Source organism: Triturus cristatus, chromosome 1_1 (genome assembly GCF_964204655.1).
Source record: "Triturus cristatus chromosome 1_1, aTriCri1.1, whole genome shotgun sequence".
Taxonomy (NCBI): domain Eukaryota; kingdom Metazoa; phylum Chordata; class Amphibia; order Caudata; family Salamandridae; genus Triturus; species Triturus cristatus.
In genome coordinates this window covers 1,041,641,281-1,041,713,369 of record NC_140579.1, presented here as the reverse complement: position 1 = coordinate 1,041,713,369, position 72,089 = coordinate 1,041,641,281, and positions in this window count along the sequence as shown.

Genomic DNA, 72,089 nt, shown 5'->3' with positions numbered 1-72,089 from the left:
GCTGGACTGCATCAGTAGTGCGCAGGGGATTGTAGCAGTGCATGTGTTAGTACCCGGGTTATTGCATAAGTACATGGGTAGTGACTGGATGATTAGAGTACTGCAAGGAGAGTGCATGGTGAATTGTAAGTCTTGTGTTTTGGCGCACTGATTAGATAAGACATGGAACTGGCTGGGTGATTGGAGGAGTGCATGGGTAGTGACTAGGAGATGCCTGGACTGCATCAGTAGTGCTCAGGGGATTGTAGCAGTTCATGCGTTAGTACCTGTGTTATTGCATGAGTACATCGGTAGTGACTGGATGAATAGAGTACTGCAAGGAGAGTGCATGGTAAATTTATAAGTGCTTGTCTTTTGGTGCAGTGATTAGATAAAGACATTGAACTCGCTGGGTGATTGGAGGAGTACATGGGTAGTGACAAGGAGACGGCTGGACTGCATCAGTAGTTCTTAGGGGATTGTAACAGGGCATGTGTTAGTACCTGGGTCATTGCATGAGTACATGGGTAGTGACTGGATGATTACAGTACTGCAAGGAAAGTGCATTTTGAATTTATAAGTCCTTGTGTTTTGGCGCAGTTATTAGATAAGGACATGGTGCTTTTCTGGGTGATTGGAGGAGTGCATGGGTAGTGACAAGGAGATGGCTGGACTGCATCAGTAGTAATCAGGGGCTTGTAGCAGTGCATGTGTTAGTGCCTGGGTCATTGCATAAGTACATGGGTAGTGACTGGATGATTAGAGTACTGCAAGGAGAGTGCATAGTGAATTTATAAGTGCTTGTGTTTTGGCGGACTGATTGGATAAGTACATTGTGCTGCCTGGGTGATTGAAGAAGTGCATGGGTAGTGACAAGGAGATGCCTGGAAAGCATTAGTAGTGCTCAGGGGATTATAGCAGTGCATGTGTTAGTGCCTGGGTCATTGCATGAGTACATGGGTAGTAACTGGATGATTAGAGTACTGCAAGGAGAGTGCATGGTGAATTTATAAGTGCATGTGTTTTGCGCCGTGATTAGATAAGGACATGGAATATGCTGGGTGATTGGAGGAGTGCATGGGTAGTGACAAGAAGATAGCTGGACTGCATCAGTAGTGCTCAGGTGATTGTAGCAGTGTGTGTGTTAGTGCCTGGGTCTTTGCATGTGTACAGGGTAGTGACTGGATGATTAGAGTACTGCCAGGAGAGTACATGGTGAATTTATAAGTGATTGTATTTTGGCGCAGTGATTAGATAAGGACATGGAACTGGCCGGATGATTGTAAGAATGCATGGGTAGTGACAAGGTGATGGCTGGACTGCATCAGTAGTGCTCAGGGGATTGTAGCAGTGCATGTGTTAGTGCCTGGGTCATTGCATGAGTACATGAACAGTGACTGGATGATTAGAGTACCGCAAGGAGAGTGCATGGTGAATTCATAAGTGCTTTTGTTTTGGTGCAGTGATTAGATAAGGACATGGAACTGACTGGGTGATTGGAGGAGTGCATGGGTAGTGACAAGGAGATGGATGGACTACATCAGTGGTGCTCAGGGGATTGTAGCAGTGCATGTGGTAGTGCCTGGATCATTGCATAGGTACATGGGTAGTGACTGGATGATTAGAGTACTGCAAGGAGAGTGCATGGTGAATTTGTAAGTTCTTGTGTTTTGGTGCAGTGATTAGATAAGGGGACGGATCTGGCTGGGTGATTAGAGGAGTGCATGGGTAGTGACAAGAATATGGCTGGACTGCATCAGTAGTGCTCAGGGTTTTTTTTAGCAGTGCATGTGTTAGTGCCTGGTTCATTGCATGGGCACATGGGTAGTGACTGGATGAGTAGTGTACTGCAAGGAGAGTGCATGGTGAATTTATAAATGCTTGTTTTTGGTGCAGTGATTAGATAAGGACATGGAACTGGATGGGTGATTGGAGGAGTGCATAGGTGGTGACAAGTAGATGGCTGGACTGTATCAGAAGTGCACAGGGGATAGTAGCAGTGCATGTGTTAGTGCCTGGGTCATTGCATGAGTATATGGGTAGTGACTGGATGATTAGAGTAGTGCAAGGAGAGTGCATGGTGAATTTATAAGTGCTTGGGTTTTGGCAGAGTGATTGGATAAGTACATGGAACAGGCTGGGTGATTGGAGGAGTGCTTGGGTAGTGACAAGGAGATGGCTGGACTGCATTAGTAGTGCTCAGGGTTTTGTTTAGCAGTGCATGTGTTAGTGTCCGGGTAATTGCATTGGTACATGGGTAGTGAGTGGATGAGTAGAGTACTGCAAGGAGAGTGCATGGTGAATTTATAAGTGCTTGTGTTTTGGCGCACTAATAAGGACATGGAACTGGCTGGGTGATTAGAGGAGTGCAAGGGTAGCGACTAGGAGATGGCTGTACTGCATCAGTAGTGCTCAGGGGATTGTAGCAGTGCATGTGTTAGTGCCTGGGTCATAGCATGTGTACAGGGTAGTGACTGGATGATTAGAGTACTGCCAGTAGAGTGCATGGTGAATTTATAAGTGATTGTATTTTGGCGCAGTGATTAGATAAGGACATGAAACTGACCAGGTGATTGGAGGAGTGCATGGGTAGCGACAAGGAGATGGCTGTACTGCATCAGTAGTGCTCAGGGGATTGTAGCAGTGCATGTGTTAGTGCCAGGGTCATAGCATGTGTACATGGGTAGTGACTGGATGATTAGAGTACTGCTTGGAGAGTGCAGGGTGAATTTATCATTGCTTGTGTTTTGGAGAACTGATTAGATAAGGACATAGAACTGGCTGGGTTATTGGAGGAGTGTATGGGTAGTGACAATGAGACCCCTGGACTGAATCAGTAGTGCACAGGGGATCGTAGCAGTACATGTGTTAGTGCCTGGATCATTGCATAACTACATGGGTACTGACTGGATGATTAGAGTAGTGCAAGGATAGTGCATGGTGAATTTATACGTGCTTGTGTTTTGGCACAGTGTTTAGATAAGGACATGGAACTCGCTGGGTGATTGGAGGACTGCATGTGTAGTGACAAGGAGATGGCTGGACTGCATTAGTAGTGCTCAGGAGATTCTAGCAGGGCATGTGTTAGTGCCAGGGCCATTGCATAAGTACAAGGGATCTGACTGGATGATTAGAGTACTGCAAGGAGAGTGCATGGTGAATTTATAAGTGCTATGGTTTTGGCGGAGTGATTGGACAAGTACATGGATGTGGCTGGGTGATTGGAGTAGTGCATGGGTAGTGACAAGGAGATGGCTGGACTGCATCAGTACAGCACAGGGGATTGTAGCAGTGCATGTGTTAGTGCCTTCGTCATTGCATAAGTACGTGGGTAATGACTAGATGATTAGAGTGCTGCAAGGAGAGTGCATAGTGAATTTATAAGAGCTTGTTTTATGGCGGAGTGATTGAATAAGTACATGGTGCTGGCTGGGTGATTAAAGGAGTGCATGGGTAGTGACATTGAGATGGCTTGACTGCATCAGTTGTGCTTAGGGGATTGTAGCAGTGCTTGTGTTAGTGCCTGGGTCATTGCATAAGTACGTGGGTACTTATCGGATGATTAGAGTACTGCAAGGAGAGTGCATGGTGAATTTATAAGTGCTTGAGTTTTGGCAGAGTGATTGGATACGTATATGGTGCTGGCTGGGTGATTGGAGGAGTGCATGGGTAGTGACAAGGAGATGGATGGACTGTATCAGTAGTGCTCAGGGGATTGTAGCAGTGCATGTGTTAGTGCCTGCGTCATTGCATAAGTACATGGGTACTGACTGGATGATTAGAGTACTGCAACGAGAGTGCATGGTGAATTTATAAGTGATTGTTTTTTGGCGCTGTGATTAGATAAGGACATAGTACTGACCAGGTGATTGGAGGAGTGCATGGGTAGCGACAAGGAGATGGCTGGACTGCATCAGTGGTGCTCAGGGGATTGTAGCAGTGCATGTGTTAGTGCCTGGGTCATTGCATGAGTACATGGGTAGTCACAGGATGATTAGAGTACTGCAAGGAGAGTTCATGGTAAATTTATAAGTGCTCGTGTTTTTACGCAGTGATTAGATAAGGACATGCAACCGGCTGGGTGATTGGAGGAGTGCATGGGTAGTGACAAGGAGATGGGTGGACTGCATCAGTAGTGCTCTGGGGATTCTAGCATGGCATGTGTTAGTGCCTGGGCCATTGCATAAGTACAAGGGATCTGACTGGATGATTAGAGTACTGTAAGGAGAGTGCATTGTGAATATATAAATGCTTATGTTTTGGCTCAGTGATTAGATAAGGAAATGAAACTGGCTGAGTGATTGGAGGAGTGCATGGGTAGTGACAAGGAGAGGGCTTAACTGCATCAGTAGTGCTCAGGGGTTTGTAGCAGTGCATGTGTTAGTGCCCGGGTCATTGCATGGGTACATGGGTAGTGACTGGATTATTAGAGTACTGCAAGGAGAGTGCATGGTGAATTTATAAGTGCTTGTTTTTGAATGCAGTGATTAGATAAGGACATAGAACTGGCTGTGTGATTGGAGGAGTGCATGGGTAGTGACAAGAAGATGTCTGAACTGCATCAGTAGTGCTCAGTGGATTGTAGCAGTGCGTGTGTTAAGGCCTGGGTCATTGCATGTGAACAGGGTAGTGACTGGATGATTAGAGTACTGCAAGGAGAGTGCATGGGGAATTTATAAGTGATTGTTTTTTGGCGCAGTGATTAGATAAGGACATAGAACTGACGAGGTGATTGGAGGGGTGCAAGGGTAGCGACAAGGAGATGGCTGGACTGCATCAGTAGTGCTTAGGGGATTCTAGCAGGGCATGTGTTAGTGCCTGGGCCATTGCATAAGTACAAGGGATCTGGCTGGATGTTTAGGGTATTGCAAGGAGAGTGCATGGTGAATTTATAAGTGCTTTTGTTTTTGCTCAGTGATTAGATAAGGAAATGGAACTGGCTGAGTGATTGGAGGAGTGCATGGGTAGTGACAAGGAGAGGGCTTAACTACATCAGTAGTGCTCAGGGGTTTTTAGCAGTGCATGTGTTAGTGCCCGGGTCATTGCATGGGTACATTGGTAGTGACTGGATTATTAGAGTACTGCAAGGAGAGTAAATGGTGAATTTATAAGTGCCTATTTTTTAATGCAGTGATTAGATAAGGACATGGAACTGGATGGGTAATTGGAGGAGTGCATAGGTAGTGACAAGGAGATGGCTGGACTGCATTAGTAGTGCTCAGGGGATTGTAGCAGTGTATGTGTTAGTTCCCGGGTCATTGCATGGGTACGTGGGTAGTGACTGGATGATTAGAGTACTGCAAGGAGAGTGCATGGTGAATTCATAAGTGCTTGTGTTTTGGCGTACTGATTAGATAAGGACATGGAACTGGCTGGGTGAGTGGAGGAGTGCATGGGTAGTGGCAAGGAGTTGGATGGACTGCATCAGTGGTGCTCAGGGTATTGTGGCACTGCATGTGTTAGTGCCTGGATAATTGCATAAGTTCATGGGTAGTAACTGGATGATTAGAGTACTGCAAGGAGAATGCATGGTGAATTTATAAGTGCTTGTGTTTTGGTGCAGTGATTAGATAAGGACATGGAACTGGCTGGGTGATTGGAGGAGTGCATTGGTAGTGACAAGGAGATGGCTGGACTGCATCAGTAGTGCTCAGGTTTTTTTTTAGCAGTGCATGTGTTAGTGCCCGGTTCATTGCATGGGCACATGGGTAGTGACTGGATGAGTAGAGTACTGCAAGGAGAGTGCATGGTGAATTTATAAATGCTTGTTATTGGTGCAGTGATTAGATAAGGACATGGAACTGGATGGGTGATTGGAGGAGTGCATAGGTGGTGACAAGTAGATGGCTGGACTGCATCAGTAGTGCTCAGGGGATTGTAGCAGTGCATATGTTAGTGTCTGGGTCATTGTATGAGTGCATGGGTAGTGACTGAATGATTAGAGTACTGCAAGGAGAGTGCATGGTGAATTTATAAGTTCTTGTGTTTTGGCGCAGTGATTAGATGAGGACATGGAACTCGCTGGGTGATTGGAGGAGTGCTTGGGTAGTGACAAGGAGATGGCTGGACTGTATCAGAAGTGCACAGGGGATAGTAGCAGTGCATGTGTTAGTGCCTGGGTCATTGCATGAGTATATGGGTAGTGACTGGATGATTAGAGTACTGCAAGGAGAGTGCATGGTGAATTTATAAGTGCTTGGATTTTGGCAGAGTGATTGGATAAGTACATGGAACAGGCTGGGTGATTGGAGGAGTGCATGGGTAGTGACAAGGAGATGGCTGGACTGCCTCAGTTCTGCTTAGGGGATTGTAGCAGGGTTTGTGTTAGTGCCTGGGTCATTGCATGAGTACATTGGTAGTGGCTGGATGATTAGAGTACTGCAAGGAGAGTGGATGGTGAAAATATAAGTGCTTGTGTTTTGGCGCAGTGATTAGATAAGGACATGGAACTCTCTGGGTGATTGGAGAAGTGCATAAGTAGTGACAAGAAGATGGCTGGACTGCATCAGTAGTGCTCAGGTGATTGTAGCAGTCCGTGTGTTAGTGCCTGGGTCTTTGCATGTGTACAGGGTAGTGACTGGATGATTAGAGTACTGCCAGGAGAGTGCATGGTGAATTTATAAGTGATTGTATTTTGGCGCAGTGATTAGATAAGGACATGAAACTGATCAGGTGATTGGAGGAGTGCATGGGTAGCGACAAGGAGATGGCTGTACGGCATCAGTAGTGGTCAGGGGATTGTAGCAGTGCATGTGTTAGTGCCTGGGTCATAGCATGTGTACATGGGCAGTGACTGGATGATTAGAGTACTGCTTGGATAGTGCATGGTGAATTTATAAGTGCTTGTGTTTTGGAGCACTGATTAGATAAGGACATAGAACTGGCTGGGTGATTGGAGGAGTGTATGGGTAGTGACAATGAGACCCCTGGACTGCATCAGTAGTGCACAGGGGATCATAGCAGTGCATGTGTTAGTGCCTGGATCATTGCATAACTACATTGGTACTGACTGGATGATTAGAGTAGTACAAGGATAGTGCATGGTGAATGTATACGTGCTTGTGTTTTGGCGCAGTGTTTAGATAAGGACAGGGAACTCGCTGGGTGATTGGAGGACTGCATGTGTAGTGACAAGGAGATGGCTGGACTGCATCAGTAGTGCTTAGGGGATTCTAGCAGGGCATGTGTTAGTGCCAGGGCCATTGCATAAGTACAAGGGATCTGACTGGATGATTAGAGTACTGCAAGGAGAGTGCATGGTGAATTTATAAGTGCTATGGTTTTGGCGGAGTGATTGGATAAGAACATGGATGTGGCTGGGTGATTGGAGTAGTGCATGGGTAGTGACAAGGAGATGGCTGGACTGCATCAGTAGACCACAGGGGATTGTAGCAGTGCATGTGTTAGTGCCTTTGTCATTGCATAAGTACGTGGGTAATCACTAGATGATTAGAGTGCTGCAAAGAGAGTGCATAGTGAATTTATAAGAGCTTGTTTTATGGCGGAGTGATTGGATAAGTACATGGTGCTGGCTGGGTGATTAAAGGAGTGCATGGGTAGTGACAATGAGATGGCTTGACTGCATCAGTTGTGCTTAGGGGATTGTAGCAGTGCTTGTGTTAGTGCCTGGGTCATTGCATAAGTACATGGGTACTTATTGGATGATTAGAGAACTGCAAGGAGAGTGCATGATGAATATACAAGTGCTTGTGTTTTGGCGCAGTGATTAGATAAGGAAATGGAACCGGCTGTGTGATTGGAGGAGTTCATGGGTAGTGACAAGGACGTGGCTGGACTGCATCAGTAGTGCTCAGAGGATTGTAGCAGTGCATGTGTTAGTGCCTGCATCATTGCATAAGTATATGGGTACTGACTGGGTGATTAGAGTACTGCAAGGAGAGTGCATGGTGAATTTATAAGTGATTGTTTTTTGGCGCAGTGATTAGATAAGGACATAGAACTGACCAGGTGATTGGAGGAGTGCATGGGTAGCAACAAGGAGATGGCTGGACTGCATCAGTAGTGCTCAGGGGATTGTAGCAGTGCATGTGTTAGTGCCTGGGTCATTGCATGAGTACATGGGTAGTCACGGGATGATTAGAGTACCGCAAGGAGAGTTCATGGTAAATTTATAAATGCTCGTGTTTTTACGCAGCGATTAGATAAGGACATGCAACTGTCTGAGTGATTGGAGGAGTGCATGGGTAGTGACAAGGAGAGGGCTTAATTGCATCAGTAGTGCTCAGGGGTTTGTAGCAGTGCATGTGATCGTGCCCGGGTCATTGCATGGGTACATGGGTAGTGACTGGATTATTAGAGTACTGCAAGGAGAGTGCATGGTGAATTTATAAGTGCTTGTTTTTTAATGCAGTGATTAGATAAGGACATGGAACTGGCTGGGTGATTGGAGGAGTACATGGGTAGTGACAAGGAGATGGCTGGACAGCATCAGCAGTGCTCAGGGGGTTGTAGCAGTGCATTTGTAAGTGCCTTGGTCATTGCATGAGAACATGGGTAGTGACTGGATGATTAGATTACTGCAAGGAGAGTGCATGGTGATTCTATAAGTGCTTGGGTTTTGGTAGAGTCATTGGATAAGTACATGGAACTGGCTGGGTGATTGGAGGAGCGCATCGGTAGTGACAAGGAGATGGCTGGACTGCATCAGAAGTGCTTAGGTGATTCTAGCAGGGCATGTGTTAGTGCCTGGGCCATTGCATAAGTACAAGGGATCTGACTGGATGATTAGGGTACTGCAAGGAGAGTGCATGGTGAATATATAAGTGCTTGTGTTTTGGCTCAGTGATTAGATAAGGAAATGGAACTGGCTGAGTGATTGGAGGAGTGCATGGGTAGCGACAAGGAGAGGGCTCAACTACATCAGTAGTGCTCAGGGGTTTTTAGCAGTGCATGTGTTAATGCCCGGGTCATTGCATGGGTACTTTGGTAGTGACTGGATTATTAGAGTACTGCAAGGAGAGTAAATGGTGAATTTATAAGTGCTTATTTTTTAACGCAGTGATTAGATAAGGACATGGAACTTGATGGGTAATTGGAGGAGTGCATAGGTAGTGACAAGGAGATGGCTGGACTGCATCAGTAGTGCTCAGGGGATTGTAGCAGTGTATGTGTTAGTTCCCGGGTCATTGCATGGGTACATGGGCAGTGACTGGATGATTAGAGTACTGCAAGGAGAGTGCATGGTGAATTCATAAGTGCTTGTGTTTTGGCGTACTGATTAGATAAGGACATGAAACTGGCTGGGTGAGTGGAGGAGTGCATGGGTAGTGGCAAGGAGATGGAAGGAATGCATCAGTGGTGCTCAGGGGATTGTAGCAGTGCATGTGGTAGTGCCTGGATCATTGCATAGGTACCTGGGTAGTGACTGGATGATTAGAGTACTGCAAGGAGAGTGCATGGTGAATTTATAAGTTCTTGTGTTTTGGCGCAGTGATTAGATAAGGGGACGGATCTGGCTGGGTGATTAGAGGAGTGCATGGGTAGTGACAAGGATATGGCTGGACTGCATCAGTAGTGCTCGGGGTATTGTAACACTGCATGTGTTAGTGCCTGGTTAATTGCATAAGTTCATGGGTAGTGACTGGATGATTAGAGTACTGCAAGGAGAATGCATGGTGAATTTATAAGTGCTTGTGTTTTGGTGCAGTGATTAGATAAGGACATGGAACTGGCTGGGAGATTGGAGGAGCAAATTGGTAGTGACAAGGAGATGGCTGGACATCATCAGTAGTGCTCAGGGTTTTTTTTAGCAGTGCATGTGTTAGTGCCCGGTTCATTGCATGGGCACATGGGTAGTGACTGGATGAGTAGAGTACTGCAAGGAGAGTGCATGGTGAATTTACAAATGCTTGTTTTTGGTGCAGTGATTAGATAAGGACATGGAACTGGATGGGTGATTGGAGGAGTGCATAGGTGGTGACAAGTAGATAGCTGGACTGCATCAGTAGTGCTCAGGGGATTGTAGCAGTGCATATGTTAGTGTCTGGGTCATTGTATGAGTGCATTGGAAGTGACTGAATGATTAGAGTACTGCAAGGAGAGTGCATGGTGAATTTATAAGTTCTTGTGTTTTGGCGCAGTGATTAGATAAGGACATGGAATTCGCTGGGTGATTGGAGGAGTGCTTGGGTAGTGACAAGGAGCTGGCTGGACTGTATCAGTAGTGCACAGGGGATCATAGCAGTGCATGTGTTAGTGCCTGGATCATTGCATAACTACATTGGTACTGACTGGATGATTAGAGTAGTACAAGGATAGTGCATGGTGAATGTATACGTGCTTGTGTTTTGGCGCAGTGTTTAGATAAGGACAGGGAACTCGCTGGGTGATTGGAGGACTGCATGTGTAGTGACAAGGAGATGGCTGGACTGCATCAGTAGTGCTTAGGGGATTCTAGCAGGGCATGTGTTAGTGCCAGGGCCATTGCATAAGTACAAGGGATCTGACTGGATGATTAGAGTACTGCAAGGAGAGTGCATGGTGAATTTATAAGTGCTATGGTTTTGGCGGAGTGATTGGATAAGAACATGGATGTGGCTGGGTGATTGGAGTAGTGCATGGGTAGTGACAAGGAGATGGCTGGACTGCATCAGTAGACAACAGGGGATTGTAGCAGTGCATGTGTTAGTGCCTTTGTCATTGCATAAGTACGTGGGTAATCACTAGATGATTAGAGTGCTGCAAAGAGAGTGCATAGTGAATTTATAAGAGCTTGTTTTATGGCGGAGTGATTGGATAAGTACATGGTGCTGGCTGGGTGATTAAAGGAGTGCATGGGTAGTGACAATGAGATGGCTTGACTGCATCAGTTGTGCTTAGGGGATTGTAGCAGTGCTTGTGTTAGTGCCTGGGTCATTGCATAAGTACATGGGTACTTATTGGATGATTAGAGAACTGCAAGGAGAGTGCATGATGAATATACAAGTGCTTGTGTTTTGGCGCAGTGATTAGATAAGGAAATGGAACCGGCTGTGTGATTGGAGGAGTTCATGGGTAGTGACAAGGACGTGGCTGGACTGCATCAGTAGTGCTCAGAGGATTGTAGCAGTGCATGTGTTAGTGCCTGCATCATTGCATAAGTATATGGGTACTGACTGGGTGATTAGAGTACTGCAAGGAGAGTGCATGGTGAATTTATAAGTGATTGTTTTTTGGCGCAGTGATTAGATAAGGACATAGAACTGACCAGGTGATTGGAGGAGTGCATGGGTAGCAACAAGGAGATGGCTGGACTGCATCAGTAGTGCTCAGGGGATTGTAGCAGTGCATGTGTTAGTGCCTGGGTCATTGCATGAGTACATGGGTAGTCACGGGATGATTAGAGTACCGCAAGGAGAGTTCATGGTAAATTTATAAATGCTCGTGTTTTTACGCAGCGATTAGATAAGGACATGCAACTGGCTGGGTGATTGGAGGAGTGCATGGGTAGTGACAAGGAGATGGCTGGACTGCATCAGCAGTGCTCAGGGGGTTGTAGCAGTGCATTTGTTAGTGCCTGGGTCATTTCATGAGTACATGGGTAGTGACTGGATGATTAGAGTACTGCAAGGAGAGTGCATGGTGATTGTATAAGTGCTTGGGTTTTGGCAGAGTCATTGGATAAGTACATGGAACTGGCTAAGTGATTGGATGAGTGCATCGGTAGTGACAAGGAGATGGGTGGACTGCATCAGTAGTGCTCAGGGGATTCTAGCAGGGCATGTGTTAGTGCCTGGGCCATTGCATAAGTACAAGGGATCTGACTGGATGATTAGAGTACTGCAAGGAGAGTGCATTGTGAACATACAAGTGCTTATGTTTTGGCTCAGTGATTAGATGAGGAAATGGAACTGTCTGAGTGATTGGAGGAGTGCATGGGTAGTGACAAGGAGAGGGCTTAACTGCATCAGTAGTGCTCAGGGGTTTGTAGCAGTGCATGTGATCGTGCCCGGGTCATTGCATGGGTACATGGGTAGTGACTGGATTATTAGAGTACTGCAAGGAGAGTGCATGGTGAATTTATAAGTGCTTGTTTTTTAATGCAGTGATTAGATAAGGACATGGAACTGGCTGGGTGATTGGAGGAGTACATGGGTAGTGACAAGGAGATGGCTGGACAGCATCAGCAGTGCTCAGGGGGTTGTAGCAGTGCATTTGTAAGTGCCTTGGTCATTGCATGAGAACATGGGTAGTGACTGGATGATTAGATTACTGCAAGGAGAGTGCATGGTGATTCTATAAGTGCTTGGGTTTTGGTAGAGTCATTGGATAAGTACATGGAACTGGCTGGGTGATTGGAGGAGCGCATCGGTAGTGACAAGGAGATGGCTGGACTGCATCAGAAGTGCTTAGGTGATTCTAGCAGGGCATGTGTTAGTGCCTGGGCCATTGCATAAGTACAAGGGATCTGACTGGATGATTAGGGTACTGCAAGGAGAGTGCATGGTGAATATATAAGTGCTTGTGTTTTGGCTCAGTGATTAGATAAGGAAATGGAACTGGCTGAGTGATTGGAGGAGTGCATGGGTAGCGACAAGGAGAGGGCTTAACTACATCAGTAGTGCTCAGGGGTTTTTAGCAGTGCATGTGTTAATGCCCGGGTCATTGCATGGGTACTTTGGTAGTGACTGGATTATTAGAGTACTGCAAGGAGAGTAAATGGTGAATTTATAAGTGCTTATTTTTTAACGCAGTGATTAGATAAGGACATGGAATTTGATGGGTAATTGGAGGAGTGCATAGGTAGTGACAAGGAGATGGCTGGACTGCATCAGTAGTGCTCAGGGGATTGTAGCAGTGTATGTGTTAGTTCCCGGGTCATTGCATGGGTACATGGGCAGTGACTGGATGATTAGAGTACTGCAAGGAGAGTGCATGGTGAATTCATAAGTGCTTGTGTTTTGGCGTACTGATTAGATAAGGACATGAAACTGGCTGGGTGAGTGGAGGAGTGCATGGGTAGTGGCAAGGAGATGGAAGGAATGCATCAGTGGTGCTCAGGGGATTGTAGCAGTGCATGTGGTAGTGCCTGGATCATTGCATAGGTACCTGGGTAGTGACTGGATGATTAGAGTACTGCAAGGAGAGTGCATGGTGAATTTATAAGTTCTTGTGTTTTGGCGCAGTGATTAGATAAGGGGACGGATCTGGCTGGGTGATTAGAGGAGTGCATGGGTAGTGACAAGGATATGGCTGGACTGCATCAGTAGTGCTCGGGGTATTGTAACACTGCATGTGTTAGTGTCTGGATAATTGCATAAGTTCATGGGTAGTGACTGGATGATTAGAGTACTGCAAGGAGAATGCATGGTGAATTTATAAGTGCTTGTGTTTTGGTGCAGTGATTAGATAAGGACATGGAACTGGCTGGGAGATTGGAGGAGCAAATTGGTAGTGACAAGGAGATGGCTGGACATCATCAGTAGTGCTCAGGGTTTTTTTTAGCAGTGCATGTGTTAGTGCCCGGTTCATTGCATGGGCACATGGGTAGTGACTGGATGAGTAGAGTACTGCAAGGAGAGTGCATGGTGAATTTACAAATGCTTGTTTTTGGTGCAGTGATTAGATAAGGACATGGAACTGGATGGGTGATTGGAGGAGTGCATAGGTGGTGACAAGTAGATAGCTGGACTGCATCAGTAGTGCTCAGGGGATTGTAGCAGTGCATATGTTAGTGTCTGGGTCATTGTATGAGTGCATTGGAAGTGACTGAATGATTAGAGTACTGCAAGGAGAGTGCATGGTGAATTTATAAGTTCTTGTGTTTTGGCGCAGTGATTAGATAAGGACATGGAATTCGCTGGGTGATTGGAGGAGTGCTTGGGTAGTGACAAGGAGCTGGCTGGACTGTATCAGAAGTGCACAGGGGATAGTAGCAGTGCATGTGTTAGTGCCTGGGTCATTGCATGAGTATATGGGTAGTGACTGGATGATTAGAGTACTGCAAGGAGAGTGCATGGTGAATTTAAAAGTGATTGGGTTTTGGCAGAGTGATTGGATAAGTACATGGAACAGGCTGGGTGATTGGAGGAGTGCATGGGTAGTGACAAGGAGATGGCTGGACTGCCTCTGTAGTGCTTAGGGGATTGTAGCAGGGTATGTGTTAGTGCCTGGGCCATTGCATGAGTAGAAGCGTAGTGACTGGATGATTTGAGTACTGCAAGGAGAGTGCATGGTGAATTTATAAATTCTTTTGTTTTGGCGCAGTGATTAGAAAAGGACATGGAACTGGCTGGGTGATCGGAGGAGTTCATGGGTAGTGACAAGGAGATGGCTGGACAACATCAGCAGTGCTCAGGGGATTGTAGCAGTGCATTTGTTAGTGCCTGGGTCATTGCATGAGTACATGGGCAGTGACTGGATGATTAGAGTACCGCAAGGATAGTGCATGGTGTATTTATAAGTGCTTGTGTTTTGGCTCAGTGATTAGATAAGGACATGGAACTGGCTGGGTGATTGGAGGAGCGCATGGGTTGTGACAAGGAGATGGCTGGACTGCATTAGTAGTGCTCAGGGTTTTGTTTAGCAGTGCATGTGTTAGTGTTCGGGTAATTGCATTGGTACATGGGTAGTGACTGGATGAGTAGAGTACTGCAAGGAGAGTGCATGGTGAATTTATAAGTGCTTGGGTTTTGGCGCACTGATAAGGACATGGAACTGGCTGGGTGATTAGAGGAGTGCATGGGTAGTGACAAGGAGATTCTTGGACTGCATCAGACGTGCTCAGGGGATTCTAGCAGTGCATGTGTTAGTGCCTGGGTCATTGCTTAGTACTTTGGTAGTGACTGGATGATTAGAGTACTGCAAGGAGAGTGGATGGTGAAAATATAAGTGCTTGTGTTTTGGCGCAGTGATTAGATAAGGACATGGAACTCTCTGGGTGATTGGAGAAGTGCATGGGTTGTGACAAGAAGATGGCTGGACTGCATCAGTAGTGCTCAGGTGATTGTAGCAGTCCGTGTGTTAGTGCCTGGGTCTTTGCATGTGTACAGGGTAGTGACTGGATGATTAGAGTACTGCCAGGAGAGTACATGGTGAGTTTATAAGTGATTGTATTTTGGCGCAGTGATTAGATAAGGACCTGAAACTGACCAGGTGATTGGAGGAGTGCATGGGTAGCGACAAGGAGATGGCTGTACTGCATCAGTAGTGCTCAGGGGATTGTAGCAGTGCATGTGTTAGTGCCTGGGTCAGAGCATGTGTACATGGGTAGTGACTGGATGATTAGAGTACTGCTTCGAGAGTGCATGGTGAATTTATAAGTGCTTGTGTTTTGGCACAGTGATTAGATAAGGACATGGAACTGGCCGGATGATTGTAAGAGTGCATGGGTAGTGACATGGATATGGCTGGACTGCATCAGTAGTGCTCAGGGGATTGTAGCAGTGCATGTGTTACTGCCTGGGTCATTGCATGAGTACATGGGTAGTCACTGGATGATTAGTGTTCCGCAAGGAGAGTTCATGGTGAAATTATAAGTGCTTGTGTTTTTGCGCATTGATTAGATAAGGACATGGAACTGGCTGGGTGATCGAAGGAGTGCATGGGTAGTGACAAGGAGATGGCTGGACAGCATCAGCAGTGCTCAGGGGATTGTAGCAGTGCATTTGTTAGTGCCTGGGTCATTGCATGAGTACATGGGCAGTGACTGGATGATTAGAGTACCACAAGGAGAGTGCATGGTGAATTTATAAGTGCTTGTGTTTTGGCGCAGTGATTAGATAAGGACATGGAACTGGCTGGATGATTGGAGGAGTGCATGGGTAGTGACAAGGAGATGGCTGGACTGCATCAGTAGTGCTCAGGGGATTGTAGCAGTACATGTGTTAGTGCCTAGGCCATTGAATGGGTACATGTGTAGTGACAGGATGATTAGAGTACTGCAAGGAGAGTGCATGGTGAATTTATAACTGCTTGGGTTTTGGCGCAGTGATTTGATAAGGACATGGAACTGGCTGGGTGATTGGAGGAGTGCATGGGTAGTGACAAGGAGATGGCTGAACTGCATCAGTAGTGCTCAGGGGATTGTAGCAGTGCATGTGGTAGTGCCTGGATCATTGCATAGGTACATGGGTAGTGACTGGATGATTAGAGTACTGCAAGGAGAGTGCATGGTGAATTTATAAGTTCTTGTGTTTTGGCGCAGTGATTAGATAAGGACACGGAACTGGCTGGGTGATTGGAGGAGTGCATGGGTAGTGACAGGAAGAGGCCTTGACTGCATCAGTAGTGCTCAGCGGTTTGTAGCAGTGCATGTGTTAGTGCCCGGGTCATTACATGGGTACATGGAAAGTGACTGGATGATTAGAGTACTGCAAGGAGAGTGTATTGTGAATTTCTAAGTGCTTGTTTTTTTGGCACAGTGATTAGATAAGGACATGGAACTGGATGGGTGATTGGAGGTGTGCATAGGTAGTGACAAGGAGATGGCTGGACTCCATCTGTAGTGCTCCAGGGATTGTAGCAGTGTATGTGTTAGTTCCAAAGTCATTGCATAAGTACATGGGTAGTGACTGGATGATTAGAGTAATGCAAGGAGAGTGCATGGTGAATTTATAAGTGCTTGTGTTTTGGAGCACTGATTAGATAAGCACATAGAACTGGCTGGGTGATTGGAGGAGTGTATGGGTAGTGACAATGAGACCCCTGGACTGCATCAGTAGTGCACAGGGGATCGTAGCAGTGCATGTGTTAGTGCCTGGATCATTGCATAACTACATGGGTACTGACTGGATGATTATAGTAGTGCAAGGATAGTTCATGGTGAATTTATGCGTGCTTTTGTTTTGGCGCAGTGTTTAGATAAGGACATGGAACTCGCTGGGTGATTGGAGGACTGCATGGGTAGTGACAAGGAGATGGCTGGACTGCATCAGTAGTGCTCAGGGGATTATAGCAGGGCATGTGTTAGTGCCTGGATAATTGCATAAGTTCATGGGTAGTGACTGGATGATTAGAGTACTGCAAGGAGAATGCATGGTGAATTTATAAGTGCTTGTGTTTTGGTGCAGTGATTAGATAAGGACATGGAACTGGCTGGGTGATTGGAGGAGCGCATTGGTAGTGACAAGGAGATGGCTGGACTGCATCAGTAGTGCTCAGGGTTTTTTTTAGCAGTGCATGTGTTAGTGCCCGGTTCATTGCATGGGCACATGGGTAGTGACTGGATGAGTAGAGTACTGCAAGGAGAGTGCATGGTGAATTTATAAATGCATGTTTTTGGTGCAGTGATTAGATAAGGAGATGGAACTGGATGGGTGATTGGAGGAGTGCATAGGTGGTGACAAGTAGATGGCTGGACTGCATCAGTAGTGCTCAGGGGATTGTAGCAGTGCATATGTTAGTGTCTGGGTCATTGCATGTGTGCATGGGTAGTGACTGAATGATTAGAGTACTGCAAGGAGAGTGCATGGTGAATTTATAAGTTCTTGTGTTTTGGCGCAGTGATTAGATAAGGACATGGAACTCGCTGGGTGATTGGAGGAGTGCTTGGCAAGTGACAAGGAGATGGTTGGACTGTATCATAAGTGCACAGGGGATAGTAGCAGTGCATGTGTTAGTGCCTGAGTCATTGCATGAGTATATGGGTAGTGACTGGATGATTAGAGTACTGCAAGGAGAGTGCATTGTGAATTTATAAGTGCTTGGGTTTTGGCAGAGTGATTGGATAAGTACATGGAACAGGCTGGGTGATTGGAGGAGTGCATGGGTAGTGACAAGGAGATGGCTGGACTGCCTCAGTAGTGCTTAGGGGATTGTAGCAGGGTATGTGTTAGTGCCTGGGTCATTGCATGAGTACCAGCGTAGTGACTGGATGATTAGAGTACTGCAAGGAGAGTGCATGGTGAATTTATAAGTTCTTTTGTTTTGGCGCAGTGATTAGATAAGGACATGGAACTGGCTGGGTGTTAGAATCCGGGTTCTCTGGTTGGCACAGGTAGGTACTTGTGACAAGCAGGGAACCTTTCCTCTAGTCAGGGTAAGGGGTTACACTACTAAAACAACCCCTGCTCACCCTCTAGGTAGCTTGGCGCGAGCAGACAAGGCTTATCTCAGAGCGTTATAGGTTAAGTATTTGTGAACACATACAGTAACCAAGTGACAACACTACAAATAGACACCACACAGGTATTTATATTAAAAATAAGGATTCTTTATATAGGATTATCACAAGCCCATTAAACGATTAAAAATACACAATATGGTAGCTTAGTTGGTAGAAGATTGCTTAGTTTCTCTTAAGTTTTTTAATGCGACACTTTAAGTCAATGTACCTTAGATGCAACACACAGGGCAACAAAAGTGTTGCAGCGATGCAGATGCGTTGAAGTTCTTGGTGCAAAAGAAATAAAGACGGGATCTTCCAGATGCGTTACGCTTCTCCGATGTTGCGAGAAGACTCGACCCGATGCGTCAGCTACAGCGGCGTCACCCTTGACGAGATGCGACAACAGCGGCCTTGGCAGTGGCACTCTTCTCCGACGTTGCGAGACGCTTCCGCTCGATGCGATGCTGCAGCGGCGACACCCCTTCTGCGAGATGCGATGACAGCGGCTCCGACGGCGGCATGCTTCTCCGTGGATGCGAGGCGCTTTTCTGGATGCGGTGCAATGCGACAACTACGATGGCTGCGATGGCGACACGCTTCCTTCTCGATGCAAGACTCTTCTCTCGATGCGGTGCAATGCGACAGCTACGATGGCTGCGATGGCGACACGCTTCTTCGGCATTGCGAGACACTTCCGGAATGATGCGAGACGCTTCCGCTCGATGCGATGCTGCAGCGGCGACACTCTCTGCGAGATGCGATGGCAACAACTCCGACGGCGGCACGATTCTCTTCCTTGCATCGCTCTTCCAGCTCCTTGCGACACGCAGTCCCTCAGAAGGCCCAACAACAGCAGCAGGCACTTCCAAAAGACTCTGGGGAGCTGGGGGTGAAGTCCACTGGTTCTGGGTCTTCGTTCAGGGGGCTAGCTCAGTTCAAGCCCTTGGAGATCTTTTTAAAGCACCAGTTGAAGCAAAGTCTTTAGTAGTTTTTCTCCTATCCTTCAGCAGCAAGGCAACCACTGCAGGCCAATCCCCCAGGTCAGGGACAGTACTCCTCCTACAGCTTTCCCAGTTCCTTCTCCTCTGGCAGAGGTTCTTCTTGTTTCAGCAGGATCTAATTTCTTGGCAGCAGGGTCCCAATACTTATACCCCTAATTCCTTTGTTCCTCTGGGGTAGAGGGGCCTTTGCCCAGTCCAAACCAGTTCTTGAGCACTCTGTTGACATGACTCTGCCTTTCTATTCAGGGTGCAGGGCAGAGACATCAGCCGCTCCGCAGGAGGTGGAGCCAGCATTGTGGTAGCAGAGCACAACCCTATTCAGAGCCCAGGTGTACTCCTCCCACCCATCTGACTGCCAATCTTCCTATTCACCACCAGGCTACCTAGCCCTGCACCTCTGGGTTTCCCCAGCCCTGTCACTCAGACAGGCAGATACACATCATAGCAGAGGCGGGCTGAAATGGTCAGGCAAGCAGGTACCAACTTTCTAAAAGTGGTATTTGCAAACACAGAATATTAAAATAAACTTTACTAAAAGATGTATTTTATTATTCTGAGTTCAGGCATACTAAACTCGAATTTCTACCATGTTCCCTGGGTCTGTTAGGATCATAGAATGTAACAATTCTAACAGCCCATTCTGGCCTATGGAGAACAGGTAGCGTTACAATAGTAAAAAATGAAAATGGCTGTAATTCACTATTAGGACATGCCACACACATCAGGGCTTGTCCTACCTTAGGCTTACAATGCACCCTGCCCTTGGGCCTACCATAGGGGTGACTGATATGAAGTTAATGGAAGGTTTAGGGACTGGCAAGTGTGTGCACGTGCCCAGTCAGCATGACAGTACCAGACTGCACGCAGGTTCTGCAATGGCAGACCTTAGATACATTTTACCAGGCTGCTTCTGTGGGTGGCACAACCAGTGCTGCAAGCCCACCAGCAGCATTTGTATTTACAAGCCCTGGCACTCCTGGTGCACTTTACTGGGGTCTGACAGTAAACCAAATAAGCCAATCATGGAATCCAACCAACATATACATTTTAAATAGGGAGCACTTGCACTGTGGCACTGGTTGGCAGTGGCACAGTGCTCTGAGCAGCTAACACCAGCAAAACACATGAGGCACAGCGACAAAAAGTGGAAGGGAGACTCACGCCAAGGTGCCAGGTCTAACACTGGGTGATCGGAGGAGTGCATGGGTAGTGACAAGGAGATGGCTGGACAACATCAGCAGTGCTCAGGGGATTGTAGCAGTGCATTTGTTAGTGCCTGGGTCATTGCATGAGTACATGGGCAGTGACTGGATGATTAGAGTACCGCAAGGATAGTGCATGGTGAATTTATAAGTGATTGTGTTTTGGCTCAGTGATTAGATAAGGACATGGAACTGGCTGGGTGATTGGAGGAGCGCATGGGTTGTGACAAGGAGATGGCTGGACTGCATTAGTAGTGCTCAGGGTTTTGTTTAGCAGTGCATGTGTTAGTGTCTTGGTAATTGCATTAGTACACGGGTAGTGACTGTATGAGTAGAGTAGTGCAAGGAGAGTGCATGGTGAATTTATAAGTGCTTGGGTTTTGGCGCAATGATAAGGACATGGAACTGGCTGGGTGATTAGAGGAGTGCATGGGTAGTGACAAGGAGATTCTTGGACTGCATCAGTCGTGCTCAGGGGATTCTAGCAGTGCATGTGTTAATGCCTGGGTCATTGCATGAGTTCATTGGTAGTGACTGGATGATTAGAGTACTGCAAGGAGAGTGGATGGTGAAAATATAAGTGCTTGTGTTTTGGTGCAGTGATTAGATAAGGACATGGAACTCTCTGGGTGATTGGAGAAGTGCATGGGTAGTGACAAGAAGATGGCTGGACTGCATCAGTAGTGCTCAGGTGATTGGAGCAGTCCGTATGTTAGTGCCTGGGTCTTTGCATGTGTACAGGGTAGTGACTGGATGATTAGAGTACTGCCAGGAGAGCGCATGGTGAATTTATAAGTGATTGTATTTTGGCGCAGTGATTAGATAAGGACATGAAACTGACCAGGTGATTGGAGGAGTGCATGGGTAGCGACAAGGAGATGGCTGTACTGCATCAGTAGTGCTCAGGGGATTGTAGCAGTGCATGTGTTAGTGCCCGGGTCATTACATGGGTACATAGGTAGTGACTGGATGATTCGAGTACTGCAAGGAGAGTGCATTGTGAATTTCTAAGTGCTTGTTTTTTGGCACAGTGATTAGATAAGGACATGGAACTGAATGGGTGATTGGAGGTGTGCATAGGTAGTGACAAGGAGATGGCTGGACTCCATCTGTAGTGCTCCAGGGATTGTAGCAGTGTATGTGTTAGTTCCAAACTCATTGCATAAGTACATGGGTAGTGACTGGATGATTAGAGTAATGCAAGGAGAGCGCATGGTGAATTTATAAGTGCTTGTGTTTTGGCGCAGTGATTAGATAAGGACATGGAACTGGCCGGATGATTTTAAGAATGCATGGGTAGTGACAAGGATATGGCTGGACTGCATCAGTAGTGCTCAGGGGATTGTAGCAGTGCATGTGTTACTGCCTGGGTCATTGCATGAGTACATGGGTAGTCACTGGATGATTAGTGTACCGCAAGGAGAGTTCATGGTGAAATTATAAGTGCTTGTGTTGTTGCGCATTGATTAGATAAGGACATGGAACTGGCTGGGTGATTGGAGGAGTGCATGGGTAGTGACAAGGAGATGGCTGGACAGCATCAGCAGTGCTCAGGGGATTGTAGCAGTGCATTTGTTAGTGCCTGGGTCATTGCATGAGTACATGGGCAGTGACTGGATGATTAGAGTACCGCAAGGAGAGTGCATGGTGAATTTATAAGTGCTTGTGTTTTGGCGCAGTGATTAGATAAGGACATGGAACTGGCTGGATGATTGGAGGAGTGCATGGGTAGTGACAAGGAGATGGCTGGACTGCATCAGTAGTGCTCAGGGGATTGTAGCAGTACATGTGTTAGTGCCTAGGCCATTGAATGAGTACATGTGTAGTGCCTGGATGATTAGAGTACTGCAAGGAGAGTGCATGGTGAATTTATAACTGCTTGGGTTTTGGCGCAGTGATTAGATAAGGACATGGAACTGGCTGGGTGATTGGAGGAGTGCATGGGTAGTGACAAGGAGATGGCTGGACTGCATCAGTAGTGCTCAGGGGATTGTAGCAGTGCATGTGGTAGTGCCTGGATCATTGCATGAGTACATGGGTAGTGACTGGATGATTAGAGTACTGTAAGGAGAGTGCATGGTGAATTTCTAAGTTCTTGTGTTTTGGCGCAGTGATTAGATAAGGACATGGAACTGGCTGGGTGATTTGAGGAGTGCATGGGTAGTGACAGGAAGAGGGCTTGACTGCATCAGTAGTGCTCAGCGGTTTGTAGCAGTGCATGTGTTAGTGCCCGCGTCATTACATGGGTACATAGGTAGTGACTGGATGATTAGAGTACTGCAAGGAGAGTGCATTGTGAATTTCTAAGTGCTTGTTTTTTGGCACAGTGATTAGATAAGGACATGGAACTGAATGGGTGATTAGAGGTGTGCATAGGTAGTGACAAGGAGATGGCTGGACTCCATCTGTAGTGCTCCAGGGATTGTAGCAGTGTATGTGTTAGTTCCAAACTCATTGCATAAGTACATGGGTAGTGACTGTATGATTAGAGTAATGCAAGGAGAGTGCATGGTGAATTTATAAGTGCTTGTGTTTTGGAGCACTGATTAGATAAGGACATAGAACTGACCAGGTGATTGGAGGAGTGCATGGGTAGCGACAAGGAGATGGCTGGACTGCATCAGTAGTGCTCAGGGGATTGTAGCAGTGCATGTGTTAGTACCTGGGTCATTGCATGAGTACATGGGTAGTCACGGGATGATTAGAGTACCGCAAGGAGAGTTCATGGTAAATTTATAAGTGCTCATGTTTTTACGCAGTGATTAGATAAGGACATGCAACTGGCTGGGTGATTGGAGGAGTGCATGGGTAGTGACAAGGAGATGGCTGGACAGCATCAGCAGTGCTCAGGGGGTTGTAGCAGTGCATTTGTTAGTGCCTGGGTCATTTCATGAGTACATGGGTAGTGACTGGATGATAGAGTACTGCAAGGAGAGTGCATGGTGATTGTATAAGTGCTTGGGTTTTGGCAGAGTCATTGGATAAGTACATGGAACTGGCTAGGTGATTGGAGGAGTGCATCGGTAGTGACAAGGAGATGGGTGGACTGCATCAGTAGTGCTCAGGGGATTCTAGCAAAGCATGTGTTAGTGCCTGGGCCGTTGCATAAGTACAAGGGATCTGACTGGATGATTAGAGTACTGCAAGGAGAGTGCATTGTGAATATATAAGTGCTTATGTTTTGGCTCAGTGATTAGATAAGGAAATGGAACTGACTGGGTGATTGGAGGAGTGCATGGGTAGTGACAAGGAGAGGGCTTAACTGCATCAGTAGTGCTCAGGGGTTTGTAGCAGTGCATGTGTTAGTGCCCGGGTCATTGCATGGGTACATGGGTAGTGACTGGATTATTAGAGTACTGCAAGGAGAGTGCATGGTGAATTTATAAGTGCTTGTTTTTTAATGCAGTGATTAGATAAGGACATGGAACTGGCTGGGTGATTGGAGGAGTGCATGGGTAGTGACAAGAAGATGTCTGGACTGCATCAGTAGTGCTCAGTGGATTGTAGCAGTGCGTGTGTTAATGCCTGGGTCATTGCATGTGTACAGGGTTGTGACTGGATGATTAGAGTACTGCAAGGAAAGTGCATGGTGAATTTATAAGTGATTGTTTTTTGGCGCAGTGATTAGATAAGGACATAGAACTGACGAGGTGATTGGAGGAGTACAAGGGTAGCGACAAGGAGATGGCTGGACTGCATCAGTAGTGCTCAGGGGATTGTAGCAGTGCATGTGTTAGTGCTTGGGTCATTGCATGAGTACATGGGTACTCACTGGATGATAGGAGTACCGCAAGGAGAGTTCATGATAAATTTATAAGTGCTCGTGTTTTTACGCAGTGATTAGATAAGGACATGAAACTGGCTGGGTGATTGGAGGAGTACATGGGTAGTGACAAGGAGATGGCAGGACAGCATCAGCAGTGCTCAGGGGGTTGTAGCAGTGCATTTGTTAGTGCCTTCGTCATTGCATGAGTACATGGGTAGTGACTGGATGATTAGATTACTGAAAGGAGAGTGCATGGTGATTCTATAAGAGCTTGGGTTTTGGCAGAGTCATTGGATAAGTACATGGAATTGGCTGGGTGATTGGAGGAGTGCATCGGTAGTGACAAGGAGATGGCTGGACTGCATCAGTAGTGCTTAGGGGATTCTAGCAGGGCATGTTTTAGTGCCTGGGCCATTGCATAAGTACAAGGGATCTGACTTGATGATTAGGGTACTGCAAGTAGAGTGCATGGTGAATATATAAGTGCTTGTGTTTTGGCTCAGTGATTAGATAAGGAAATGGAACTGGCTGAGTGATTGGAGGAGTGCATGGGTAGTGACAAGGAGAGGGCTTAACTACATCAGTAGTGCTCAGGGTTTTTTAGCAGTGCATGTGTTAGTGCCATGGTCATTGCATTAGTACATTGGTAGTGACTGGATTATTAGAGTACTGCAAGGAGAGTAAATGGTGAATTTATAAGTGCTTATTTTTTAATGCAGTGATTAGATAAGGACATGGAACTGGATGGGTAATTGGAGGAGTGCATAGGTAGTGACAAGGAGATGGCTGGACTGCATCAGTAGTGCTCAGGGGATTGTAGCAGTGTATGTGTTAGTTCCCTGGTCATTGCATGGGTACATGGGTAGTGACTGGATGATTAGAGTAATGCAAGGAGAGTGCATGGTGAATTCATAAGTGCTTGTGTTTTGGCGTACTGATTAGATAAGGACATGGAACCGGCTGGGTGAGTGGAGGAGTGCATGGGTAGTGGCAAGGAGATGCCTGGACTGCATCAGTCGTGCTCAGGGGATTGTAGCAGGGCATGTGTTAGTGCCTGAGCCATTGCATAAGTGGAAGGGATCTGACTGGATGATTAGAGCACTGCAGGGAGAGTGCATGGTGAATTTATAAGTGGTTGTGTTTTGGCAAAATGATTAGATAGGACATGGAACTGGCTGGGTGATTGGATGAGTGCATGGATAGTGACAAGGAGATGGCTGGACTGCATCAGTCGTGCTCAGGGGATTCTAGCAGTGCATGTGTTAATGCCTGGGTCATTGCATGAGTACATTGGTAGTGACTGGATGATTAGAGTACTGCAAGGAGAGTGGATGGTGAAAATATAAGTGCTTGTGTTTTGGTGCAGTGATTAGATAAGGACATGGAACTCTCTGGGCGATTGGAGAAGTGCATGGGTAGTGACAAGAAGATGGCTGGACTGCATCAGTAGTGCTCAGGTGATTGGAGCAGTCCGTATGTTAGTGCCTGGGTCTTTGCATGTGTACAGGGTAGTGACTGGATGATTAGAGTACTGCCAGGAGAGCGCATGGTGAATTTATAAGTGATTGTATTTTGGCGCAGTGATTAGATAAGGACATGAAACTGACCAGGTGATTGGAGGAGTGCATGGGTAGCGACAAGGAGATGGCTGTACTGCATCAGTAGTGCTCAGGGGATTGTAGCAGTGCATGTGTTAGTGCCCGGGTCATTACATGGGTACATAGGTAGTTACTGGATGATTCGAGTACTGCAAGGAGAGTGCATTGTGGATTTCTAAGTGCTTGTTTTTTGGCACAGTGATTAGATAAGGACATGGAACTGAATGGGTGATTGGAGGTGTGCATAGGTAGTGACAAGGAGATGGCTGGACTCCATCTGTAGTGCTCCAGGGATTGTAGCAGTGTATGTGTTAGTTCCAAACTCATTGCATAAGTACATGGGTAGTGACTGAATGATTAGAGTAATGCAAGGAGAGTGCATGGTGAATTTATAAGTGCTTGTGTTTTGGCGCAGTGATTAGATAAGGACATGGAACTGGCCGGATGATTTTAAGAATGCATGGGTAGTGACAAGGATATGGCTGGACTGCATCAGTAGTGCTCAGGGGATTGTAGCAGTGCATGTGTTACTGCCTGGGTCATTGCATGAGTACATGGGTAGTCACTGGATGATTAGTGTACCGCAAGGAGAGTTCATGGTGAAATTATAAGTGCTTGTGTTGTTGCGCATTGATTAGATAAGGACATGGAACTGGCTGGGTGATTGGAGGAGTGCATGGGTAGTGACAAGGAGATGGCTGGACAGCATCAGCAGTGCTCAGGGGATTGTAGCAGTGCATTTGTTAGTGCCTGGGTCATTGCATGAGTACATGGGCAGTGACTGGATGATTAGAGTACCGCAAGGAGAGTGCATGGTGAATTTATAAGTGCTTGTGTTTTGGCGCAGTGATTAGATAAGGACATGGAACTGGCTGGATGATTGGAGGAGTGCATGGGTAGTGACAAGGAGATGGCTGGACTGCATCAGTAGTGCTCAGGGGATTGTAGCAGTACATGTGTTAATGCCTAGGCCATCGAATGAGTACATGTGTAGTGACTGGATGATTAGAGTACTGCAAGGAGAGTGCATGGTGAATTTATAACTGCTTGGGTTTTGGCGCAGTGATTAGATAAGGACATGGAACTGGCTGGGTGATTGGAGGAGTGCATGGGTAGTGACAAGGAGATGGCTGGACTGCATCAGTAGTGCTCATGGGATTGTAGCAGTGCATGTGGTAGTGCCTGGGTCATTTCATGAGTACATGGGTAGTGACTGGATGATAGAGTACTGCAAGGAGAGTGCATGGTGATTGTATAAGTGCTTGGGTTTTGGCAGAGTCATTGGATAAGTACATGGAACTGGCTAGGTGATTGGAGGAGTGCATCGGTAGTGACAAGGAGATGGGTGGACTGCATCAGTAGTGCTCAGGGGATTCTAGCAAAGCATGTGTTAGTGCCTGGGCCGTTGCATAAGTACAAGGGATCTGACTGGATGATTAGAGTACTGCAAGGAGAGTGCATTGTGAATATATAAGTGCTTATGTTTTGGCTCAGTGATTAGATAAGGAAATGGAACTGACTGGGTGATTGGAGGAGTGCATGGGTAGTGACAAGGAGAGGGCTTAACTGCATCAGTAGTGCTCAGGGGTTTGTAGCAGTGCATGTGTTAGTGCCCGGGTCATTGCATGGGTACATGGGTAGTGACTGGATTATTAGAGTACTGCAAGGAGAGTGCATGATGAATTTATAAGTGCTTGTTTTTTAATGCAGTGATTAGATAAGGACATGGAACTGGCTGGGTGATTGGAGGAGTGCATGGGTAGTGACAAGAAGATGTCTGGACTGCATCAGTAGTGCTCAGTGGATTGTAGCAGTGCGTGTGTTAATGCCTGGGTCATTGCATGTGTACAGGGTTGTGACTGGATGATTAGAGTACTGCAAGGAAAGTGCATGGTGAATTTATAAGTGATTGTTTTTTGGCGCAGTGATTAGATAAGGACATAGAACTGACAAGGTGATTGGAGGAGTACAAGGGTAGCGACAAGGAGATGGCTGGACTGCATCAGTAGTGCTCAGGGGATTGTAGCAGTGCATGTGTTAGTGCTTGGGTCATTGCATGAGTACATGGGTACTCACTGGATGATTAGAGTACCGCAAGGAGAGTTCATGGTAAATTTATAAGTGCTCATGTTTTTACGCAGTGATTAGATAAGGACATGAAACTGGCTGGGTGATTGGAGGAGTACATGGGTAGTGACAAGGAGATGGCAGGACAGCATCAGCAGTGCTCAGGGGGTTGTAGCAGTGCATTTGTTAGTGCCTTCGTCATTGCATGAGTACATGGGTAGTGACTGGATGATTAGATTACTGAAAGGAGAGTGCATGGTGATTCTATAAGAGCTTGGGTTTTGGCAGAGTCATTGGATAAGTACATGGAATTGGCTGGGTGATTGGAAGAGTGCATCGGTAGTGACAAGGAGATGGCTGGACTGCATCAGTAGTGCTTAGGGGATTCTAGCAGGGCATGTTTTAGTGCCTGGGCCATTGCATAAGTACAAGGGATCTGACTTGATGATTAGGGTACTGCAAGGAGAGTGCATGGTGAATATATAAGTGCTTGTGTTTTGGCTCAGTGATTAGATAAGGAAATGGAACTGGCTGAGTGATTGGAGGAGTGCATGGGTAGTGACAAGGAGAGGGCTTAACTACATCAGTAGTGCTCAGGGTTTTTTAGCAGTGCATGTGTTTGTGCCATGGTCATTGCATTAGTACATTGGTAGTGACTGGATTATTAGAGTACTGCAAGGAGAGTAAATGGTGAATTTATAAGTGCTTATTTTTTAATGCAGTGATTAGATAAGGACATGGAACTGGATGGATAATTGGAGGAGTGCATAGGTAGTGACAAGGAGATGGCTGGACAGCATCAGTAGTGCTAAGGGGATTGTAGCAGTGTATGTGTTAGTTCCCTGGTCATTGCATGGGTACATGGGTAGTGACTGGATGATTAGAGTAATGCAAGGAGAGTGCATGGTGAATTCATAAGTGCTTGTGTTTTGGCGTACTGATTAGATAAGGACATGGAACTGGCTGGGTGAGTGGAGGAGTGCATGGGTAGTGGCAAGGAGATGCCTGGACTGCATCAATCGTGCTCAGGGGATTGTAGCAGGGCATGTGTTAGTGCCTGAGCCATTGCATAAGTGGAAGGGATCTGACTGGATGATTAGAGTACTGCAGGGAGAGTGCATGGTGAATTTATAAGTGGTTGTGTTTTGGAAAAATGATTAGATAGGACATGGAACTGGCTGGGTGATTGGATGAGTGCATGGATAGTGACAAGGAGATGGCTGGACTGCATCAGTCGTGCTCAGGGGATTCTAGCAGTGCATGTGTTAATGCCTGGGTCATTGCATGAGTACATTGGTAGTGACTGGATGATTAGAGTACTGCAAGGAGAGTGGATGGTGAAAATATAAGTGCTTGTGTTTTGGTGCAGTGATTAGATAAGGACATGGAACTCTCTGGGTGATTGGAGAAGTGCATGGGTAGTGACAAGAAGATGGCTGGACTGCATCAGTAGTGCTCAGGTGATTGGAGCAGTCCGTATGTTAGTGCCTGGGTCTTTGCATGTGTACAGGGTAGTGACTGGATGATTAGAGTACTGCCAGGAGAGTGCATGGTGAATTTATAAGTGATTGTATTTTGGCGCAGTGATTAGATAAGGACATGAAACTGACCAGGTGATTGGAGGAGTGCATGGGTAGCGACAAGGAGATGGCTGTACTGCATCAGTAGTGCTCAGGGGATTGTAGCAGTGCATGTGCTAGTGCCCGAGTCATTACATGGGTACATAGGTAGTGACTGGATGATTTGAGTACTGCAAGGAGAGTGCATTGTGAATTTCTAAGTGCTTGTTTTTTGGCACAGTGATTAGATAAGGACATGGAACTGAATGGGTGATTGGAGGTGTGCATAGGTAGTGACAAGGAGATGGCTGGACCCCATCTGTAGTGCTCCAGGGATTGTAGCAGTGTATGTGTTAGTTCCAAACTCATTGCATAAGTACATGGGTAGTGACTGGATGATTAGAGTAATGCAAGGAGAGTGCATGGTGAATTTATAAGTGCTTGTGTTTTGGCGCAGTGATTAGATAAGGACATGGAACTGGCCGGATGATTTTAAGAATGCATGGGTAGTGACAAGGATATGGCTGGACTGCATCAGTAGTGCTCAGGGGATTGTAGCAGTGCATGTGTTACTGCCTGGGTCATTGCATGAGTACATGGGTAGTCACTGGATGATTAGTGTACCGCAAGGAGAGTTCATGGTGAAATTATAAGTGCTTGTGTTGTTGCGCATTGATTAGATAAGGACATGGAACTGGCTGGGTGATTGGAGGAGTGCATGGGTAGTGACAAGGAGATGGCTGGACAGCATCAGCAGTGCTCAGGGGATTGTAGCAGTGCATTTGTTAGTGCCTGGGTCATTGCATGAGTACATGGGCAGTGACTGGATGATTAGAGTACCGCAAGGAGAGTGCATGGTGAATTTATAAGTGCTTGTGTTTTGGCGCAATGATTAGATAAGGACATGGAACTGGCTGGATGATTGGAGGAGTGCATGGGTAGTGACAAGGAGATGGCTGGACTGCATCAGTAGTGCTCAGGGGATTGTAGCAGTACATGTGTTAGTGCCTAGGCCATTGAATGAGTACATGTGTAGTGACTGGATGATTAGAGTACTGCAAGGAGAGTGCATGGTGAATTTATAACTGCTTGGGTTTTGGCGCAGTGATTAGATAAGGACATGGAACTGGCTGGGTGATTGAAGGAGTGCATGGGTAGTGACAAGGAGATGGCTGGACTGCATCAGTAGTGCTCAGGGGATTGTAGAAGTGCATGTGGTAGTGCCTGGGTCATTTCATGAGTACATGGGTAGTGACTGGATGATAGAGTACTGCAAGGAGAGTGCATGGTGATTGTATAAGTGCTTGGGTTTTGGCAGAGTCATTGGATAAGTACATGGAACTGGCTAGGTGATTGGAGGAGTGCATCGGTAGTGACAAGGAGATGGGTGGACTGCATCAGTAGTGCTCAGGGGATTCTAGCAAAGCATGTGTTAGTGCCTGGGCCGTTGCATAAGTACAAGGGATCTGACTGGATGATTAGAGTACTGCAAGGAGAGTGCATTGTGAATATATAAGTGCTTATGTTTTGGCTCAGTGATTAGATAAGGAAATGGAACTGACTGGGTGATTGGAGGAGTGCATGGGTAGTGACAAGGAGAGGGCTTAACTGCATCAGTAGTGCTCAGGGGTTTGTAGCAGTGCATGTGTTAGTGCCCGGGTCATTGCATGGGTACATGGGTAGTGACTGGATTATTAGAGTACTGCAAGGAGAGTGCATGGTGAATTTATAAGTGCTTGTTTTTGAATGCAGTGATTAGATAAGGACATGGAACTGGCTTGGTGATTGGAGAAGTGCATGGGTAGTGACAAGAAGATGGCTGGACTGCATCAGTAGTGCTCAGGTGATTGGAGCAGTCCGTATGTTAGTGCCTGGGTCTTTGCATGTGTACAGGGTAGTGACTGGATGATTAGAGTACTGCCAGGAGAATGCATGGTGAATTTATAAGTGATTGTATTTTGGCGCAGTGATTAGATAAGGACATGAAACTGACCAGGTGATTGGAGGAGTGCATGGGTAGCGACAAGGAGATGGCTGTACTGCATCAGTAGTGCTCAGGGGATTGTAGCAGTGCATGTGTTAGTGCCCGGGTCATTACATGGGTACATAGGTAGTGACTGGATGATTCGAGTACTGCAAGGAGAGTGCATTGTGAATTTCTAAGTGCTTGTTTTTTGGCACAGTGATTAGATAAGGACATGGAACTGAATGGGTGATTGGAGGTGTGCATAGGTAGTGACAAGGAGATGGCTGGACTCCATCTGTAGTTCTCCAGGGATTGTAGCAGTGTATGTGTTAGTTCCAAACTCATTGCATAAGTACATGGGTAGTGACTGGATGATTAGAGTAATGCAAGGAGAGTGCATGGTGAATTTATAAGTGCTTGTGTTTTGGCGCAGTGATTAGATAAGGACATGGAACTGGCCGGATGATTTTAAGAATGCATGGGTAGTGACAAGGATATGGCTGGACTGCATCAATAGTGCTCAGGGGATTGTAGCAGTACATGTGTTAGTACCTAGGCCATTGAATGAGTACATGTGTAGTGACTGGATGATTAGAGTACTGCAAGGAGAGTGCATGGTGAATTTATAACTGCTTGGGTTTTGGCGCAGTGATTAGATAAGGACATGGAACTGGCTGGGTGATTGGAGGAGTGCATGGGTAGTGACAAGGAGATGGCTGGACTGCATCAGTAGTGCTCAGGGGATTGTAGCAGTGCATGTGGTAGTGCCTGGATCATTGCATGAGTACATGGGTAGTGACTGGATGATTTGAGTACTGTAAGGAGAGTGCATGGTGAATTTCTAAGTTCTTGTGTTTTGGCGCAGTGATTAGATAAGGACATGGAACTGGCTGGGTGATTTGAGGAGTGCATGGGTAGTGACAGGAAGAGGGTTTGACTGCATCAGTAGTGCTCAGCGGTTTGTAGCAGTGCATGTGTTAGTGCCCGCGTCATTACATGGGTACATAGGTAGTGACTGGATGATTAGAGTACTGCAAGGAAAGTGCAGTGTTTTGGCTCAGTGATTAGATAAGGAAATGGAACTGACTGGGTGATTGGAGGAGTGCATGGGTAGTGACAAGGAGAGGGCTTAACTGCATCAGTAATCCTCAGGGGTATGTAGCTGTGCATGTGTTAGTGCCCGGGTCATTGCATGGGTACATGGGTAGTGACTGGATTATTAGAGTACTGCAAGGAGAGTGCATGGTGAATTTATAAGTGCTTGTTTTTGAATGCAGTGATTAGATAAGGACATGGAACTGGCTGGGTGATTGGAGGAGTGCATGGGTAGTGACAAGAAGATGTCTGGACTGCATCAGTAGTGCTCAGTGGATTGTAGCAGTGCGTGTGTTAATGCCTGGGTCATTGCATGTGTACAGGGTTGTGACTGGATGATTAGAGTACTGCAAGGAGAGTGCATGGTGAATTTATAAGTGATTGTTTTTTGGCGCAGTGATTAGATAAGGACATAGAACTGACGAGGTGATTGGAGGAGTACAAGGGTAGCGACAAGGAGATGGCTGGACTGCATCAGTAGTGCTCAGGGGATTTTAGTAGTGCATGTGTTAGTGCTTGGGTCATTGCATGAGTACATGGGTACTCACTGGATGATTAGAGTACCGCAAGGAGAGTTCATGGTAAATTTATAAGTGCTCGTGTTTTTACGCAGTGATTAGATAAGGACATGAAACTGGCTGGGTGATTGGAGGAGTACATGGGTAGTGACAAGGAGATGGCAGGACAGCATCAGCAGTGCTCAGGGGGTTGTAGCAGTGCATTTGTTAGTGCCTTCGTCATTGCATGAGTACATGGGTAGTGACTGGATGATTAGATTACTGAAAGGAGAGTGCATGGTGATTCTATAAGAGCTTGGGTTTTGGCAGAGTCATTGGATAAGTACATGGAATTGGCTGGGTGATTGGAGGAGTGCATCGGTAGTGACAAGGAGATGGCTGGACTGCATCAGTAGTGCTTAGGGGATTCTAGCAGGGCATGTTTTAGTGCCTGGGCCATTGCATAAGTACAAGGGATCTGACTTGATGATTAGGGTACTGCAAGGAGAGTGCATGGTGAATATATAAGTGTTTGTGTTTTGGCTCAGTGATTAGATAAGGAAATGGAACTGGCTGAGTGATTGGAGGAGTGCATGGGTAGTGACAAGGAGAGGGCTTAACTACATCAGTAGTGCTCAGGGTTTTTTAGCAGTGCATGTGTTAGTGCCATGGTCATTGCATTAGTACATTGGTAGTGACTGGATTATTAGAGTACTGCAAGGAGAGTAAATGGTGAATTTATAAGTGCTTATTTTTTAATGCAGTGATTAGATAAGGACATGGAACTGGATGGGTAATTGGAGGAGTGCATAGGTAGTGACAAGGAGATGGCTGGACTGCATCAGTAGTGCTCAGGGGATTGTAGCAGTGTATGTGTTAGTTCCCTGGTCATTGCATGGGTACATGGGCAGTGACTGGATGATTAGAGTAATGCAAGGAGAGTGCATGGTGAATTCATAAGTGCTTGTGTTTTGGCGTACTGATTAGATAAGGACATGGAACTGGCTGGGTGAGTGGAGGAGTGCATGGGTAGTGGCAAGGAGATGCCTGGACTGCATCAGTCGTGCTCAGGGGCTTGTAGCAGGGCATGTGTTAGTGCCTGAGCCATTGCATAAGTGGAAGGGATCTGACTGGATGATTAGAGTACTGCAGGGAGAGTGCATGGTGAATTTATAAGTGGTTGTGTTTTGGCAAAATGATTAGATAGGACATGGAACTGGCTGGGTGATTGGATGAGTGCATGGATAGTGACAAGGAGATGGCTGGACTGCATCAGTAGTGCTCAGGGGATTTAAGCAGTGCATGTGTTAGTGCCTGGGTCATTGCATGAGTACATGGGTAGTGACTGGATGATTAGAGTACTGCAAGGAGAGTGCATGGTGAATTCATAAGTGCTTGTGTTTTGGCGTACTGATTAGATAAGGACATGGAACTGGCTGGGTGAGTGGAGGAGTGCATGGGTAGTGGCAAGGAGATGCCGGGACTGCATCAGTAGTGCTCAGGGGATTTAAGCAGTGCATGTGTTAGTGCCTGGGTCATTTGATGAGTACATGGGTAGTGACTGGATGATTAGAGTACTGCAAGCAGAGTGCATGGTGAATGTATAAGTGCTTGTGTTTTGGCGCAGTGATTATATAAGGACATGGAACTGGCTGGGTGATTGGAGGAGTGCATGGGTAGTGACAATTATATGGCTGGACTGCATCAGTAGTGCTCGGGATTGTAGCAGTGCATGTGTTAGTGCCTGGGGCATTGCATAAGTACATGGGTACTGGCTGGATGACTAGAGTACTGCAAGGAAAGTGCATGGTGAAATTATAAGTGCTTGTGTTTTGGCAGAGTCATTGGATATGTACATAGTGCTGGCTGGGTAATTGGATGGGGTGTATGGGTAGTGACAAGGAGATTGTTGGACTGCAGCAGTTGTGCTCAGGGTATTGTAGCAGTGCATGTGTTAGTGCCTGAGTTATTGCATGAGTACATGGGTACTGACTGAATGATTAGAGTACTGCAAGGACTGTGCATGGTGAATTTATAAGTGCTTATATTTTGGCGCACTGATTAGAAAAGGACATGGAACTGGCTGGGTGATTGGAGAGGTGCATGGGTAGTGACAACTAGATGGCTGGACTGCATCAGTAGTGCTCACGGGATTGTAGCAGTGCATATGTTAGTGCCTAGGTCATTGCATGAGTACATGGGTAGTGACTGGATGATTACAGTACTGCAAGGAGAGTGCATGGTGAATTTATAAGTGCTTGTGTTTTGGCGCAGTGATTAGATAAGGACATGGAACTGGCAGTGTGATTGGAGAAGTGCAGGGGTAGTGACAAGGAGATGGCTGGACTGCATCAGTAGTGCTCAGGGAATGTAGCAGTGCATGTGTTAGTGCCTGGGTCATTGCATAAGTACAAGGGCACTGGCTGGATAATTAGACTACTGCAGGGAAAGTGCATGGTGAATTTATAAATGCATGGGTTTTGGCAGAGTGATTGGATAAGTACATGGTGCTGGCTGGGTGATTGGATGGGGTGTATGGGTAGTGACGAGGAGATTGTTGGACTGCATCAGTAGTGCTCAGGGTATTGTAGCAGTGCATTTGTTAGTGCCTGGGTCATTGCATGAGTATATGGGTAGTGACCGAATGATTGCAGTACTGCAAGGAGAGTGCATGGTGAATTTATAATTGCTTGGGTTTTGACGCAGTGATTAGATTAGGACATGGAACTGGCTGGGTGATTGGAGGAGTGCATGGGTATTGACAAGGAGATGGCTGGAGTGCATCAGTAGTTCTCAGGGGATTGTAGCAGTGCGTGTGTTAGTGCCTGGGTCATTGTATGAGTGCATGAGTAGTGACTGGATGATTACAGTAGTGCAAGGAGAGTGCACGGTGAATTTATGAGTGCTTGTGTTTTGGCGCAGTGATTAGATAACGATATGGAACTGGTTGGGTGATTGGAGGAGTGCATGGGTATTGACAAGGAGATGGCTGGACTGCATCAGTACTGCTCAGGGGATTGTAGCAGTGCATGTGTTAGTGCCTGGGTCATCGCATGAGTACATCAATAGTGACTGGATGATTAGAGTACTGCAAGGAGAGTGCATGGTGAATTTATAAGTGCTTGTGTTTTGGCGCAGTGATTAGATAATGACATAGAACTGGCTGGGTGATTGGAGAAGTGCATAGGTAGTGACAAGGAGATGGCTGGACTGCAACAGTAGTGCGCAGGGGATTGTAGCAGTGCATGTGTTAGTACCCGGGTTATTGCATAAGTACATGGGTAGTGACTGGATGATTAGAGTACTGCAAGGAGAGTGCATGATGAATTTATAAGTCTTGCGTTTTGGCGCACTGATTAGATAAGACATGGAACTGGCTGGGTGATTGGAGGAGTGCATGGGTAGTGACAAGGAGATGGCTGGACTGCATCAGAAGTGCTTAGGTGATTCTAGCAGGGCATGTGTTAGTGCCTGGGCCATTGCATAAGTACAAGGGATCTGACTGGATGATTAGGGTACTGCAAGGAGAGTGCATGGTGAATATATAAGTGCTTGTGTTTTGGCTCAGTGATTAGATAAGGAAATGGAACTGGCTGAGTGATTGGAGGAGTGCATGGGTAGTGACAAGGAGATGGCTGGACTGCATCAGTAGTGCTCAGGGGATTGTAGCAGTGTATGTGTTAGTTCCCGGGTCATTGCATGGGTACATGGGCAGTGACTGGATGATTAGAGTACTGCAAGGAGAGTGCATGGTGAATTCATAAGTGCTTGTGTTTTGGCGTACTGATTAGATAAGGACATGAAACTGGCTGGGTGAGTGGAGGAGTGCATGGGTAGTGGCAAGGAGATGGAAGGAATGCATCAGTGGTGCTCAGGGGATTGTAGCAGTGCATGTGGTAGTGCCTGGATCATTGCATAGGTACCTGGGTAGTGACTGGATGATTAGAGTACTGCAAGGAGAGTGCATGGTGAATTTATAAGTTCTTGTGTTTTGGCGCAGTGATTAGATAAGGACATGGAATTGGCTGGGTGATTGGAGGAGTGGTTGGGTAATGACAAGGAGATGGCTGGACTGTATCAGTAGTGCACAGGGGATAGTATCAGTGCATGTGTTAGTGCCTGGGTCATTGCATGATTATATGGGTAGTGACTGGAAGATTAGAGTGATGTAAGGAGAGTGCATGGTGAATTTATAAGTGCTTGTGTTTTGGCTCAGTGATTAGATAAGGAAATGGAACTGGCTGGGTGATTGGAGGAGTGCATGGGTAGTGAGAAGGAGATGGCTGGACTGCATCAGTAGTGCTCAGGGTATTGCAGCGGTTAATGTGTTAGTGCCTGGGTCATTGCATGAGTACATCGGTAGTGACGGGATGATTAGAGTACTGCAAGGGGAGTGCATGGTGAATTTATAAGTTCTTGTGTTTTGGCGCAGTGATTAGATAAGGACATGGAATTGGCTGGGTGATTGGAGGAGTGGTTGGGTAATGACAAGGAGATGGCTGGACTGTATCAGTAGTGCACAGGGGATAGTATCAGTGCATGTGTTAGTGCCTGGGTCATTGCATGAGTATATGGGTAGTGACTGGAAGATTAGAGTGATGTAAGGAGAGTGCATGGTGAATTTATAAGTGCTTGTGTTTTGGCTCAGTGATTAGATAAGGACATGGAACTGGCTGGGTGATTGGAGGAGTGCATGGGTAGTGAGAAGGAGATGGCTGGACTGCATCAGTAGTGCTCAGGGTATTGGCGCGGTTAATGTGTTAGTGCCTGGGTCATTGCATGAGTACATCGGTAGTGACTGGATGATTAGAGTACTGCAAGGAGAGTGCATGGTGAATATATAAGTGCTTGTGTTTTGGCACAGTGATTAGATAAGGACATGGAACTGTTTGGGTGATTTGAGGAGTGTATGGGTAGTGACAAAGAGACCCCAGGACTGCATCAGTAGTGCTCAAGGTATTGTAGTAGTGCATGTGTTTGCCTGGATAATTGCATAAGTATATGGGTAGTGACTGGATGATTAGAGTACTGCAAGGAGAATTCATGGTGAATTTATAAGTGCTTGTGTTTTGGCGCAGTGATTAGATAGGGACATGGAACTGGCTGAATGATTGGAGGAGTGCATGGGTAGTGACAAGGAGATGGCTGGACTGCATCAGTAGTGCTCAGGGGTTTTGTAGCAGTGCATGTGTTAGTGCCAGGGTCATTGCATTGGTACATGGGTAGTGACTGGATGAGTAGAGTACTGCAAGGAGAGTGCATGGTGAATTTATAAGTGATTGTGTTGTGCCACAGTGATAAGATAAGGACATGGAACTGGATGGGTGATTGGAGAAGTGCATAGGTAGTGACAAGGAGATGGCTGGACTGCATCAGTAGTGCGCAGGGGATTGTAGCAGTGCATGTGTTAGTACCCGGGTTATTGCATAGGTACATGGATAGTGATTGGATGATTAGAGTACTGCAAGGAGAGTGCATGATGAATTTATAAGTCTTGCGTTTTGGCGCACTGATTAGATAAGACATGGAACTGGCTGGGTGATTGGAGGAGTGCATGGGTAGTGACAAGGAGATGGATGGACTGCATCAGTAGGGCTCAGGGGATTGTAGCAGTGTATGCGTTAGTTCCTGTGTTATTGCATGAGTACATCGGTAGTGACTGGATGATTAGAGTACTGCAAGGAGAGTGCATGGTAAATTTATAAGTGCTTGTCTTTTGGAGCAGTGATTAAATAAAGACATTGAACTCGCTGGGTGATTGGAGGAGTGCATGGGTAGTGACAAGGAGATAGCTGGACTGCATCGGTAGTGCTCAGGGGATTGTAGCAGTGCATGTGTTAGTGCCTGGGTCATTGCATAAGTACATGGGCACTGGCTGGATGATTAGACTACTGCAAGGAAAGTGCATGGTGAATTTATAAGTGCTTGGATTTTGGCAGAGTGATTGGATAAGTACATGGTGCTGGCTGGGTGATTGGATGAGGTGTATGGGTAGTGACGAGGAGATTGTTGGACTGCATCAGTAGTGCTCAGGGTATTGTAGCAGTGCATTTGTTAGTGCCTGGGTCATTGCATGTGTACATGGGTAGTGACCGGATGATTACAGTACTGCAAGGAGAGTGCATGGTGAATTTATATGTGCTTGTGTTTTGGCGCAGTGATTAGAAAAGGACATGGATCTGGCTGTGTGATTGGAGTAGTGCATGGGTATTGACAAGGAGATGACTGGACTGCATCAGTAGTGATCAGGTGATTGTAGCAGTGTGTGTGTCAGTGCCTGGGTCATTGCATAAGTACATGGGTACTGACTGGATGATTAGAGTACTGCAAGGAGAGTGCATTGTGAATGTATAGTTGCTTGGTTTTAGACGCAGTGATTAGATTAGGGCATGGAACTGGCTGGGTTATTGGAGGAATGCATGGGTATTGACAAGGAGATGGCTTGAGTGCATCAGTAGTGCTCAGGGGATTGTAGCAGTGCATGTGTTAGTGCCTGGGTCATTGTATGAGTGCATGAGTAGTGACTGGATGATTACAGTAGTGCAAGGAGAGTGCACGGTGAATTTATGAGTGCTTGTGTTTTGGCACAGTGATTAGATAATGATATGGAACTGGTTGGGTGTTTGGAGGAGTGCATGGGTATTGACACGGAGATGGCTGGAGTGCATCAGTAGTGCTCAGGGGATTGTAGCAGTGCATGTGTTAGTGCCTGGGTCATCACATGAGTACATCAATAGTGACTGGATGATTAGAGTACTGCAAGGAGAGTGCATGGTGAATTTATAAGTGCTTGTGTTTTGGCGCAGTGATTGGATAAGTACATTGTGCTGGCTGGGTGATTGAAGAAGTGCATGGGTAGTGACAAGGAGATGCCTGGACCGCATTAGTAGTGCTCAGGCGATTATAGCAGTGCATGTGTTAGTGCCTGGGTCATTGCATGAGTACATGGGTAGTAACTGGATGATTAGAGTACTGCAAGGAGAGTTCATGGTGAATTTATAAGTGCATGTGTTTTGCGCCGTGATTAGATAAGGACATGGATTATGCTGGGTGATTGGAGGAGTGCATGGGTAGTGACAAGAAGATGGCTGGACTGCATCAGTAGTGCTCAGGGGATTGTAGCAGTGCATGTGTTAGTGCCTGGGTCATTGCATGAGTACATGGGTAGTCACTGGATGATTAGTGTACCACAAGGAGAGTGCATGGTGAATTTATAAGTGATTGTGTTGTGGCACAGTGATAAGATAAGAACATGGAACTGGATGGGTGATTGGAGAAGTGCATAGGTAGTGACAAGGAGATGGCTGGACTGCATCAGTAGTGCACAGGGGATTGTAGCAGTGCATGTGTTAGTACTCGGGTTATTGCATCGGTACATGGGTAGTGACTGGATGATTAGAGTACTGCAAGGAGAGTGCATGGTGAATTTATAAGTCTTGTGTTTTGGTGCACTGATTAGATAAGACATGGAACTGGCTGGGTGATTGGAGGAGTGCAAGGGTAGTGACAAGGAGATGCCTGGACTGCATCAGTAGTGCTCAGGGGATTGTAGCAGTGTGTGCGTTAATACCTGTGTTATTGCATGGGTACACCGGTAGTGACTGGATGATTAGAGCACTGCAAGGAGAGTGCATGGTACATTTATAAGTGCTTGTCTTTTGGTGCAGTGATTAGATAAAGACATTGAACTCGCTGGGTGATTGGAGGAGTGCATGGGTAGTGACAAGGAGATGGCTGGACTGCATCAGTAGTTCTTAGGGGATTGTAGCAGGGCATGTGTTAGTACATGGGTCATTGCATGAGTACATGGGTAGTGACTGGATGATTAGAGTACTGCAAGGAGAGAGCATTGTGAATTTATATATGCTTGGGTTTTGACGCAGTGATTAGATTAGGACATGGAACTGGCTGGGTGATTGGAGGAGTGCATGGGTATTGACAAGGAGATGGCTGGAGTGCATCAGTAGTGCTCAAGGGATTGTTGCAGTGCATCTGTTAGTGCCTGGGTCATTGTATGAGTGCATGAGTAGTGACTGGATGATTACAGTAGTGCACGGAGAGTGCACGGTGAATTTATGAGTGCTTGTGTTTTGGCGCAGTGATTAGATAACGATATGGAACTGGTTGGGTGATTGGAGGAGTGCATGGGTATTGACACGGAGATGGCTGGACTGCATCAGTAGTGCTCAGGGGATTGTAGCAGTGCATGTGTTAGTGCCTGGGTCATCGCATGAGTACATCAATAGTGACTGGATGATTAGAGTACTGCAAGGAGAATGCATGGTGGATTTATAAGTGCTTGTGTTTTGGCGCAGTGATTGGATAAGTACATTGTGCTGGCTGGGTCATTGCATGAGTACATGGGTAGTGACTGGATGATTACAGTACTGCAAGGAGAGTGCATGGTGAATTTATAAGTGCTTGTGTTTTGGTGCAGTTATTAGATAAGGACATGGAACTGGCAGAGTGATTGGAGAAGTGCAGGGGTAGTGACAATGAGATTGCTGGACTGCATCAGTAGTGCTCAGGGGATTGTAGCAGTGCATGTGTTAGTGCCTGGGTCATTGCATAAGTACATGGGCACTGGCTGGATGATTAGACTACTGCAAGGAAAGTGCATGGTGAATTTATAAGTGCTTGGGTTTTGGCAGAGTGATTGGATAAGTACATGGTGCTGGCTGGGTGATTGGATGGGGTGTATGGGTAGTGACGAGGAGATTGTTGGACTGCATCAGTAGTGCTCAGGGTATTGTAGCAGTGCATTTGTTAGTGCCTGGGTCATTGCATGATTATATGGGTAGTGACCGAATGATTGCAGTACTGCAAGGAGAGTGCATGGTGTATTTATACGTCCTTGTGTTTTGGCACAGTGATTAGAAAAGGACATGGAACGGGCTGGGTGATTGGAGTAGTGCATGGGTAGTGACAAGGAGATGACTGGACTGCATCAGTAGTGCTCAGGTGGTTGTAGCAGTGCATGTGTCAGCGCCTGGGCCATTGCATAAGTACATGGGTACTGACTGGATGATTAGAGTACTGCAAGGAGAGTGCATGGTGAATTTATAAGTGCTTGTGTTTTGGCGCAGTGATTAGATAAGGACATGGAACTGGCTGGGTGATTGGAGGAGTGCATGGGTATTGACAAGGAGATGGCTGGAGTGCATCAGTAGTGCCCAGGTGATTGTAGCAGTGCACGTGTTAGTGCCTGGGTCATTGCATATGTACATGGTAGTGACTGGATGATTAGAGTACTGCAAGCAGAGTGCATGGTGAATTTATAAGTGCTTGTGTTTTGGCGCAAGGTGAGTGCATATCTTTTAAACATTTATAAACAAATAAAATAAAAGCAAATCATATAAAATTATGATTATAAACAAATATCAATAAAAATATATTTAACCAATAGTAGGCAAGGTATTGAAGTCTGTGAATAATATTAATACTATACCCACTCTAGTTTATGCAACAGTAGAGTAAGGTCCTAATTATGATGCCGGTCGTAAAGCCTCTGACCACAGGTTTCAACGGTTTCAATTTCCATCATCCTAATTTCAATCTAGGTGGTTGGATATTGAAACCGGTCAGTCAATCCGGCTGGCTTCTGATGGGCTCAAGGAGCCCTGTGGCCAGTCGAAACAATACGTAATCCCTATACGATGGCGTTTCAGCCATCAGGATTACTATTCCAAACAGTTCAACATTGAATCAAGTTTATTTAATTTTCATCAATATAAAGGTTATTTTGACTACTTTTGTTCATGTTGGAGTGGGATAAGTAAATCTGATCCATACAAAAGCCACCACTTTTCCTACTGTTGCTCAGGTTAGAGTGGGAATAGTAAATCTAACCCCTCCAAAGTCCAACACTTTCCCTACTGGTGTACAGGGTTTGAATGAAAAGTGTAAATCTGAACCATCCAAAGTCCAATATTTTCTCTACTGTTGCTTACTTGGAATGGGAATGGTAAATCTAACTCCTCCAAAGTCCAGGAATTTCCAAGGTCTAAGTGTAAGCCTTGGCAATGTTGTGCAACAGGCTTCAAAAATATTGCATACAACATCTGTGGAGTCTAGTTGTCCTCATGCGGTCAAGACAACTGAATCATAGCTTAAGGACCCCAAAAGTAGGTTTAAAATTGGCTTATGTATGTATGCGTGCCCTATTGTACCTCTGCTGAGGAAGTGTGGTTGGACATCTGTACGGTGCTAGGAGATGGAAAGAGAGAGCACACCCATAATCACATGTAACAAAGACAGGTGAAATATTTATTAGGCAACCTCTATTCTAAATGTAATACATCATGCACAGAAACAAGCAATGGAAAGGAGGATAATTTGTGTGTATTGGGTTTTTGTGATTATTGAGTATGTTAGAGATGCCACTCCCAGGAGCTCATGTTGGGCCAGTGTGAGGGGTTATTTTTTACCAGCAAACCACATGTCACTGAAATCAACAGCAACCAAGTGATGTCAAAAGGTTACTGTTGGACTGTTGCTTAAGTCAGAATGGAAATAGGAAATCTGTCCCTTCCAAAGTCAAACACTTTCCCTACTATTGATCACCCAACAATTTCACTACTGTTGCTCAAGTTGGATTTAGAGAAATAAATCTAGCCCCAACAAAGTCTAGCACATTCCGTACTATTTCCTATGGGTATTGGGAATATTAAATCTACCCCCTTCAAAGTCCAACACTGTCCCTACTTTTCTTATATTGGAGTAGGAATAGAAATACTGACCCTCCAAAGTCCAACACTTGCCCTACTGTTCCTCTACTTAAAATGGGAATAGTTAATTTTACCCCTCCAAGTCTTAATTTTTTATCTGATTGGTTGATGTTTAATATACATTTTTGTTTTAATTTTGAAAGTATTTGTAATTTATTTTTATGTTGTTATTTTTTCTCTATCTTTCCATTTTTGTAATATCTAGTGTTTTAATTATAATCAATTGTATTCTTTTTTATTGATGGGTAGTTAACTTTATTATTTAAAATATTTTTGATTTTCTAAAATATATATTTGTATTTTGTTTCCCATTTATAGTTTTTTATATCCGCTTATAGTTTAGGTATAATGCTTTTAAAATGTAATATTTTTTTTAAGTTATTAAATGTCTTAAATCAAATACATTGTATAATACTTAAAATGCGATATATGTATCCCTTTTTTAACAATATTGTAGTCTTCTAAAATGTTGTTATTTATATTTGTGACTTTCAATATCAGTTATGTAAAGATATTTGTGATTGTTGCTGATATTTATTTATACGATATTTCATTGTTCAACCTATTACTGCTCAAAATGAGGTACAATGCAAAAAATACATTCACCAACATAGTAGTGAAGGCAGAAAAGGTTGTTTGGTGTGCAGTGTGTTGAAACAGTGGTTGGCCATGTGTTATGCTCAACTTGCTTCAAGGCTGATCTGGCGTACTTTTAATATTAGTTTGGAAACTCTTTGGTTTTAGTAACTTTAAAAGTGTACCTTTTGAATAGCAATAGGCTTATTGTTTTGCTGGTGGGCGTTTAGCCCATCTCTAGGCCCATGCTTAACATATCCCTAACTCTTCCTGAGCCTCTCATTTTGTAGTAAGCAATCCATATTTCAAGGCACTCCCCAGTCCCTCCCATATTTACATAAAAAAACATATGCATAACGTTTGCAGATCCCTGCAACCATGGTGCAGATCTCTGCACAGAAAAGAAAGGGGCGGCAGAGACCTTCGAACATGTTTCTGTGAGTGGCATATTGCAGTATATGAGTAATGCTGTGATAATACTAATGAATGTGAATCGGCTCACCTCTGTGGAAAATGGGCATATTTGCTTACTTACTTAGAAAAACAGATACAAATGCTATTACTCAATAATTATGGCCCATGATTCCTCTTAAAATATACTCTCTATGTCACTATGTCACTGACTCAAATTAATAGGGGTACAGTTTATGTTACAGTACTTTTCATGAACACGATTCTGCATCATATATGTTATGTATTTTATATGGAACAAACAGTTATGATTTTGTTGACATCAATGTAGTGTTATTGTTTGTTGTCAGCCTCCGCTGCAATGACAGCTACAGCAGCTCCAAAGACTTTAGATGAGTAGGTACACAATAATACCAATTTAACACCTCAAAAGACAAAGCAAGTATTTTTGATGTCAAAAAGCAGGAATCTAGTACCAATCAATAAAATTATATCCTCAATAAAAGAAAAAAAGAAAACGTTATTTAAGACAACAAAATAAAGGCGATTTAACAGCAAACATGAAATATGTATAAAAAGAAGTGAGAACTAGGCGAGCAGTTATTAGAATGAAAATAGGAACGCCTTCCTTCAGGAAGCAATTTTTCATTTGACTGAGATATTTGGTCATCTTGTGTGGGTTTACAATTGAATGAAGGTGACTCTGAGTCCTCTGAAGTCTGTGTTTTACTCTGCAGTCTTTCTCTTTCCTCTCGCTTTCTGTTTTCGCCATCCTCATCCCACACACTCTTCCACATCACTGCTCCGAGCCAATTTATAATCCTTTCATCGCGCTCTCTCTAGTGATCTCCATTTCCGGCTGAAAATATCTCAGAGTCCCCTAAAAGCACTATGAAGAACCACCGTCATTAAAATTAATTATCCGCGCAGCGTGTAGTTGAAGGCAGACATGGCAACTGGGCATGCGCTGTTGTTATGACTCTGCAGTGCCAGCCAAAATCAGAGCATCTAACTTATTCATTGGGACGCTTTTCTCACATATAAGGGTGTGTGTTATACATGACATGTCTAAAATGTCCTTGTTAAAAGAACTATCGTCTGGGAGATGAGAAAGACCAGAGAGCGTGAAAAGCATTTTCATGGTATGCACCCGATGACGCCATTTACATTGTCTCCTGGTGCTGGAGATGGCCGGTCTTCTGTGATGGAAGTGCTAATGCGTCTTGAATCCAGGCTCTGATAGGACACGACACAAAAAGAAATTCTGCAAAGGACAGCAGCGGAATCTTTGCTTAACATTCCGTTCCCTATGGTTGTCGAGTACATGTGACTTGCCCACTTTACAGTAAAGGATTTCCTTGAAACTCAATTTCATTGTTGAATTGCAACAGCGTCGTTTGTCATCCTGCCAAGAGTCATCTATAACTAGTAAACAACTTATAAATATCGTAATGTGCTCGACAATTTGCATTGCAAACGATGCCAGATGATGGGTATACTGTAAAACATGGCAGACCCGTTTGGAGCATCTTAGATGCGCTACATTTAAAAAAATATTTCAGACGGATTCATGCACCCGGCGTGACCCTGCCCGAAAATTAAAAAATACATGCTTTTTTGGGGGCCTGGCGTCCCTGTGGGAACCCCTGAGAAGGCCTGGGGGGATCAGGGGGTTTTCACCCTGACCCCTTTTCTTGTTTTTTTAAATCTTTCTCTCACCTTTTCTTTCTCCCTCGGTCTGAGCACAAGATGGCTGCCAACACTTCCTGGTTTGAAGTGTTGGCAGCCAATTAGGGCCAAGCTGGTGGTGCTCGGGGGTTTAGGTCCCGCCCATATATATATATATATATATATATATATATATATATATATATATATATATATTCACTTAAAAAACCATAGGTTTCACACATGTTACAGTTAGCTGGACATTTCACTCATAAAAAACCAATGAAATTCCCCCGTTATAGTTAGTGCAGGCAACTATAACTCACGCGACCACAATCCTCTGCTGATGACGTCAGATATTACATCACTGATGACATATGTGTCTTTATGAAAAATAAATATTTGTAATATATGTATAGCTAAAGATTAATGGAAGGAGACATGGGTAAATAGGTGTCTAAATACAGTGATGTAATATCTGACGTCATCAGCAGAGGATTGCGGTCGCGTGAGTTATAGTTGCCTGCACTAACTATAACGGGGGAATTTCATTGGTTTTTTACGAGTGAAATGTCCAGCTAACTATAACATGTGTGAAACCTATGGTTTTTTAAGTGAATTTGCAAGGTTTTTTAAATGCTAATTCGTAACTATAACGTGTGTGAAACCTATGGTTTTTTCAGTGAATATATAAACATATAAATATAATCTGCATATCTATATAAATATAAATTCATGCAAACATATACATATATGCATACATATGCATGGTATGTACATGAAAGTTTGAAAAACTCTAATACAAGCAAAGCTAAAAAGCCACATAATTACAAACAGAATTGCTTTAACTTAAACGAGGGCGAGACCTATAGCATTTTCAATGCTTGTTTACTTTGATTCCATCAAGAAGGCATTCAGATGTGTCCCATATTTTCCATAAATTCTGAATGGTAGCACTCTAGTTGCTCATTAGATCACTGTAGTAAAGCTACTGCTCACCAGGGAAGTCTGCTGCTGATATTGAAAGTGCATGTTTCAGTCTGAATGTCAGAATTTTTTAATGAAATAGAAGAGGATTTGATAAGTCACTCAAAATGTGCCCTAAATTTTCTTTTTTCCTCACTAATCATAATTTCTATGGCAAAATGAACCTCCTCATTGTGTTCCTTTTAAATTAAACTACTCACTCTCTACTACTCACACACTACTACTTTCTACTACTCACTCTCTACTACTCACTTTCTACTACTCTCTACTACTCTACTACTCTCTACTACTCACTCTCTACTACTCACTCTCTACTACTCTCTACTACTCTCTACCACTCAGTCTCTACTACTCTACTACTCACTCTCTACTACTCTCTACTACTCTCTCTCTCTACTACTCCCTCTCTACTACTCTCTCTACTACTCACTCTCTACTACTCACTCTCTACTACTCTCTACTACTCTCTACTACTCTCTACTACTCACTCTCAACTACTCACTCTACTACTCTCTCTACTACTCACTCTACTACTCACTCTACTACTCTCTACCACTCACTCTCTACTACTCTCTCTCTCTACTACTCACTCTCTACTACTCACTCTACTACTCTCTACTATTCTCTACTACTCTCTCTGCTACTCACTTTCTACTACTCTCTACTACTCACTCTCTACTACTCACTCGCTACTACTCTACTACTCTCTACTACTCTCTCTACTACTCACTCTCTACTACTCACCCTCTACTACTCTCTACTACTCTCTCTCTACTACACACTCTCTACTACTTGCTCTCTACTACTCACTCTACTACTCACTCTGTACTACTCCCTACTACTCCCTACTACTCACTCTACTACTCACTCTCTACTACTCTCTACTACTCACTCTCTACTTCTCCACTACTCTCTACTAATCACTCTATACTACTCACTCTGTACTACTCTCTACTACTCTCTCTACTACTGTCTACTACTCACTCTCTCTACTACTCTCTCTCTACTACTCACTCCCTACTACTCACTCTCTACTACTCACTCTCTACTACTCTCTCTCTACTACTCTCTACTACTCTCTACTACTCACTCTCTACTACTCTCTACTACTCACTCTCTACTACTCTCTACTACTCATTCTTCTACTTATTCTCTACTACTCATTCTCTACTACTCTCTCTCTGCTACTCAGTCTCCACTACTCACTCTCTACTACTCTCTACTACTCACTCTCTAATACTCACTCTCTACTACTCCCTCTACTACTCACTCTCTACTACTCTCTACTACTCTCTACTTCTCACTCGCTACTACTCTCTACTACTCACTCTCTACTACTCACTACTACTCTCTCCTACTCACTCTCTGCTACTCTCTCTACTACTCTCTACTACTCTCTCTACTACTCTCTCTCTACTCTCTATTACTCATCCTCTACTCTCTACCTCTCTACCTTTCTCTACCTCTCTCTCTACTACTCTCTACCTCTCTACCTCTACCTCTCTACCTCTACCTCTCTACCACTACCTCTCTACCTCTACGTCTCTACCTCTACATCTCTACCTCCCTACCTCTCTCTACCTCTCTCTACACGCACACATATGCACATATATGCATTTATATATATGTATGTGTATATATATATGTATATACATACATATATAAACATATATATAATTTGCATATCTATATAAATACAAATATAAATGCATGCATACATATACAGATATGCATGTTATTTACATGAAATTTTGAAAAACACTAATAAAAGCAAAGCTAAAAAGCCACCTAATTACAAACAGACTTGCTTTAACTTAAACGAGGGCGAGACCTATTGCATTTTCAATGCTTGTTTACTTTGGCTCCATCAAGAAGGCATTCAGATGTGACACATTTGCCATACATTCTGAATGGTAGCACTCTAGTTCCTCATTAGATCACTGTAGTAAAGCTACTGCTCATCAGGGAAGTCTGCTGCTGGTATTCAAAGTGCATGTTTCAGTCTGCATGTCAGAACTTTTTAATGAAATAGAAGAGGATTTGAGAAGTCACTCAAAATGTGCCCTCATTTTCTTTCTTCAGCATCAATCATAATTTCTATGGCAAAATGAACCCCCTCATTGTGTTCCTTTTTAAATTAAATGTTTTAAGTGTTACCAGTTTATTCCAATCAAGATGGCTTCAGATGTGCCATACTTTTGTCATAATGAAGACAGTAAGCACTCTAGTTGTTTATAAGAACACTCTGGGACATTCTGTCATTGGGCTATACTTGGGCTACATCTGGGTGATATTTGGGCTACATTTGGGCTCTTTTGTCTCTGGTGGCCATCTTGACAGACTTATTTGTTATGAAGTTTCCTAATTTCCTCATTTACTGCAGTCTCCTCAGTAGGAAATACTTTCAGTTTTTTACTTTGATTCCAAAGGCATTCAGATGTGTCACACATTTGCCATAAATTCAGAATGTTAGCACTCTTTTTGCTCATTAGATCACTGTAGTAAAGCTACTGCTCACCAGGGAAAACTGCTGCTGGTATTGAAAGTGCATGTTTCAGTCTGCATGTCAAAATCTTTTAATGAAATAGAAGAGGATTTGAGAAGTCACTCAAAATGTGCCCTAATTTTTCTTTCTGCAGCACTAATCATACATTCTGTGGCAAAATGAACCCTCTCATTTTGTTCCTTTTTAAATTAAATGTTTTAAATGTTACCACTTTATTCCAATCAAGATGGCTTCAGGTGTGCCATACCTTTGTCATAAGTAAGACTGTTAGCGCTCTAGTTGTTCTTTGGAACACTCTGGGAAGCTGCAGTAGAACACAAAGGAATCAACTGACAGTCTCTGCCCTTGTTGGATGTACATGTTTTACTGAGAATGTCAGACTTCATTCTCACATGACTGAGAAAGATAATGTGAATTTACAGAAAATATGCTCTCAGTTTAGCTTATAGATCACCTTCCAAACCTCTGTGGGAAAAGCATGTGAAAATAGTTTTCTCTCAAACATGATTCATGATATCCCAGCAGAAGGCTTTTTCACATGGTAAAATCACCTTAGAACATACTACAATTCCTAAAATGAGTATGGTACCATCAACAAATGATTTATAATGTAACTAAAGTCTTAAAACCTTCTATTAACTGCAATGCTTTTTAATGAGGTGCTATCATGTATATTGGTCCCAAGATGGCTGCCAACACTTCTTGGATGAAGTGCTGACAGCCAATCAGATATCACAATGAGATGTTTGGTTAGGCTCCGCCCAGATATGTATATGATTTTACTTTTGATTTTCTCAGGAACTACTGAACGGATTTACACCATATATGCAAAAGGCACATGCCTGACCTGAGGACTACTTCTTTGCCAAATTTCAAGTAATTCTGTTCAGCCGTTCTGGCTGTAGCTGTGTCTAAAGGTCCTATGGAAAAATGCATGGGGAAAACGCGTTTTGGGACCCCCCTTTTTTCTCGGCCCCCGCTTGACGAATCACCCCGAGACTTTCAGGGTAGGAGCTGAACGGAGTGCCCCATTAGTTTTGAATATTTCGCGAGGATTCGTCAACCGGCGCCAAAGTTATTCAAAATAGAATTTTGAGATTTCCTATGGAAACTAGGTTGTAACTATAATTATCTACTGGCGACCGCCAGTAGATAATATATATATATATATATATATATATCTATATATATATATATATATTCACTGAAAAAAACAAAGGTTTCAGGGGCTTTATATTTAGGAATTGGCATTTAAAAACCTTAGAAATTCACTGAAAAAACCATAGGTTTCAGGGGTGTTATAGTTAGCTGGACATTTCCCTCTTATAAAACCATTGAAATTCCCCTGTTATAGTTAGTTCAGCTAACTATAACTCGCGCTCCCGCAATGCACTGCTGATGACGTCACATATTACATCACTCATGACATGGTCAGTGACATCACTGATGACATCACTGATGACATCTCAAATGACATCACTGATGACATCACTGATGACATCATCCAGTGACTGTGTGTTTCTGTAAATTTTAAATATGTTTTATATATTTATAGTGAAATGCCTGTGGAAGAATGAGTGGCTGTACAAGTGTGTGAATGGATGATTTTCTAGGTGCGTAACTCTATAAGTGAGTCATTAAATGTATCTTACTGCAGACTAGTGACTAAACTGTGTGAATGTCTGTATGTTCTGTCTGTTGGTGTATAAGTGGCTACATGGTTTTGTGAATAGCTATATGAGTGTCTATATGGGTTATCGATTGGTTGTCTGAGTATCTGTATGGGTGCCTGAGTGTTTGTGTGGGTAGGCTGTGTGTGACTCTGTGCATAGATATGTGAGTGGGTGATTCTATGGGTGCCTGGTTTTAAGAGTGCATCTGTGATGAACTGTATGGTTGAGCGAGTGTATGTATGGGTGTGTTAGGGATTGAATGTATATCTCAGTGGTACATTTGTGACTAACTACATATGTGAAAGGCAGTATATATGCGTGTAAGAGTATATAAGTGGGTATATGTGAGAGTGTGTGATTGTGAGAGTGGCTGTATGGATGAGTGTGTGCTTGTATCATTGATTGTATAGGAGCGTAAGAATGTGGTACTATTTGTATGAGTGTGTGAACTTGAGTGTGTATAACTGCATAGGTGAGTAAATGGGAGTGTGATTAATTATTTGCATGACTGACTAGGTGTGACAGTACCTCTATGGATGATTGGTGGTGTGTGAGTGTCTATGTAGGTGTATAAATGCATATGATAGTCTTGTACGGAGTGACTGTAAGTATGAGTGACTGTACATGTGAATGAGTGGAGGTGTATGTAGACCTAAGAGTTAATAAGTGGGTATGTAGTTATTGGTATTGAAGTATCTATGGTTTTGAGAATGGACGTCTGAAATTTTGAGTTCGTGTATCAACGGTTAAATTAGGGTGTGAGAAGATGCAGTAATTTATCACATGGATGATGTCATCAGTGATGTCATCAGTGATGTCATTTGAGATGTCCTCAGTGATGTCATCAGTGATGTCACTGACCATTTCATGAGTGATGTAATATGTGACGTCATCAGCAGTGCATTGCGGGGGGGCGAGTTATAGTTAGCTGAACTAACTATAACAGGGGAATTTCAATGATTTTGTACGAGGGAAATGTCCAGCTAACTATAACACCCCTGAAACCTATGGTTTTTTCAGTGAATTTCTAAGGTTTTTTTAAATGCCAATTCCTAATTATAACGCCCCTGAAACCTTTGGCTTTTTCAGTGAATATATATATATATATATATATATATATATATATATATATTACCTACTGGCGGTCGCCAGTAGGTAGTTATAGTTAGGACCCCGTTTCCATAGGAAATCCGCAACATTCTATTTTGAATAACTTTGGCGCCGGTCGACGAATCCTCGCGAATTTCTCAAAATAGGTGGGACGCTACGCTCCGCTCCTACCCTGAAAGTCTCGGGGGGATTCGTCAAGCGGGGGCTGAGATAAAAGGGGGGTCCCAAAACGCGTTTTTCCCATGCATTTTTCCATAGGACCTTTAGACAGGGCTACAGCCCGAACGGCTGAACAGAATTACTAGAAATTTGGCAGAGAGGTAGTCCTCAGGTCAAGGAAGTGCCTTTTGTAGGTTTGGTGTAAATCTGTTCAGTAGATTCTGAGAAAATAGCCTTTAAATCAATATATATATCTGAGCCAGCTTACGGTACGCTTACCGTAAGCTTACCGTACGCGTACGGTGGCGTGCGCGAGCGCGATTCTGATTGGCTGTTAGATCTTAGTAAACATTCGAATCGGCCGAAACCAGGAAGCGGCGGCCGCCATTTTGTGTATTTCACCCCGGTAAAAAAGAGTGATATCTTGAAAAGGGGGCAAGGGAGAGAGTTACAGACCCCCTAACATTTGTAAGGGGGTCAAAGAAGGACATAAAAGTACAAAGAAAACATTTATTGATTTTAAAAAAAATCACGGGGTACGCGTACGGTAAGCTTACGGTAAGCGTACGGTAAAAAAAAAATACAAAAAAGAAATGAAATTCAGATTTAAGTGTTTAGATATTAGGGGGCTCTAAAAAGAGCCGTTGTGTTTATTAAGTGATTTTTTTGTGGTACCTACAAGTAAGTACCGATGCAGAGTCTAAGGTTCAAGAGGAAGACTCTGTTCCCTTCATCATTGAAGTGCACACTATCTCCTCTATAAATGTCTTGCATGTCGTAACGCAAGTTGTTGTGGTAAATGGAACCCATACCATAGTCACGGAGGAAAGCAGAAACAGATTTGTTGACGTGCTTTCTTGCTTTGTCAATCTGCGGACAGAAATGATTGGACCAGTTCCATTTTTGCCTTTGGCATATGTTAGAAAACACAAAGGCAGTTTTAGGGAAAAGTGAAAACAGTTGTGCAAAGGTGTCCTTCATAAGCATTTCCAGACCTACCCCAGTCAAAGTGCCTAGGTCATTGCCACCACAGTGCACTATTATGAGGTCAGGGTGTTGGATTTGCATGAAGGATTTCACCAATGGCATCAATTGGTGCCACTTTAACCCTCTCTGACCAATCCATTTAATGTCTACATTTGGCAAAGCAAGGTCTCTCACCATACCTGTTTTCTCTGCAAACTTTTCACTCCAGAAGACATAGCTGGGCCCTACAATCCACACTGTGAACATCTTCAAAGGAGAACTGGATGCACTCAGGAGGTGTCTTTCAGTAGAATGGCAATATGAAAAGAAAGACAGTTTGGAAATGGAGGCATACATATTTTTTTCAAAACAAAAAGAACTGATTGGCTGTTTCATACCATTCTAGAATAAAATCTAGGCTGTATGTGTAAATTAATAGAAGCATGTTTTGTATTGGTACAGAAAAATGTGTTACCAAAGAACAGTACTATGGATTTGCTGTTAGGTTTGAAAAGTCAAGCACTCTTGCTCTGTGGAATTGAAACATTGTGTGGCGAACTTCTGACCTGACTCCACACAGCAGTGTTTCATGAGCTGTTGCTATGGTAGCAGGCAGAAGTCAAGTTGGGGGAAGGGTACTAGGCAGAAGTCAAGTTGGGGGCAGGGTACTTTTGGAAAAGGGTTGGTTTTCAACCAATAGAAATGTGTGATTACATTTGAAAAAAAGGGGGAAGCACTGAGATTTGAAACTTACATGTATATGTGTGGAAAAATAGAGGGAAACTTTGCCATTATCTGGTTCTGCTGAGAGGAGAGAGGTGTAGAGAACAGAGATCCTGGCTCTGATAATCTGCTGTTTGAGTGCCACATTTCTTTCACAACTAACTAATTTTAAAGGTGAGGTTAGAGTTTGAGAGGGGATGTATATGGTAAATTAAGAAATGAATAATAGAAATGTAATTCTTTTTGTTGAAGTTGCGTTTATTATTTTCTGTTTTGGGAGAAATTTAAATGTGAGGAACATGTAAAATAATATGGACTATGTTTTCACGATAAATTAAGGTGTATTGGTATAAAAAATGAATAGTTTAAGGGTTTGAGGTTGGACTCAGTAATGCAAATACATTCAGCATCACTAAGGCAGGTTGCCCTTGGTGGAATGTAGGCAGTCACCCAGGTTACACATGTTGGGAAATATAGGCAGAGATTTATTGTGTACAACTCTGGTAATTTTATATTTGCATTAGTAGGAAAAAGGGGGAGCGATTTTTTGGTGCAGAAGCAGACTCTTAGCACACACCCAGCTCCTTTCCATGTATAATCATGCACAGTATTCACAAGCGAGTGGGGTTTGAGGTTTCAGTCTGTAATGCAAATACATTCAGCATCACTAAGGCTGGTTGCCCTTGCTGGAGTGTAGGCAGTCACCCAGGATACACATGGTGGTGGTCTGAAAAAGCAGTCTGGACATGTGCATTTAAAAAAATCTGAAAAGTGGATTTATAATGTGTCAGTCTGTAAAAGTGATTATCACTTGCCAAAAAAAAAGAGCAGTAAGTGTGCATTCAAATTGGCAAAGAAATTTCGTTTTGTGACTATTGTGAAAAGAAATGTAGTAATATATTTAAATAAAATAAAGGAATTTTTTTTTAGTTTTTTTCAGGTATTGCTGAAGAGCAGTGAACAAAATTTAAGATGCCTACAAAATCCAGAGTTCAAAAAACTCACAAAAAAAACCTATATTTGAAGACAACTGGAGGACCAAAGTTAGTAGAAGATGCTCATGTTGGGAAAAAGAAAAAATCTTCTGGTAAGCAGAAAAAACAATTTCTAAAAAATATATTCAAAAGAATGAAAAATGTACAAAATGTCTGTACTGGAAAGAATGTTTTGAAAAGAAAAGGACAGGAAAAAATTGAGAATTTAGTTAATGCAAATATACCTTCTGCAACTGAAAAGATTTACATAAATAGAAAAACAGCGTTTAAAGAGATACGTAGAAAAATGTTTCAGAGAAGAGTTATGTCCAATTTGATAAAGGATGTGATGAAATATAAGCAAAAGAGTAAGTTTTATAAAAGAAAAAAAGAAATTGAAGCCATTGCAGCAAAGGCATTAGAATTAAAAAGGAAACTATTCATTTTAATTTTGAATAGGATGCGTACATTAGACAAAATGGTTAATGTACTGAAATCACATAGCAAAAGGAAAAGAGTAGTGAACAGAACAAACTTTTGTAAAGTGTTTTTAGGAAAGTGGATGCATAGTTCAAGTAGTGAACCTTTTTTTAATGAAGAGAGCTATTTTCAAAGTAATAGTTTGCTGCATGCAGTTGACACCAGAGGTCGTGCTTACGAAGTAAAAAATGGTTGCATAATGGAGAAGGAGATAATGGTTCCAAGAGATGAGGTACAAGTGATGGCAGATGAGGCTATGGGGAGACGTCCTAAAGCCCCAGTGTACACTTGGAATTGTAGTAGTATTTGCACTGTGCGTCAGGAATCTATTGACAAATTTCGTGAGTTTCTAAGAGAATATAGTAAAAAAAGTATAAAACAGAAGATTAAGGTGCTTCAAAGTCTAGATCCATGCAGAGTGAGAGAGAATACTGGTTTGCAGGGTCATTCTCTGGCTTGTCTATCTAGAAAAGTGTGTAATAGTGTTTTCCATCATTTTAGGATGCTGGCTGTTCATCATACTGAAATGAGAAAGTTTGTGAGACGGTTGTATTTTGCTAAAAGTCCAGCAATAAAGTTAGATGAATTGAATAGGGCTCTGTTCCGTGGAACGGTATCAGATGTAGAGAAGGTTGTTGATGAAATTCAGTTTTGTTACTTTGGTCCTGAACAAAACAGTGCAGAGAAGGACACAGTAAATGAGGATGAAGTGGAAGAGAATGTAGAACCCTCTGTAAGTAAGACATTTAATGATCACATAACAAAATTTGCAATAATCTCTAATGAAAGACCAAATATTACTTGTATTTGTTGCCGCAGAACTCATTATAGAAAACAAACCAGGTATGTTGATCTCTACAGAAAGAGTGAAAATGAAGATAATTATAAGTGGAAGGATTTTGCCACATATATATTTCTTGAAAATTGTTTTGAATTGGGTGAAGTACAGCGTATTTGTAAATACTGTTACAACAAGTTAGAGGAAAATAGAATGCCGACCAGAGCTGTACATAATAATTTAGAATTGGATGCTATTCCTGCTGAACTTTCTGAATTAAATACATATGAGTCTATACTCATTCAATGTGTTCATCCGTTCCAGACCATAGTACGTATGGAGCCCAAAACTGGTAAATTACCTCCTTCTGATTTACTGAGAGGTTTAAAAGGTAGAGTGGTGTATTTGCCCTTGGATTTGAAAAAAAATATGGAAACTATTGATGCAGATACTTTGGAAACTGAACCATTAATTATTCTGGTTAATGGTGTACCTACAAAGAATAAGAAGATTTGGCAGGAGCTGGTAGATGTACGGAAAGTACAAAGAGCAAATTTGTATTTGAAAAGGAATAACAAATGGTATGAATCAATTTATATAGAAGAAGAAGAAGAAGAAAATTTACAAGAAGACACAGAAACACCAACTGGACAAATTGAAAAAGTGGACAAGTCAAAGGAAGAAGAAATTTATGAACATTTTAGCATACATCCTCTTCATTCAAAAGAAGTTATGGGAGACAATATTGATCTCTTTCAGATGAAGAAAGCAAAAGGAAGTCCCGTGAGTGTATGGGAGGAGAGCTTGGAAGCTCGATGTTTTCCCCAGCTGTTTCCTAAAGGAAAAGGAGGACGATACGATGAACGTCCGGAACAGATTCCAGCTTCTGAGTATCGGACTACAAGACTATATGCTGAAGATCCCAGATTTCGACAAAGTATTCCTTATTTGTTCCATCTTTTATTTGAAAGCGACTTGTCTGCACTGTCTTATGCAGTAAATCACATTTTAAAAAGTGGAGTACATTTACAAAATGTGTCTGCTAAGGATTTTATGGAGAAAGTGCAGCACCGAGATGATCATTTGGAAACACAACTGATCAATCTGATGGCTTGTCAGCGTGGCACAAATGAATATTGGTACCGACGCCATGGTGAATTAAAATGCATGTTACGGAATTTAGGAACACCAACATGGTTCGTTACCCTAAGCTGTGCGGAGTACGCTAGGGATGATTTACTGGATTTTCTACGAGAGGCAAATTCAAACATTAAAAACATCGAATACAAGACAGCAGGAGAACTGTGCTCATTGGATCCGGTTAATGTTTGCAGATATTTCAATCATAGATTTGAGGCTATGATGTCCTTCATCTGCAATAAAAAAAATCCACCTCTTGGAGAAGTAGTAGATTTCTTTTGGAGAAAAGAGTACCAGGCAAGAGGTGCTCCTCATATTCATATGCTGTTGTGGATCAAGGATGCCCCAAAGTTTGGAACAGATACTGATGAAGCAGTGTTATCTTACATTGAAGAATATGCAACATGTGCTATACCAAAAAGCACAGAAGAGAAAAAGTTAAAGGAGCAAGTTTTACGTTTCCAAAGTCATCGGTGTGGAAAATACTGTCGACGGAAATACAAGAGCAAAGATAAATACTACACTAAATGTCGATTTGGATTTCCTAGACCTGTTCTTTCAAATGGAAGAGTAAACAGTTTTATCTCAGCTGTGAGACATACTATCACAAGAAAATCACCTAAGAATACCTACAACCTTAAAAGAAAAGAAGAATCAAAAAATATAAATGACTACAACCCAGTCATTTTATCCATGTGGAACGCTAACATGGATATACAGTATGTAGCTGACAATTCCATTGCTGTTGCTCGATATTTAACGTCTTACATTACGAAATCAGAAAAAACAGAATTGAAGGAAATGTGGGAAGAGATTTCTCACGAGAAGACTGTCAGTAAGAAGCTGTACAGTTTCAGTTTGAAGATGTTATCGCATCGAGAAATTGGATCCTACGAATGTTCAGATAGGTTATCTTCTGCAAGTCTCTACTCGAAGTCAAGAAGAATAATTTGGGCAAGTTTAGGCCTTGCAGCAATGAGAAATCGGGTACTAAAATCTGTTGGAGAAATTGAATATTTGGCCGAGAATGACCCAGAAAGTACAGATATTTTGAAATCAAACATGTTGGACACATATTATCCCAAGAGAAGTCAACATCTGGAGAACATGTGTCTCTATGAAGTGCTGCAGAACTACATTTATTCACGGAAAGCCGCAGAAGACATCAACAATGGAAAATATAAAGTCATTGGTGAGGAAGGATGTTTGGTGAAGCAAACAAAAGGAAGTTTGATAAATCACAGGAAGCTGAGTTGCGACACTACTGACAAGAAGGAATTTTACTACTTGGCTCTTTTACAGTTGTTTAAACCATGGCGTACAGAGGATGAACTACTGGGAGAATTTCAAAGCTATGAAGATTCTTTTAATGCTTGCAAAGACAGCATACAATGCAGTACATTCTCAAGTTATCTGCAAATGTTAAATGAAGAAATTGAACAGGAAACTACAATTGCAGTAGAAATAGCTAGAGACAGTTCTCAGGACAGCCAAAGTTCAGAAACCCTCAGTCAAGATCCCCTAGGACAACCAATCGTTGAAAATGAAGCATCAATAGCCATGAATGAAGTGGAAACGGCTATGAATCAAGCTCAAGAAGAATTTATAGACTTACAAAATTTGGAAAGACAACTCAACGAAGAGCAGCAACAAATTTATGAAGAGATCAGAAACAAAAATGATCACGGATTTCTACATGAAAAAAAAGAGTGCTCATGCACATCATTTCATCCAATCAGGATGTATGTAAGCGGACAAGCTGGAACTGGAAAACGTTTCCTAATTAAAGTCATCTGAAGCTACCTACAGCAAAAAACGGATTCTACTTTGTCTTGTGTGGTTACTGCTCCAACTGGGTTAGCAGCATATAACATAAAAGGAATCACTTTACATCGTTTGCTAATGTTACCAGTGGAGCATGAGAACAAAATACAATACAACAAGCTAACTGGAGAAGCATCCTTGGAAGTTTCAAGAGTCTTGAAGAAGATGCAAGTTCTCATTATTGATGAGGTGAGCATGGTTTCAAACTTAATGCTTGCCTTTGTGCATTTAAGAATGCAGCAAATTCTGAAGACAGACTATGACATGTTATTTGGTGGAAAACACGTCATAGTTTTTGGAGATCTTTTGCAACTTACTCCAGTTAAAGGACAACCAGTGTTTAATACTGTGACACATGAAGACACAAAGAAGTCATTGGGAAGCATCGGAAATACAAATATTTGGTCCTTCTTTGAGTACAAGGAACTTACTACTAATATGAGGCAAGCAAGCGATGAAGAATATGGAAGTATTCTGAAAGATATCAGAATTGGACTACTCACAGAAGTTGGCAAAAAAGCATTACAGAGTCGGCTGCTACATAATTTATTTCCAAAGGAAGAAATAGTTGCAGAGAAGATATACAAGAACATTGCAGAAAAGAAAAGTATCATCTGCTTAATGCCAACTCTACGTGAATGCTCAATATTCAATGAGGAGCTTTTGAAATTGGAAAAGGAAGAGATCAGGAAATTAGAAGCAGTGGACAAAATTGAGGATGGAAGAATTACTGTCACAGTAACAGGCACACTGAAAAATAAATTGGATTCACTAGAGAAGAACATTTCCAAAACAGCTGGATTAGAAAAAAATCTATATGTTTGCATGAACTGTAGAGTATTTTTAAGGAGAAATTTGGATGTTGAAAAAGGTTTAGTTAATGGAGCTATGGGAAGAGTTGTGGGTTTTATTAATTATCAGAAAAAAGATGGAATTGAATGTTTAAAAATAAAATTTGATCAGATAGAAGAAGTTAAAGACATTTGTCGTTGTTCAGTTCGTTTCATGCTTGTGAAAGACTTATATGTACGTAGGAAGCAGTTTCCGTTTTCGCTAGCATATGCTGTAACTATTCACAAGTCTCAAGGATTGACTGTAGATTGTGCATTTGTGAACATTGGTTCAACTGTGTTCAAAGAAGGTATGGCATATGTTGCTTTGTCACGAGTGAAAACATTATCAGGTTTATTCATGATAGACTTTGATGACTCAAAAGTTAGTGCTGATACAAATTGTGTAAAGGAGTATAATAGATTAAGAAGAAGCTATGCTCCTCATTTAGGTCAGTATCCTGTGTTGGAGAAACGTGTAGTTTCTCGTAAAAGGAGAAATGAGAATATCTGTGATGAAGATGTACAGAGGAGGAAAAAAAAGAGGAGTGATGTAATTGCAAGCAAAAAGAGTAAGGAAAAAGAAGAACAGGTTGTAGGATGTCATTTTGAAAATAGCTCTGGTGTCAACTGCTACGCAAATGTAGTGCTGAATGTTGCATTTTATCTGGAAAGTTTGCAAGAGCAGATAATAGTAAATCAGGGAAAAAGATTCTGTTCTGAGCTGAGTTTCCTTTTTGAAAAGCTGAGTAATGATAAAACTCAAATAGAAAGTGCTACTGAAATTAGAAAACTTTTAGATGTATGTTCAGGACGAACACAGTTTTCTCAAAATGAACAGCAAGATGCACACACATTTTTGATGTTTTTTCTTCAGGTACTGGAAGAAGAAGAAGTTGCAATTGATAATTTATTTGGTCTCTCTTATAAATGGGAACATAGTTGTGAAAACTGTTATAATATATGTGGCTCTAATGTTGATAATGAAAGGTTTATTTTTTTGACATTGCCAGAGACTAAAACAGTCACTTTTGCTAAATTAGTTAAAGATGCTAATCATAGCATGCAATGCGGTGAGTGTCAATCTGACATGTTTTCAACATTAATTTTAAAGGAATACGGACAGTATGTAATTTTAATGATGCAACGATGTAGAGCTGATGGTTCAAAATTGGATACTTTAATAAAGAAGTTTACAGGACAGCAATTATCAATTTCAGGAAAAACTTTTGTAACTGTTGCAATAATTTTCCATGAAGGACCTACTGTTACTTCTGGACATTACACAGTTTATCTTAAATGTGAAAAAGGCTGGACACTGTGTAATGATTCCCAATTGGTTTTTAAGCAACGTTTGCCTTTTGATTTAGCAAATTCCTATCTAATCTTCCTGAAACCTAAATTTTAGAGAGACTTGGCAAGATCTGGACAAAACAATTTTACCATTTGATTGGATTACCATTGGAATTTTCAAAAATAAAGATTTTTTAAATTATCATTTGGCCTAATGGAAAGATAACCAATTGTAATGTGGACTTTTTTAATTTTTAATGAAACTTTCGAAAACCAAAAATTTAGAGAAAATCGGTAACATCTGCACAATTTAAATTTTGGAATGTTATTGGAGTGCCATTGGAATTTTTTTCAAAAAAGATTTTTTAAATTACTATTTGGCCATGTGGAAAGGTAACCAATTCTATTGTGGACTTAATAAATTATTAATAAATATTTAGGGAACCAATATGTTACAGAGAATCGGTGAGATCTGTACAAATAAAACTTTAGAATTTTATTGGATTACCATTGGAAATTTAATCAAAAAAGAATTTTAAAATTACTATTTGGCCTAAAGGAAATGGAACCAGATGTAATGTGGAGTTATTTGAGATGTAATATTGTGATTATACTTCTGAAACAAACATATCAGACGGTATTTTAAAGAAATAAGTATTGATATTAGATGATATTTTTTTAGAATATTATGCATTTCTATAATGTTAAGTTTAAGTAAAAAGAGATTCTGGGCTTTTTTAATACAATCTTTGAGATTGTTATTTTTTTTTGCCCGCTGTAAAATGATGAATGCAATTGCTTTCACAATTTATAGTGAAATGCAATATATTCTGACAACAGCAAAAATAAGGCAAAAATATTTTTTGATAAATATGTAAATATGTGTACTGTATTATAAAATGTTTTAAAAATATTAATACTTTTTTCTTTTTTTTCAGATTGATATAGAAAATTTTCGAAAACTAGAACCATTTTTAAAGCAATTTTTTTAAAAAACAAATGAATAAATATTTTTTTGAGTGGGTATGGTAAGTCAATAATAATAATTGTAGTCTCTCAAGGACCTTGTAATGTGATAATTGATTTTTAGTGTTTTTAAAAAAAAAAAAAAAAAAATGACGCGCACCGTACGCGTACGGTAAAAAAATAAATAAAAAAAGTTTTTAAAAACATATATAAAAAAAAGATGAAAGATAAGGTTGGCTCTTAAAAGAGCCGTTGTGTTCATGCAGGGACAGAGGAAAGAAAGATTGGGAAAATTAGTCTCTGCGACAAGTGTGCTGATCTATTTTGTTGTTCACTAGGGAAACACTGGTCTCCCTATGACAAATTAGATCATGACAAGAGGCGCATCGAATATCAACCCTCAGAAATCGAGGGTTAATTTCCTGAGGGCCAGCAAAAGGAGATGCTCCCCCCACAGATGAAGGGCTCACCTGACCTGCAGAAGAAGGACTCAGCCCTGCAGATGATGGTCCAGGCTGAGCTGCTGTGGATGTGCTTGGTTGACTTACTGAAGGGTTACCTCCAAAAAGTCGAGCATGTGTCCTTTTGTGTACATCCTTGAGGTGCCTCATCATGGTATGATTCCCAAAGGAATACTTCCTGTCAGGATTACCTCTTGAAAGTACACGCTGACACAGCTTGCAAGTCACTAAGGGTGCATTTACCTTTAGCTGGCCTTCAGGAAAAGTAAAATAAGCCCATACATAAGAGGTCTTTTGTTTCCTCGCTCTCTGCCTCAAGGTAGTGCTGCTAGTGCTAGCCTCACTCTCAGAAGGGCTCTGCTGTTCTGCCATCGTATCACAAAGACAACCCAGCTCCTTCTCCTAAGGGATCACAAGCAGAAATGAGGGGAATGGGTGTGGTGTAGGAGAGTTCTAGAACTGAAAGTAGTTTCATCCAATCAAAAGTTGTGTTTCATGATCACATGACCTACCGTACGCTTACGGTACGCTTACGGTGCGCTTACGGCAAAAGTACGCATGCGCATAAAAAAGACACGCGCTTGCGCGCATGCGCATAACAGTCACTACCCGACACTTCCGCGTAACGTGCGCGTGTAGCGTACACGCGTACGCGTCCCACGCGGAGTACGCGCGGCTACGCAAATTGCGTAACTATACGCAAACAGCCTAGATAAATTACGGGCATTGCGTAAACCGTACGCGTACCGTAAGCTTACGGTACGCGTACTAAAAAAAAAATTAAAAAAAAAGGAAAAAATGTATTGCTAATAAATTTTACCTGTTTATTTTATAAAATATTTTAAAAAAAACATATTATAGAATTTTAAAAATTTAACCATAGTCTTAAAAAAGGATAGAAAATTAAAAAAAATATATGTTTAAAAAATAGAAGAAAATAAAAAAATTAGCATTTAAAAAACCTTGCAAATTCACTGAAAAAACCATGGGTTTCACACACGTTATAGTTACGAATTAGCATTTAAAAAACCTTGCAAATTCACTGAAAAAACCATGGGTTTCACACACGTTATAGTTAGGAATTAGCATTTAAAAAACCTTGCAAATTCACTGAAAAAACCATGGGTTTCACACACGTTATAGTTAGGAATTAGCATTTAAAAAACCTTAGAAATTCAATGAAAAAACCAAAGGTTTCACACATGTTATAGTTAGCTGGACATTTCACTCGTAAAAAACCAATGAAATTCCCCCGTTATAGTTAGTTCAGCTAACTATAACTCGCGCGCCCGCAATGCACTGCTGATGACGTCACATATTACATCACTCATGACATGGTCAGTGACATCACTGATGACATCACTGATGACATCTCAAATGACATCACTGATGACATCACTGATGACATCATCCTAGTGATAGAGTGGCAGACCACCTCTGCCCCTAATATAACCTTTGATACACACATTCAAAAATAGAAATTAAAATTTTAAAAACAATGGACATACCAATACCAGTTACAACAACCTCTTCAGTAATTCTAAGATCCACATACACATCCACTCATTCACCAACAGTCCTGTACAGTCACTCATACATGTACTCACTCATCATATGTACTCATACACCTATACATCCTGTTACACAATGCCACTCATCCATAGAGTTACTCACCCACATAGTCACTCATGCTAATAAAGAATCAAACATACATTTACTTGCATATACAGTTATACACACACCACCACACTTACTTCTACGGAAACTTACACATACTTAGTCTTTTAAACAATCACTTATAGAAACACATACTTATTCATACAGGAACTCTTTCAATATCTCACTCTCACATATACTCACTTATATACACCAATAGTCACATATACTAGTTTAAAACATATGTAGTTACTCAAAAAGACACTATTGAGACAGTCATTCACTCACTAACACACCCATACACACACTCATCCACCCATACAGTCCTGCACACATGCTGTGTTCAACACATACAAACAGTGAGTCACTCATTCATGCACCTATGCACTACGTAATACCCCCCACCGAACCATGCAGACACTCAAACTGATACTCAAAAAACCAACTAATAACCTATGTAGACACCCATGTAGCTACTCACCAACCCATGCAGCCACTTATACACAAAGTGAGAGACTGATACAGATATTTACATATTTAAACATTACTCACTAAGCCATGTATTCACTATGATACACTTAATCAGTGAGTTACACAATCAATTTTTCAAAAACAAATCATCCATTTAGACACTTATATACCCATTTATTCTTCCATCGACCTTGAGATATACATATATAAAACATATTTAATTTTCAGAAAAACAGCCATTCACTGGATGATGTCATCAGTGATGTCATCAGTGATGTCATTTGAGATGTCATCAGTGATGTCATGAGTGATGTCACTGACCATGTCATGAGTGATGTAATATGTGACGTCATCAGCAGTGCATTGCGGGCGCGCGAGTTATAGTTAGCTGAACTAACTATAACGGGGGAATTTCATTGGTTTTTACGAGTGAAATGTCCAGCTAACTACAACATGTGTGAAACCTTTGGTTTTTTCATTGAATATATATATATATATATTCACTGAAAAAACCATAGGTTTCACACATATTATAGTTAGCTGGACATTTTACTGATAAAAAACCATTGAAATTCCCCCGTTATAGTTAGTGCAGGCAACTATAACTCACGCGACCGCAATCCTCTGCTGATGCTAATACTGTATTTAGACACTTATTTGCCCATGTCTTCTTCCATTAAATTTTAGCTATACATATATTCCAAATATTTTTTTTTCATAAAGACACATATGTCATCAGCAGAGGATTGCAGTCGCGTGAGTTATAGTTGCCTGCACTAACTATAACGGGGCAATTTCAATGGTTTTTTATCAGTAAAATGTCCAGCTAACTATAACATGTGTGAAACCTATGGTTTTTTCAGTGAATTTGCAAGGTTTTTTAAATGCTAATTCCTAACTATAACGTGTGTGAAACCTATGGTTTTTTCAGTGAATTTGTACGGTTTTTTAAATGCTAAGTTACTTTACGCCATTCGTGGCGTGCGCGCCCACTTAACGCAGTTCGTTCCGTGCGCGCACGGTGCGCTTCGCGCACTGTGCGCGCCCACTTTTCGCAGTTAGTGCCATGCACGCACGGTGGGCACGCGGTGCGCTACGCGCACCGCGTGCCCACGTTACGCTGGATGGGCCATGTACGCACGATGCGCTTCGCGCACCGTGCGCACATGGAGGACATATTATGTGCTTCGTTGTGAAAGGTAATCTTTTAAATTTTCATATGATAAATAAGCCGTGCACAAATGGAGCCCTTCGGGCAACATTTGTACACGGGGTGGGGAGAGTATGGATAATTTTTTTTTTTTAATTTTTTTTTACCGTACACGTACGGTAATCGTAATCGGCAAATTTTGCAAATAAAATAAAAAAGACTTTTTGCCCTTGGGGGATCTTTGGGGACACCTTCATCATGGCTAGGTGATTAAAAGCTGTCTAAACAGCCCCTTTACATGTTTTTTGCCTTTCTTTTTCCACCCCCCCTCAGAGTGCGAGAGAGAAAATTGCGGCCGCCGCTTCCTGGTTTCGACCGATTCGAATGTTTACTAAGATCTAACTGCCAATCAGATTCGCGCTCACGCACGGCACCGTACGCGTACGGTAAGCTTACCGTAAGCGCACCGTAAGCGCACCGTAAGCTGCCACAGATATATATATTGATTTAAATGCTATTTTCTCAGGAACTACTGAACAGATTTACACCAGACCTACAAAAGGCACTTCCTTGACCTGAGGACTACCTCTCTGCCAAATTTCAAGTAACTCTGTTCAGCCGTTCGGGCTGTAGCTGTGTCTAAAGGTCCTATGAAAAAATGCATGGGAAAAACGCGTTTTGGGACCCCCCTTTTTTCTCAGCCCCCGCTTGACGAATCCCCCCAAGACTTTCAGGGTAGGAGCGGAGCGTAGCGCCCCACCTATTTTGAAAATTTCGCGAGGATTCGTCGACCGGCGCCAAAGTTATTCCAAATAGAATGTTGCGGTTTTCCTATAGAAACAGGGTCCTAACTGTAACTACCTACTGGCGACCGCCAGTAGGTAATATATATATATATATATATTTCTTTCCTTTAATATCTCAACAACTACTTAGCGGATTTACACCATTTAACAAAAAGGACTCTTTCTGAACCAAGGGCTACCTTTTTGCCAAATTTGGTGTAATTCCGTTCAGCAGTTCGGGCTGTAGTTTGTCTAAAGTTTCCTATGGAAATTAACATGGGGAAAACATGTTTTGGTACCCCCTTTTTTCTCAGCCCCCGCTTGTCAAATCACCCCGAAACTTTGAAGACACGAGCCGACCGGAGCGGGCCACTGGTTTTAAAAATTTCGCGAAGATTCGTCAACCGGCGCCAAAGTTATTGGGAAAAGAAAAAACACTTTCTCTATGGAAGCTAGGTCCTAACTATAACTACCTACTGGCGACCGCCAGTAGGTAATACATATATGTATGTATATATATATATATATATATATATATATATATATATATATATATATATATATATATATATATATTATCTACTGGCGGTCGCCAGTAGATAGTTATAGTTAGGAACGTGTTTCCATAGGAAATCCGCAACATTCTATTTGGAATAACTTTGGCGCCGGTTGACGAATCCTAGCGAAATTTTTAAAATAGGTGGGGCGCTCCGCTCCGCTCCGCTCCGCTCCTACGCTGAAAGTCTCGGGGAGAATCGTCAAGCAGGGGCTGAGAAAAAAGGGGGGTCCCAAAACACGTTTTCCCCATGCAATTTTCCATAAGGACCTTTAGTCCAAGGTACAGCCCGAACGGCTGAACAGAATTACTTGAAATTTGGCAGAGAGGTAGTCCTCAGGTCAGGGATGTGCCTTTTGCAGGTCTGGTGTCAATCTGTTCAGTAGTTCCTGAGAAAATCAAAAGTAAAATCATATATATATGTGGGCGGAGCCTAACCACACATCTCATCCTGAGATCTGATTGGCTGTCAGCACTTCATCCAAGAAGTGTTGGCAGCCATCTTGGGACCAATATACATGATAGCACCTCATTAAAAAGCATTGCAGTTAATAGAAGGTTTTAAGACTTTAGTTACATTATAAATCATTTGTTGATGGTACCATACTCATTTTTGGAATTATGGTATGTTCTAAGGTGATTTCACCATGTGAAAAAGCCTTCTGCTGGGATATCATGATTGAGAGAAAAATATTTTCTCATGCTTTTCCCACAGAGGTTTGGAAGGTGATCTATAAGCTAAACTGAGAGCTTATTTTCTGTAAATTCACATTATCTTTCTCACTCATGTGAGAATGAAGTCTGACATTCTCAGTAAAACATGTACATCCAACAAGGGCAGAGACTGTCAGTTGATTCCTTTGTGTTCTACTGCAGCTTCCCAGAGTGTTCCAAAGAACAACTAGAGCGCTAACAGTCCTACTTATGATAAACGTATGGCACACCTGAAGCCATCTTGCTTGGATTAAAGTGGTAACTCTTAAAACATTTAATTTAAAAAGGAACAAAATGAGGGGGTTCATTTTTCCATAAAAAGTATGATTAGTGCTGCAGAAAGAAAAATTAGGGCACATTTTGAGTGACTTCTCAAATCCTCTTCTATTTCATTAAAAAATTTTGACATGCAGACTGAAACATGCACTTTCAATACCAGCAGCAGTTTTCCCTGGTGAGCAGTAGCTTTACTACAGTGATCTAATGAGCAAAAAGAGTGCTAACATTCTGAATTTATGGCAAATGTGTGACACATCTGAATGCCTTTGGAATCAAAGTAAAAAACTGAAAGTATTTCCTACTGAGGAGACTGCAGTAAATGAGGAAATTAGGAAACTTCATAACAAATAAGTCTGCCAAGATGGCCACCAGAGACAAAAGAGCCCAAATGTAGCCCAAATATCACCCAGATGTAGCCCAAGTATAGCCCAATGACAGAATGTCCCAGAGTGTTCTTATAAACAACTAGAGCGCTTACTGTCTTCATTATGACAAAAGTATGGCACATCTGAAGCCATCTTGATTGGAATAAACTGGTAACACTTAAAACATTTAATTTAAAAAGGAACACAATGAGGGGGTTCATTTTGCCATAGAAATTATGATTGATGCTGAAGAAAGAAAATGAGGGCACATTTTGAGTGACTTCTCAAATCCTCTTCTATTTCATTAAAAAATTCTGACATGCAGACTGAAACATGCACTTTTAATACAAGGAGCAGACTTCCATGGTGAACAGTAGTTTTACTACAGTGATCTAATGAGCAACTAGAGTGCTAACATTCAGAATTTATGGCAAATGTGTGACATATCTGAATACTTTCATGATGGAATCAAAGTAAAAAACTGAAAGCATTTCCTACTGAGGAGACTGCAGTACATGAGGAAATTAGGAAACTTCATAACAAATAAATCTCCCAAGATGGCCACCGGAGACAAAAGAGCCCAAATGTAGCCCAAAATCACCCAGATGTAGCCCAAATATAGCCCAATGACAGAAGTGTGCAAAACACTTATTATTTTGTGTTTTTGCAGTGTTATATAGTGGAGACTTGTCAGGTATTGGAGTGCTTTACATGAGCATTGGTTACATCACACAAGAACAAATTCATTTTGGTTGTAGACATGGGGAGACTAAGTGATTTGACCAGAATCACAGAATGTCGAGCTGAAGCAGAAACTCCAACCTGGTTCCCCAGTTGCAAAGTCTGCAGTTCTGGAAGTAACACCACATCCTCTCCCCTAAGTGCAACATTTAATCAAGTGGTCAACTGGATAAAAAAACATAAAGGTAACAAATAATTTAAAAGTGCTTTCTCGCTATTTGAAAACTCAGAAAATATGTCCTTATTTTAGTCTTTTAGAGCACTAACCATAATTTTGATGCCAATAAGACCCTCTCATATATGTAATTTCTAAAGGAAATGCTCTAGGTATTACAGTTTTGATTACATCAAGATGACGTCAGGCGTTCCACATTTTTGTACTAAATATAGAATGTTAGCAATCTAGTTGTTCATTAGGATACTGTTGAGAGGCAGAGGCCAGGGGCACGGACTCTGAAAATTGAAGGCAGGTAGAAGGGTGCAAAGGCAACAATTTAACCACACTGAGCAGGCAGGAAGGGCCATGGCAGCACAACAGACTATGGAGGGCAGTGGAAAGGGGGGCAGGGGCAACAAACCAACAATACAGGACTTGCAAGAGAGGCTGTGGCAATGTAATAGACCATTGTGGGCAGAAGGAAGAGGCAATGGTAGTACAACCATACATGCCAACAGACCCGATTCAGCCAGGAAACGTCCAATGTTTTTAAGCTCAAATGGGCTTTATTTTATCTGTCTCCTGTCTACAATCTCCTCTTTTTCAATGTAGCTCAAAGGGGAAAATCAATACCCCAGTTTTTTTTCAAAATCTCCCTCTTACCAAGTTCAAAATGTTCGCAAGTATGGTACATTGGATCATGGAAGGAAATGGGGTAGGGACATGGACTTGGATAACAGAGGACAGGAAGGACATGGAGAGGTGCACCAAACTGACCCTGCAGGGCAGGCATCAGGGTTTGCAGCAGCACAATACACCACACAGGGCATGCGGGACGGGAGTGCAGCACAACAATCCATAGAAAGCAAGAGGGAGGGGACAGGACCATGCACATGGACAACAGAGAACAGAGGGGCAAGAGGCAGGACCATAATGGACAGACAGGAGAGAAATCTGCAGCATAACAGACCATAAAGGGCAGGAGGGATGGATCAGGGGCATTACAATGGAACAGACAAGCCAGGAGGGAGGGAGTATGGGTCTGCACATGTAAACAGAGGGCTGGGGGCAAGGGGGCAGGGCAGGAGCAGCAAGATAGCCATGGAGGTCAGGCAGGATGGGCACTAGAAGCAAGACACACCATGAAGAGCAACAGTGAGAATGTGATGGCATACACACAGACCATGGAGGGAAGGTGGGAGGGGTTCAGGGGCAGCTAACTGACCACACAGGGAAGGTGGGAGGGGCCATGGCAGCACAGAAGACCATGCATGGCAAGTGGGAGGGTTAGTGGTAGCACAGTGGCTATGATGGGCAAGAAGGAGGGTGCAGGGGCATGCACAAAGGACGATGGAGGATAGAAGGGAGGGTAAGGACCTGTGCACAGACAAGAAAGTTCAGGGGAAGGGGCCTCACAACAGACCGCACGGGGCAGGCAGGAAGAGCAGTTGCAGCACAACAGACCAGGGAGGGCAGAAGGGTGTGACAGTACAATGGACCATGTAGGACAGGAGGAAGAGGATAGGGGCATGGCATGTGGACAGGCAGGCTGGAGGTGGCAGGGACAGGTTACAGTCATCTGACAATGCTAGGCAGGTGGGAGGGGAGTGGCAGCTCAACAGAACACTCAGAGTAGGTAGGAGTGGCAGGTCCATGGAACATGGTGGGCAAAAAGGATGGACCAGGGGCATACACAAATACATCGGAGGGCAGGGGGAAGGAGAATAGGGGCAGCAAGCTAAGCACAGAGTTTAAGCAGGAGGTCAATGATGGGGCATAGAATTGGGCAATGGAGGGCAGGAGGAGTGGACTGGTACATCATACAAAATTGTGGGCAGTGGCAGCACATCAGACCATGCATGGCAGGAGGGAGGAGGTTAGTCCATGGATTCACACAACAGAGGATAGGGAGGAGGGGGATGGGGCAGCAAGCTAACTGTTCAGAGAAGGCGGGTATTAGGAACTTTATTGTGTCTGTGCGAACTACTTAAAATATGAACAAGTATGCAGCATAATCTCACTTTTATTCAGGAAGAAGAGGACGTTTGTGACTGTGACTCCGGGCTCACTTGGCAGAAACACCCCCTGATCCTCCACCCCCTATCGCAAAATGTAATGCCCGTGAAAAGGGTAGGTGAACACAGTGTTATATAGAACATAGTCCTGAGAGCACGATTGAAAATGAAA